Source organism: Lissotriton helveticus, chromosome 2_2, assembly GCF_964261635.1.
Source record: "Lissotriton helveticus chromosome 2_2, aLisHel1.1, whole genome shotgun sequence".
Lineage (NCBI taxonomy): Eukaryota > Metazoa > Chordata > Amphibia > Caudata > Salamandridae > Lissotriton > Lissotriton helveticus.
Genome location: NC_136060.1, coordinates 66,546,973 through 66,619,061, shown reverse-complemented (window position 1 = coordinate 66,619,061; position 72,089 = coordinate 66,546,973). Strand labels below are relative to the sequence as shown.

Sequence of the window (72,089 nt, the reverse complement as noted above, 5' to 3'; positions counted from 1 at the left end):
CTTATCAATTTCATGATTATGATATTAAGGATCTACTGTATTAACAATCCGATCCACACAGAGGCAACAATTCTAAATAAAACTCCCTCCGCTAATATCAAACGTTCGATATATGTATTCGCGATTACCTCGATCCCCGATTCTCTGCTCAAACGTCAATACTCTCCGTATTAATAAGAGCGTTTAAGGCTATTCCAAAGTTACAGGTATTTACTCATCCCCCATCTCAAAATAATTACAAATTCGAGAGCGAGAATATATATTACGACTCACTCGTTATTACAGATTGCTCAATCTCAATCTAAAATTAATATATAGCAGTCTCGAACCATGTGTCAGGTCAGCCCCCTATACTTAGCACTACCGATAGCTCTGTTGGACGGATGCAAATAATATCGGTATATATTCTCCTCAATCTTCATATGTTTCACCTTTCGGGCAAGGCAATGTAATGGGGAGTAGGGTTAGGTCGAATTAAGATTAGAATAAAATATAGAGGAACAAGATGTATAGTGTATATGAAAATAAGAAAGGTATATAAGATCAAATCACAAATATCGATCCTCAGGACCAGACAGTAAAGAAAATAGTGCCAAAGAGAAAACACACCCTACGTACAGTGAAACTGTACCTTCCCCTAATTGTATACAGTAGATACAGTATTTACATTTCGATAACAGAAAGATTCATCAATATACTGAAATTGTCACTCTTAAAGTGCACATTGTACATATGTTCAGTCACATTTCTTTCATGAACCACAGACATCATACAGTAAGGACCTAAGGGGTATACAGTTTAGGCAATTGTTACATGAATTCACCAACATCATGATATAATGCATAATACATTGTAATCAATGACCCAAAAAGTACTGTAATTCAGAATCTAAGTTTAGGCCATCTTTGACGGCCCTTAGTTTCATGATCCACATGCATTCCCTGCGTCGTAACCGAAGGGTTCTGTCCCCGCCTATTTTATCTGCACTCACTTCGTCAATACCATGGTAATGGAATTGATGTTTAATCCTAACATTTTGGGTCCTAATATAATGTGCAGCTATAGGATATCTGGTGTCACCATTTTTAAGAGCTCTAAAATGTTCTATCATCCTGTCACGTAGTCTCCTAGTGGTACTACCGACATAGATCTTGGTACATGAACACACAATTACATAGACCACATGTGTAGTCTCGCAAGTAATAAAGGAGTTAACCTTGAAAGTTCCCATTTAATTGTAGTTAAACTCCTTAATCCTAACGGCCCATCTGCAGGAGCTGCAGTTACCACAATAATGAAAACCCTGCGGTTGGCGTCTAAGCCAATTTGGTTTGTCTGGTACACTATGATAACTAGGACAAAGTTTATTAGACAAAGTTGTTCCCTTCCTGTTCGTAATATTTGGTCTATCATTCAACATTTCCTTAATATCAGAGTCACTCAATAGTAAATGCCAATATTTCTTGAGAATCCCAAATTACTGATGACTCCCTTCACCATAGTTGGTCACCAGCCTCACCAATCTCATGGCGTCCTTTGCATTGTGAGGGCTCGGTTTGGATCTCAATGTATCTAGACGTGAAATATTCCTAGCTCTTTTTGTAGCAGTGTTAATGACCTTATCCGAGTATCCTCGAGCTTTGAACCTCTTGTTCATATCAATCAAATTGATCTTAAAATCTACATCCTCTGAGCAGTTTCTGCGAGTTAATCTGGCATGATGGGTGGCAACTATCCGCTGACAATATTGCATTACAACTTGTAGCTTTACGATACATCCTACTACATAATTTGTCATTTTTAATAAATAGTTCTACATCAAGAAAAGTCAACTTTTCATAACTATATTCTGTTGTGAATGTCATATGTACTTGATTATTGTTCAGATGATCAAATAACTCATTTAATTCTTCTATGGTGCCTCTCCAAATCATTAAGCAATCATCTATGAATCGACCCCAATAGTATAGGTGGTCGATCCATTTACTGCCCTTGGGACCCCAGATCCACTCTGCCTCAAACCAACCCATAAATAGGTTGGCAAAAGACGGAGCGAATCTGGAACCCATCGCAGTTCCATGTATCTGCTTGTACCATTTATCTTTAAAAAGAAAATAGTTGTTCTCAAGAACCAATCTTGTAATTTCTGTAACATGATAGTATGATCGTATTGTTCAGCTGGTTGTTTTCTCAAAAAACTTCTATAGCTGCTATCCCCAAGTCGTGGTCGATATTGCTGTATAAAGAGACAACATCTAGTGTTACTAAAATCATACCACTTTCCCAAGTTACGTCATTCATAAGATTCAAGACGTGTCTGGTGTCTTCAATGTGTGATGGTAAATTGTGAACAAATGGACGTAAGAAAATATCTATAAAATGTGATAGTTTTTCCGTTGGTCCGTCGATGCCAGAAATGATAAGCCTCCCAGGCGGTCTTTCCCTATTCTTGTGAAATTTTGGTAAGCAGTATAGACAAGGGGATCGTGGTGATATAATTTTCAGATACATATATTCATCCAAATCCAACAAAGATCTGTCATACCAAGTTTTCAATTTGTCATTAATCAGAGGTATTATTACTTGTAGCGGGTTTGAGGCCACCTTCTCATAATAGTATGTGTTATTGAGTTGAGAAAAAACTTCACTTTCATAATCCAAAGTATTCTGAATGACTATATTACCCCCTTTGTCCTCCATTTTAATGACTATATTGGGGTCTGAGGTTAAAGTCTTCAAAGCCATACGCTCTTTAGCAGTCAAATTATTATGTCTAGGATACCTTTTATTATCTCTGATATCTTTATTAATCAACCTCTCAATGTCCAGATTGACTGCCTTAAAGAAAGCATCGATCACATTGCCCGTGGATAACTGCGGGGTCCATTGTGACTTGTTTTTCAAGCCACTCTCAATAGTAGTTTGGTTAATCTCCAAGTCCATAAGTAATTTTGACATGGTCAATGGATCTTCTTCGCTCTCTGTAAGGGACAATAACAGGTTGGTATCTTGTACCTCTTGGATTGAGAGATTACTCAAGTCTGGTCTAATAACAGTACAGGGTGGCTTAGGATGGTTTGCAAAGTGCTTCTTTATTTTCAACATCCTAGTAAATCTATACAGATCAATTTTTTCTAAATTCCAATCCATTTTATTAGATGGACAAAAACTCAAGCCTTTTTTGAGCAAAGAAACCATGTCTACAGTCAAATTAAGTGAGGAAAGATTAACAATCTCAGTTGCATGCGTATCATGTGCATTCTCTACTAATTCTTCCAGGACCGATTCCTCATGCCCTGTCTTATTTTTGTTTCTCCCTTTGCCTCTGGTTCCTCTCCTGGTCTTACGTTCCCTGGGTCCCGCCTGTTTCCAATCCTTATCCGACGTACCTCTTCTAAAAAAACTATTACCCCCTGCTGTTGCACCTGTAGTATCCACTGTGTCTTCGTTTTTACTCGTAGAGATATTACTAGAGGAGGAATAGGGGTCACTAGTACTCGAGGTTTCTCCCTTTTTCTTAGGTGGTAAAGACTTATTCATTAAATGGTCAAATCGCCGTGCAAAAGTAAATATGCGACCTGTACGGTAATCATTCTCATCCCTTTTTAGTTTTTTACCACAAGAAGTACTCTTCTGGTACGCAAAATCGTGTACTCGATTTTACTACAGGTAGACCCGATTGACCTCCTTCCCCACCTCGTAGTAGATTACCATCACCGGCTTCACATAGGGACTTCCCAACGTTACTGTATCAAGGTTTACCTGTAGCAAACCGAGTACACGATTTTGCGTACCAGAGGAGTACTTATTGTGGTTGAGTGTTAATGCACTGGAGGGCGTACTCCCTCTTGAGAGTACCTCTCGGTCCTCGTGGTATAGAGGAAGGGCCCTTTTCTCTATACCAATTTGTGAATCACGGTTTGAGCAGCGCACAGCTGTAGGGCGCACATTGGAAAATTTCCAAACAGACAATAGTCACAAAGAATCTGTCAGATCACCTGGGCGCACCGACGATCACTTACTCACTGCACTTTGTACTATTATTGCTTTTTAGTTCCAGCACCTAACTAACCAATACTATGAGTACCACAGCAGTACCACTTACAATGTCTGAGACTCTGGGGACAGGGTACTCAGATGATGCTGCATCTGCCATCCTGGCCGCTCCATCATTATTACCTGATACCAACATTAATCAGTGCCTAAACCAAGCACAAAACTGGGATGAGTTGAAAGAACTTAAACCTACCCAGATGAAAATATTACTCACGGTGCAATAATGACAGAATATTTATGAGGGAATGCGGCACCTACAGGTCTTTTAGTCACCAACGCCCCCAAGATCTAGTTGGATGACTCACTTTTCAAAGAAGAGTGGTCACTAATCGCGCGGCGATGCACACGCGATTGGTTGATCCTCATTATAAACACTGCTAAACGTTTGTCTGAGGCTCTCCTGATTAAGTTCAAGACCAGCAAGGATGCCCTGATGACAGAAATAAAAATCGCCCTCTTCACGAAAAAACTTGAGGAGGTTAACAAAGAGATTGGGGAACATAAAGACTATCTGATGCACAGCAAAGTTAATAAATTGCAGAAAGATCTTAAGAAATGTACTCATGAAAAAGTGTACCCCTATATCACAGATGATTACAATGGCCAAGATAATTCGGATTCAGTATCATTATACAAGGGAGAATCCTACGGCTCATACTCGGAACAGGATGGGTAGTCCAGCGACAGCTCCAATAAGAGCTGGAGAGGAAGACAAAGAAGAACGAGAAGAGAGAACTTAAATCAGAGCTATCCACCACCACAAATGTATCCATGGCCAGGTACATTTGGCCCAGCACCATTCCACAGACCTCCTCACTACCAAACAGGACCCTTCTTCCAAACCCAACTACAACCAAAATTGTTTTTTAGGACAGAGTGGAAGGAGAGGAAGACGAGGACGAAGGAACAACACAAACAACAAGGGAGTTCAGTGGGCAGACGAGAGGACACCTGTGAACAACCGTAGACAAACCAGGGGCCAACACCCCAGTACCAGTGCGACATGGGATTACTGGTGAACCTCAAAAACTGCAATTTAAGCACAGAAGAGTTCTCCATTTTGAACAAAGGACTTGGATTTGTACGAATGGCACTCCTAGATAAATTCCAGGTATGCTGTGAATTGAGTACGTTTTTCCGCAAGATCCTGATCAAAACCTTTTTTATGGACAATGAAAAACCAGAGGAAGGTAACAATGATACCACGTTACGCCCAAAATCTAACTTTCTTCCGTCAGCATCCCTGATGCCCCCTGAGGTGATTGCCTTTGAGGAAGGCGTTGCGATGTTGAACAACTACAACCCAAGATGGGCGTTTGTAACAATCTCAGCAAAAAAGAGAGAGAAGCCCTAAAAAACTTAAGTGCAAGAACAGATATCGTCATTAAGCCAGCCGACAATGGGGGAGCAGCGGTTGTCCAGAGTACCGCAGCATACAGAACGGCATGTATCAACCTGTTGGCAGACACTAAACATTAAAAGAAAATCTACAGAGAACCAACGACAAGGCTAAGAAAGAGAATCAACACATTGACAACCAACACCCTGGATCAAAATTGTATCACAAAAAAGGGACATGAATTCCTCATCCCTGATGACACCCGGACACCATTACTCTATACAATAGCCAAAATAGATAAAGGGAAGCTACCGCCTCCGGGCAGACTCATCGTGTCTGGAATTGGTTCTCTTTTAGAACCTCTTTCCAAATATACCGATTGGTTTTTACACCACTCAGTCACACAGATTAGGTCATCTGTTCAAGATACAAAACATGTACTTAATCTGCTGACAGACATAACATATGATCCAACACAAAACATCATGGTATGTTTAGACGTGGAAGCGCTATATACTAGCATTTCACAAGAGAAAAGCATTTGTGTCATAGAAGACCTTCTTAAACAGGAAGACTGGAATTGTGATGCCCCGGTCAGCTGGGTCATTACATTAATGCGCCTTGCCCTGACCAAAAACTTCTTCAGCTTTTAGGACCAGTTATATCTTCAAGTCCATGGAACATCGATGGGCAGCACCTTTGCACCGCGCATAGCGTATCTGTATGTGGGCCAACTGGAAGGCAAACATATTTTGCCCACCAACCCTTACTCTGACAACATCTGTAAGTAGTTTAGATACGTTGATGATATCCTGGTAATCTGGCAAGGGGATCAAACCTACTACACCAATTTCCTTAGATGGATTAACCAATTGAACCCACATTTATGTTTCACTTTGAGCTCCAATAATGAGCAGGTCTCATTCTTAGATGTGAAGCTGGTTGCAAAAGGTTGAAAACTCATTAGCTCACTCTTCACAAAACCAACAGACAAGAATAGTCTCTTACACTTTGACAGTGCCCATCCTCGTACTCTGCGAGAGAACTTAGCAGTAGGGCAAATCCTCCGTATACGTAGGAATTGCACTGAATTAAAAGATTACAAAAAGAAGGCAAAAACCTTGCCCATAAAATTAGCACAGATGGCCTACCCAAAAAAGATCATTGCGAAAGCCGAAAAAAGTTCAAGGAATACGCCTTGAGTGGCATTGCTGGAATCCCATCAAAATGAAGAGGACAGACTTATATGTATTACCACATATAATTACTTATCAAATGTTATCAAAAGAATCATCAATGAGAAGTGGCCAGTGCTAACATCCAACAAACTAACCTCCGCGAAGCGTATGTTCTTGTTCAGAAGTATTAAAAGTCTTAGGGACACACTAATACATACTAGCACACAGCAATCAAAACCCCCTCATCAAATTACACTCTCGAATAATCCTCCAGTTACAGGCCACTATTCTTGTGGATCATGTGTGGCATTCCCCCTCACTGAGCACCCCAAAGAAATAGATTTGAGTATGCATCTCACATGGGAACAACCATCACACACAAGTTGTAATAGCGACTGTTAGATTTGGGGGGTCTCTAGTTGGCACAGGTAGGTACTTGTGACAAATAGGGACCCTTGCCTCTAGTCAGGATAAGGGGATTACACTCCTAAATAACCTCTGCTCACCCCCTTGGTGCTTGGCATGAGCAGACAGGCTTATCTCAGAGGCAGTGTATAAAGCATTTGCGACCACATACAATAACCCAGTGACAACACTACAAATGGACACCACACAAGGTTTATATAAAAAATAAGTATACTTTATATAGAGTTACCACAAGACCAATACATGACAAAAATCCACAATACTGTACTTTTAGATGGTAGTTTTACCTTAGTTTTGTTCAGTTCTTAAGATGCGATACCTTGCGTCAATGTACCTTAGGATGCATTGCGCTTCCACAACAAGTAATGTTGCTGCGATGGAAATGCGGCAAAGTTCGGGTGCAAAGAAATAAACACAACGCTCTCTCCTTGATGCTACGTGCTTCCCGGTGATGTGGCAGCTTCTGCTGCGACTTCGATCCTCTTCTCCGGCGATGCAAGATACTTTACAAGATGTGAGCCGCGACCGGCCCTGGGACAAGCTTCCCAGCGATGCAGTGGCGTCTGCAGCTACATCGATCCTCTCTACTAGCGATGCGAGTTGCTCCCACAACGATGCTAGTCGCGACAGGCCCTGTGACACTCCTCCCAGTGATGCGTCGTTGTCTGCGGTGACGTCGATCCTTTTCTATGGCGATAAGCCGCGACAGGACCTGCGACACGCTTCTCAGAGATGTGGCGACGTCGATCCTTCTCTCCTGCGACACGCTTCCCGGGGATGCGTCGGCATCTGCGGAGACGTCGATTCTCTTCTCCGGTGATGTGGGGCGCTTCGTGCTGTGAAGCGTCAGTGGCGGTTCTTCGACATGCTTCTCGATCTTGAGTTGCGCTTCCAGCTCCTTGCGACATGCAAATCCCTCACAAAGTCCAGCACAGCTGCAGGCACTTCAGGAAGACTTTTTTGGAGCTGGTGGGTGAAGTCTGTTGTCCCTGAGACTTCAGTAGGAGGCAAGCTCTGTTCCGAGCCTTTGGAGATCCTTCACAAGTTGAAAGTAAAGCACACAAAGTTCTTTCTCCTTTCTTTGGCATTCAGGCAACCACTGCAGGTCAATCCCCCAAACATCACTTCAGCTTAGGGATAGTCTCTCAGTTTCTTCAGGTTCCTCTCCTCAGCAAAGGTTTATTCTTGTAGTCCAAAGTGATCTAATTTATTGGGATCAGGGTCACAATATTTATACTCTGAGAGCAGAGGGGCCTTTGCCCAGTCCAAACCAGTTCTGAAGCACTCTGTTTAAAAGACTCCTTCTTTCCTTCCACAGTGTAGGGCAGAGACATCAGCCGCACCCCATAAGGTGGAGCCAGCATTGTGGAAGGCAAGCACAGCCCTATTCAGGTCCCTGGTGCAACTCCTCCCACCCATCTAGATGCAGATCTCTCTATTCACCACTGGGCTGACTTATTCTGCCTCTTGGATTCCCCAGCCCAGTCACTCAAAACACCAGACAAGGAATACACAACCAAGCAGAGGCAGGCTATGGATAGGTAGACAAGACAATACCTACTTTCTAAAAGTGGTATTTTCAAACACAGAACGTTAAAATCAACTTCACTAAAAGATGTATTGTAAGATTCTGAGTTCAGGCAGACTAAAATCGACTTTCTACCATGTTCCCTGAGTCAGTTAGGATTATAAGAATGTAATAATCTAACTGCCCATTCTGTTCTATGGAGAACAGGTAGCCTTGCAATAGTGAAAAACCAAAATGGCTGTAGTTCACTATTAGGACATGCCACACACACCAGGGCATGTCTCACCTTATTTTTACAATGCACCCTGCCCTTGGGCCTACCATAGGGGTGTCTGATATGAAGAAAAGGGAAGGTTTAGGGACAGGCAAGTGGGTGCACTTGCCCAGTCAGCATGACAGTACCAGACTGCACACAGGCTCTGCAATGGCAGACCTTAGACACATTTTACTAGGCTGCTTCTGTGGGTGGCACAACCAGTGCTGCAAGCCCACTAGCAGCATTTGGATTCACAAGCCCTGGGCGCTCCTGGTGCACTGTACTTGAGTCTGACAAGTCAACCAAATAGCCAATCATGGAATCACTAATCCATACATCAATTTACAGTAGGGAGCACTTGCACTGTGGCACTGTCAGCACTGGCACAGTGCCCAAAGCATCTAACACCAGCAAAAACACATGAGGAAACAGCAAAAATGGAAGGGAGACCAACGCCAATGGTGCCATGTCTAACAGCGACAATGTTATTTACATGATTAAGTGCCCTTGTCAGCTGATGTATATAGGCATGACCGGTTGAAAGTTAAAGTACGCATACATGAGCATAGGAGCACAGTCAGAAGAGCCATCACTGCTACAAAACTGACGGCTCTCTACCTGGAGAAAAAACATTCTGAGAATGACATAAAATGGACAGTGATTGAGAAGGTTAAGGGCGTAGGCGACCTCGCCAAAAGACTCCTGGAGCGTGAACAAAGGTGGGTTTACCAATTAAAAACACACTTAAGTGGGTTAAATGACTCCATACCATGGAACCAACTCAATAGAAAATGACTGGAACTATCGTGAAGTAGGGTAACCTTAATTCTGAGTTTTAAATCATATGTGGTCCGAATTACACACGTGGGTTAAAATTAACCTGTGATTTCATGCGCTTTCATGTAAACAGCAATGGATATTAACAAGCCCTACCATCTTGTTAGTAGTCCTCACAGAGTAACACTATCGATCCCCAGGTTGCAGAGGTAACTGCTCATACCCATAATAATGGTATACGAATACCACCTTCACCATAATCCCTTTATTAAAATAACCAAGTAGGACAAATAACTACAGGGTTTCTCGCAATTCTCAATAGGGACTACGTGGCCCGTAGTCCACTGCGTGTGTGAATTACTCTTCATTCCACGCTCCATTAACAACTACTTTAAAATAGGAGCTCGCAGAAAAGTTCTAAGGATAAAGTTACAATGTTATAAACCCTTTAAACCCAAGTTTGGGTTGCAAGCATAAACTCATTAATGATGTCAGTATTTGTTCGGTATTAGGCGCAAGATACTGCAATAATGGGAACTGCAGCTCTCAGCGCTAACCACACTTCCCAGCATGATCAGTTCTCATTATATGCGTTACGTGGGGTATACGCGTAGAAGCAGCAACAGTAATACGAGCGGATGGCCTCTACTGTTCGCGCCATTTTGGACCTTTAAAATTACTTGTTTCCATCCCCTCAGTTGCAAAAAAGCCCTGGGACTCACACCGATCAGGATATCAGCCGGGGCAGGACATTTGGCGATGTAAGTACATTTACCAAAGACACCCGACTGCAGGTACGTGTAAGCCATGCTCAGAACCGAGGTAACCGATGCATGACAGTAATCCTGTTGTTGGCTATGTCTATTTTTCCTTTCTCCGCTTTGTTCATATTTTGTCTCCTTTACAAGTGATTCCTCATATCGATGGGCTATACTTGATCACCATACAACACAGTGTGTGACTATAAGGCTACCCCATTTACGTGAGGTCTCATGTGAGACACTTCTCCTCTCAAATTGCGGTAAGAAAAGCAGGAATATAGAAGAGTACAGCGAATAATAATGATGTTATGTTAGTTTGAGCGAGTGACACTGTGTGATGCACAATGATTATATATACACACAAAAAGGTGGATATGGACAGTATGCGACATATGTTGCTACTTTACTAGTTGTAGTCACCTATTAGAATGTGGTAAAACCTAAACTATAGTATCTTTCACACACCATATAGGTATGTTGGACGAGGTGTGCCTTGGTTTACTTGTTAAAAACTCACAGGTTCATCTAAAAACACACCTCACATGAGAAGCAGAAACAAAAGGTGTTACAAATAATACACTAGGGGGTCTATTAGCATGGCGGTCAGAAACAACCGCCCGCCGGTACCGGGGAAAAACAAGCGGCTAAATTAGGAGCAACTGCAAAAAACACAGACCGCGCCAGAACGGGGCAAAGAAAAAAAGCCTGAAGCGGGCAGAGATGGGCAAAAGCCGTCTGCGATGGTCGGATTCGCAGCAGAAAAAATCCAACCCGCCACCAGGATAGCGGAGACACCGCACAGGAAATTAGGATATCCCTCATGGTCCCACAGAATGTTCCGCTGTTTCCGACCGCCATGGTCGCAAACAGTGATGAATAAGAGATCCGGCGGAAGAGCAGCAGCATAGCCACTGCTGCGGACGCTCCTTGACAAATATGGCTGACGAAAGAAAAACCCCACAATAAGGCCACAAAGTGCACACAGCAAACTAGTCATGCCCCCAAAAAACACAAAACACACCCCAATGACACAACCACATGGCAAATATACAAAAATACCAATCTCAGGACAACGCACACAACACACCTGACAGCAATCCTCCATTTGGACACACCCACAAAGCTGAACATAACACCAGCCCCTTCCTTGACCACAATCCTTTGCAATACTCCATAACTGAAGGGTCCAACACAACACCAGAGCACAAAGGAGAGACAAACAACACACCAGGTTAAAGGTAGATGAGATAGTCAGAGTGCAACCACAACTGTTTGGTAGCCTGATCCAACAGACACCATTAGCCACAAGAGCACAAATGTGGGCAAGGATAGTCGAGAAGGTCAATGCAGTAGGGACCCTCCCCACCGCATTCAAAAAATGAAATCATGAAGTGGGGGTATGACCTGAAGAGGGTTGTCAAACAGAAGAAGAGCAAGAACTGTGAGCCGGCTGACAGGACTGGTGGTTGCCCTCCCATTCCACCAAATCCATTCACTGTTGGGAGGAGAAGGTGCTTGCCTTACTGCATCCAGAGAGTCTAACAGAAGTAGCAGGGGGAGTCGAGGCTTGTAAGTACACACAAATGACTACCACCACAATGCTATGTACTGTCTTGCACAGCTACAAAGCTACACATCCGAGGACAAATTCCATTCATCTGTACCACACCCACCCCAAAAACATGTCTCACAGATACAACATTCACTCCCTCCCATTCACCCCAAACGTAGCTAGAAACATTACCATGGGGGCATGATTACAGGCAGCCAGCACTACAACTCCCCCAGGCCCCCTTGTCCCACAGCTTAGCAAGATGGAGCCCTCCCCACACCCCACCCAGAAGCATGTGTCAGCCATTACATTACCCTCATCGAACTCGCAGATAGATAGCCATCTTGCCATGTAGGGCTGTTTGGGGGTGGGAGGCCTGCACTACTACTCACAGCAGGCCCCTGTCACACACCTGAGCAGGATGGAGCACTCCCCCAGCCAGGATCAGTTGGAAGCCATTGTATCACCACGAACAAACTTACAGGTAGGTAGCCATCTTCCCTGGGAGGGCTGTTAGGGGGAGGGAGGGCGGCACCACTACTCCCAACATACCCCCTGTCCCACACTTGAGCAGGATGGAGCACTCCACAATAACCCAGAAGAAGTTTGCAGCCATCGTATGGTTCACCCTCACCTAACATGTAGGTAGCCACCTTCCCTGGGAGAGCTGTTTGGGGGTGGGAGACCAGCACCACTACTCTCACCATGCCCCCTGACCCACACCTGAGCAGGATGCACTACTCTACAACAACCCAGAAGCAGAGTGCAGCCACCATTGTATGATTCACTCTCACCTAACATGTAGGTAGCCACCTTCCCTGGGAGGGCTGTTTGGGTTTGGGAGGCCTGCACCACTACTCCCACCATGCCCCCTGTCCCACACCTGAGCAAGATGGAGCATCACCCAGAAACAGTTGGAAGCCATTGCAGTACACCAAACAAACTTACAGGTGGGTATCTATCTTCACAGGGAGGGTGTTTGGGGTTGGGAGGCCTGCACTACTACTCACACCATGCACCCTTGTGCCACAGTTCAGCAAGATGGAGGTCTCTCTCCCACCCAGAAGCATGTGGCAGCTAATGGATCACTACAAACAAGCTAACAGGTAGGTAGACATATTATGCTGTCTTGTGCCACCACTGAGCAGGATGTAAGCCTCTACCACATACACACAGATGTGTCACAAAGCAAAGCTAAATGGGACAACAGGTAAGTAGCCAGTATGTGCCATGGTATCATATGACAACACCAGCCCGCACATCACACAAATATACACACCTATACTATTGCCACGCACACTGTGCATACAGATAAGCAAAGAAAACGTTCACAGCAACCAAAGTGTGGCACACCAATGCACATGTAGAAGAAAGTCTATGCACAATCATGCACAGCATTGAATGTCATGTGTAGTGCCATAGGGCCAGAGCAACAAAGACCATATAAAAGCAAAGAAAGCATGGTTGGTGGTATAAATCCAGATATGCACATGACAAGACAAAGGTATGCAGGCGATAACAATGGCCAGTCCATGCCCAGATGTGATGCCTGCCAGGGCAGAGTAATCAACAAAGAGTTCTCACAGAAAAACTTTCTTGCACTAGTCCCTAGATGCCAACATGTCCCTGTAATCAAAAATTGTGCACGTGGTGCATGGTATGTATTGACACCTCACACCATGCACAAGTAATGCATGTACCACAGCATCATATCAGGAGGCACAGTAGTGCACATATAAAACAATCTGATGAGTAGTCAACTGTGTAGTGTACAAACAGTGAATGATACAGAGTTAACACAAAGATTGCGGGGTGCACTACTATGACCATTTTCCATCTGACCCACAGTTGACCAAGAACTAACTGCAGAGGAAAACACCAGCTACCTGCAGAGCCAGTTTCCCCCTGGAACATTGACTTTCGGATGTTGACTCCCGGGATCCTTTGGATGAGGAGCTCGAAACCAGCCCATCTGGTGTGTCAGGGCGCTCCAGGTCCCAGGACCCCAATGTCCCCCCCACCACATCTGCAGCAATAACAACATCTCTACAGACCCCTGCTGTTACAGCCGAGACATCCTCAAACCCCCACCACCACCACCAGAGCTGCCTGCAACACTCTTCCTGTCCCACAGGATGATGACCCAACCCCACCGACTGAGGAGGGCAGGCAGAGGATGCAGGTGCCTACAGTGGTGAGGCAACAGGTCCGTGGCAGCACGGCAAGTGGAAGGGGTAAGGTCACACACAGATGACCAAAGCCTGGGACCGAATCCCTGGATCACATAAACAGAGTCCTTGGGGCATGTGAACAGGCCCAGGGACAAACGGGCTGGTGAACTCCTCCTGCTGATGAGGTCCATGGACACCCGCATGGGCCAAATTGTGGACCTCTTGGGCCAGCTAGTGGCGGTTCCTTTGGGACAAGCCTGCACCACAACCAACATCTCGACCTCCCTCTGGTGGGCTGCAGGATAACAGTGATACATCATTCCCTGCGGCTACAGAGAGGGGGGAGTACTCTGACCCAACTACCCTTACAGCAGATGCCCCCTGCCAAGCAGCAGAGGGACCGTCCTAAGAAAACTCTGGGAGTATCTGTTGGCAAAGCACCTGCCAAACGCCAGTCATGGAGCCATCCATGATGGAAACCCTCTTCACCACTACATTGACTTTCTGGGCTGTCCTTTCCCACACTGCCTTGTGAATGCCATCCTGACGGCCAACACCAGCGAGTAGCAATCCAAGCACCACTCGATCAGGATCCTGACGGCCAACACCAGCGAGTAGCAATCCAAGCGTCTCTCGGTTACCTTGATCATCGTATCACGTAGACTGGTCAATATATTCTCATCATAACACGTTTCAGATACTGGTCACTGAATCCTGCAGCAATTAATTTACAAAAGATGTATGGTTAGTAGGGACATGCTGCACGTCCCTTTTTAGGACTTTTTGATCGCACTATATATTGAAGAAGCAACCTGGTCCTCCATCTTCACTGAGGTCTCACTTAAGACTTCTGGTGCCCATACCCTAACTTTTGTCCTGATGAAGACCCCGCTGTAAGGTGTCAACTCACCTACGTTGAAATCTGGGGGTCGAAACGTCAACATTTCTCTTGTTTTATTTTGATGCTAGCCCTTGAAACAACAGAGTCTATGTATTGTGCTAATGAGTCTAGCTATGTACAACTTATATGGAATTTATATATCATTGACTTGATGTTGAAAGTCTGATCGGGTTTAAAATGATTTCACCTTTACCTCCATGCTTACCCTATGATCACATATCCTAACTCCAATTCACTTACCTATCCCCTTTACTTCTCTGTCCTTTTGGCCACGCGTGTATTTATAGTATTACCCTATGTCTATTTGCTGAAAAAATCTTTGTGTAGCAATGTGATTAAATAACAGTTGCTCTTGATATAAGTTCTCTTGGATTAATATTATTATATGTTTTTTGATTGCAATTTGTCTTAAAGTTTAGACAGTCCTTAAAGTACTGGGACCATTCTCTACTGTACTATCAATTACCCAGGTCCCAGCTACCCTTTCTATGTAACAGAGACTGGGAATTTGGCACACACGTGTGAGATGATCATATGTGCCGGGCACACCACTTGCACATTTATGGAGTGGTAATGTTTACGATACCTGTAGATGTGCTCACATGCCTGTGGTGGTACAAGCCCAGCATGGGTGCGCTCAATGGCACCAACAACATGGGGGACGTGTCCGGGTAATACAAAATCTCCCTTCACAGCTGCCAATTCAGGCCCCCTGGGGAAATGGATATATCTGTCCTTGTAGATCATCATAGCGGACAGAACATCACACAGCACCAAGATAAACATAGATTGTGACATTGTAGTATTTGACTCCAGACTGGTTGAGGTATTTCAAGTAGATTTATTGTAAGATGTTAAGTATCCTTAAATAAGCCCAGATCAAACCCCACCAGGAGCAGCCAGCAGGCAGCTAAGCCCCATCATAATTGTGGCTTATCTTCAATCAGCACCCAACATTCCATGGTGCATCACAGCGCAGAGGCATTCCATTAGAAGGCATGAAGTAGGTAAAGGCATGCATAGGAATATGCAATAGGTAGAATACAACAGACATCCCACCTGCGCTGGACACTGTGTGCTGGAATGATCCAGTGGCAAAAAATGCAGGACCGCCATCACCTTAGACGTTGGGGTGAAAGCTGTTGGATACGTTCTGCCATCCTGCAGCTGGGGCTCCAACATATCACAAAGGGTTCGTGGGCTGGCTCTATCTAGACAGAATTTCTGGATGATCGCCTCATCCTCCATGTCTGCCAGCACTGTGAGGTGATATGCAGATTTGGTCCCCTCCTAGTAGAGATGAAAGTGGACACATGTCAATTCAACACATCATGAGATGGACACAGCATCCCACATTTTGGCTTACACAACGTCAACAATAACTGTCATCAAAATTGAGTTACAGACCAGCTTACATGTAGGGACACCTTCAGCTACACTAATCGCACACTTGTCAACTTACACACAGCAGGAACCTCAAAAACCACCTTGGTCTGTGTGAATGCACATAGGGAGATGCCAACATTTACCATGGATACACCTGGGAGTATAGCATCTAGCATATGTGTAACAAAGCAACCCCACTGTCTCATACCTAGCTGTTGTACAAAGTAGCGGCCCGTTACGGGAGTTCCGTGGGGCGGGGCAGGGTAGGGGGGAGTAAACACCGGATTATGGATGATCAGAGGTAAGTAAACAATTAATTAAATAAAGCTAATTTCGTAGCACGCACTGCATCGCATTTTGCATACATTCAAACGTGGGTGGGCTGCACCAGACTGTCCAGTCTTTGTCCTCCACAGTGACGGCAGCCCTTCAACTTGCACAAACCCTGAGTCCAGCTCCCATCCCTTGGTCCCCTCCCTGGATAGTGACCATGCTCCATAGACCTCAAAGTCACGATACAGCACACGAAGCACACAACAGCCCAAGCGGTCCAGGGCGCAGAAACCATCCCCACAGAAGACTAAAGCCACCCCAGAGCGCAAAGACAAAAGCCCAACAGGTGAGACCACGGGTAAAACAAAAGCAGAGGAGCAGACCTCTGGCTCATATGTCTCAGAGGCATCCCCAGTCAAGGACTCTCTTGTCCCTAAAGCATCTCGCAAAGAGAATCAGACCGTTTCTGTGCCCACTGAGAAGGTGGTGCATGCCAAGGGTACACATAATAAGGGGTCCAAGGCAGATTCACCCACCACCTGAACTCCCATTCCAAGCCCAGTGAAGCAGGGGAAGGAGGGCACTATAGGGGTAACACCTGGTAAACAGCGGATGGAGGGGCGTAGACGAGGCCAGGCGAAGCATACTGCTGGATCCAGTACGTCCCCAGAGGGAGTGCCAGCGTCTCTACCTGATGCAGCTTTGGTGGTGAGTGTGCCTGTTGTGTACACACCACTCCGAATTAATCCCAAGTCAGGGAAGCCATTTAGAATGCCCAAGAAGTGGAAAGGCACCCCTCCACAATCTAGTGTAGCGTTCCCATGAGATATGGGACATATCCCATATCTCATGGAAATGCTAAAATAGATTATTTCCACACTCGTGCTCAGAGAGTGATACCTGGGAGCATCCAACATGTGCGCTTTGATATAATTTAGAACCCCTCCAAAATCTCCCAGCCACACTGTGTCTCAAGTCACCATGACTCCACCTCCACGTGACACTATACCACCTGGTCCAAGCAGCCTTTCAGCTTCCCAAGCCACTGATAGCTCTACCTCAGCTGGGATTCTCTCTCCCCGGTCAAGTGTTCCAACTGTCCCTGACACACAGCCAGCTCGCAGTCCGCCAGACAGCCAAGTCCGAGTGGTAGTCAAGTCACCCTCACACACCTGTCTCTCACACAGCGGGCCTGTACTGCTCATTGTTACCCCCTGACTGTGTTGTTGACCATGAAAGGGTACAGTCGCACACATTCCATGTGCAGCTTCTCATGAACACACTCTGCACTTTGTCCTGCCCACTGGCCTTGTCATTCACTGCTATGTGCCCCTTGCCTGTGCAGCTGCTCATGGACTCACTCTGGACTTTTTCCTTTCCACTGGCCTTGTCGTTCACTGCTGCCTGCCCCTTGCCTGTGCAGCTACTCATGGACTCACTCTGCACTTGTCCTGCCCACTGGCCTTGTCATTCACTGCTGTGTGCCCCTTGCCTGTGCAGCTTCTCATGGACTCACTCTGCACTTTGTCCTGCCCACTTGCCTTGTCGTGCACTCCTGTGTGCCCCTTGCCTGTGCAGCTGCTCATGGACTCACTCTGCACTTTGTCCAGCCCACTGCTCTTGTGGTTCACTGCTGTGTTCCCTTTGCCTGTGCAGCTGCTCATGAACTCACTCTGCACTTTGTCCTACCCACTGGCCTTGTCGTTCACTGCCATGTGCCCCTTGCCTACTTAGCTGCTCATGGACATACTCTGCACCTTGGACTGGCCACTGGCCTTTCTGTTTTGCCCTTGCATGTGCAGCTTCTCATGGACATGCTCTGCACTTCATTTTGGCCATAGGCCTTTTTGCTCTTTGCTGTGTTCACCTATTCCCTTTGCAGTTGCTCATGGACATACTCTGCATCTTGGACTGCCCACCGACCTTGCTGTTTTGCCGGTGCCAGTGCAGCTTCTCATGGACATGCTCTGCACTTCGTTTTGGCCACTGGCCTTGTTGCTCTTTGTTGTGTCCACCTATTCCCTGTGCAGCTTCTCATGTACATTCTCTGCACCTTGGACTGTCCACTGGCCTTGCTGTCTTGCCCTTGCCTATGCGGCTTCTCATGGACATGCTCTACACTTCATTTTGGCCACTGGCCTTGTTGCTCTTTGCTTTGTTCACCTATTCCCTTTGCAGCCTCAAATGTACATACTCTTCCCCTTGGACTGGCCAGTGACCTTGCTGTTCTGCCCTTGCCTACGCAGCTTCTCATGGACATGCTCTGCACTTCGGTTTGGCCACTGGCCTTGTTGCTCTTTGTTGTGTTCACCTATTCCCTGTGCAGCTTCTCATGTACATACTCTGCACCTTGGACAGGCCAATGGCCTTGCTGTTTTGCCCTTGCCTGTGCAGCTTCTCATGGACATGTTCTGCACTTCGTTTTGGCCACTGGCCTTGTTGCTCTTAGCTATGTTCACCTATTCCCTGTGCAGCTTCTCATGTACATACTCTGCACCTTGAACTAGCCACTGGTCTTGCTGTTTTGCCCTTGCCTGTACAGTTTCTCATGGGCATGCTCTGCACTTCGTTTTGGCCACTGGCCTTGTTACTCTTTGCTGTGTTCACCTATTCCCTGTGCAGCTTCTCATGTATATTCTCTGCAACTTGGACTGATCACTGGCCTTGCTGTTTTGCCCTTGCCTGTGCAGCTTCTCACTGACATGCTCTGCATTTTGTGCCTTGTTCTTCTCTATGCTTGGTGCCTATCTGTGCAATATGTGAATAAAGACAGTTGCTCCGGTTGTCTGTTTTGTCAGTGTCCTTACTGAGTAACATTTCTTTCGGTGTGTATATGGTTTACTGTATCACATGCTCTGTTTTTTACAGAGGTGACAGGGACTTGAGTTCTTCATGACCCTGATATTTGTGGGGGTAATGATGTCAATTTTATATGGAATGCAGTTATCATTTTCATAATTTGTTCATGTTGGCTATATTGTGCACATGTCAGGTTGGGCGGCACTGCCAGCACAGAGTGGGATTCTATCCACAGGATTGCAGGCAGGCTGGCCAAGGTCATCATGTGTATGTGTTATACCTTTATGTGTGCCCAGCAGTGTATGTGTGTGGTCATCTTGTGATGGCCAGTCATCCTAGTCCATTGTGCTTCTTTCACTGTGTGTTCTTGGGTGGTCAAGAAGTGTGCAGTGTGAAGGGGGTGACTTTGCGGGAGTGTTGATTTGCATGTGTCCCTGCATTGCCAACTACACATATGTTTCACCCAGGAGTTGAGTGCCTGTTGTTTAGATTGTTTAGTCCTGTTGATGTGGTTGTATGCACATGTGTGAGTTGTATGTTGTGCAATGTGCAGTGTGTCGGTATGTTAATGCAGTTCTGGCTGACTCCTACTTGTTGTTTTTGTCAATTGTGAGTATGCAGAGTGTGTGACTGGCAAGTCAGTGCTGTGTTTTGTTGATTATCCATGTGTCTTGATACTGTTTGTGGAGACTGTGCAGACCTGCTGATCCACACTGCCATTGCGGTTGTATTTTCTCATGCATTGCTGTCACATGGTGAGTTTGAGTTTTAAATTATTTATAAAGCGCGCGTTCACCGAGCCGGTTCCATGGCGCTATGCTGAATCAAGTCCTCAGAGACAAGAATGATAGGGGGGGACTAATGATAAGTTATTGGGGAAAGGCTTTGGAAAATAGAAAGGTTTTTAAAGCCTTTCTAAACTGTGAATATTGGGTAAGACATCTGAGGTGGGCTGGAAAGGAGTTCCAGAGGGTAGGGGCAAGGGTGGACAATTTGGAGCCTCCCCATTTTTTTCTGCAAAATCGGGGTACGGTCAGCAATGTTGGGAGGAGGAGCGGAGATCCCTGGTAGGGGCGTAAAGTTTAATCTCCGACGAGATAAACGCGGGGGCTAAGCCTAGCTGGGCCTGGAAGACGAGGCAGCCTACCTTAAATTGGGAGCGTTCATGGATGGGGAGCCAGTGTAGGGATTTCAAAAGGGGAGTAACGTGGTGGGATTTAGAAAGGTTGTAAACCAAGCGGGCAGGTTGGTTCTGAACCAGATGCAGTCGTCGTACGTTGTAAGCAGGCATGCCGTGGTAGAGGGCATTGGCATAATCCAATCGAGAGACGACCATAGCCAGGGTGATCAGCTTAAGGGCCGTGAAGGAAAAGAACCGGGATACCCTACGGATGGTGCGGAGAGACAGAAAAGAGGAGGAAACCACCGAGCTCACCTGGGAATGCAAAGTGAGTTGGTTATTGAGTTTAATACCAAGGGTTTTAACAGAGGGGGAAGGGGAGGGAGGGGGCCCAAGGGAAGGGGGCCAAAAGAGGGGGGACCAGGGACTGGTGCAACCACCTGTCAAGACCAGCTCGGTTTTATTTGGGTTTAGTTTCAGGTGATTGTGATTCATCCAGTCCCGGATAAAAAGCATAATAGCTTGGAAATTAGATTTAGAGTCAGGGGAGTGAGAGAGGGAAAAAATTAGCTGGAGGTCATCCGCATAATTGTATACGGATACCTCCATTCGCTGAAGTGCGAAGATGAGGGGGGCTATGTACAAGTTAAATAATAAAGGGGAGAGGGAGGAACCTTGAGGAACCCCGCATAGCAGCTTTCGGGGTTCAGCCGAGAAGTCTCCCAGGCGGACCGCTTGAGTGCGGCCATTTAGAAAGGAAGACATCCAGACCAAGGCTGTGCCGCCGATCCCCGCCGCCCCGACACGGGAGAGTAGGATGGAGTGGCGGCGGAGAGATCGAGGAGCACCAAGGCCTGGGAGATGTTCATGTCTAGTCCCTCTCTGAGATTGTCGAGTACTGAGAGCACAACTGACTCGGTGGAGTGACCCGGGCGAAAGCAGGCCTGTCGTGGAGCTAAGATACAGTTTTCTTCCACGTAGGTGGTAAGTACTCTAGTAACATGTCGCTCCAAGACTTTCCCTAAGAAGGGGAGCAGGGAAATAGGGCGGTAGTTGGCGGGGACAGAGGGGTCTGCACCAGGTTTTTTGAGAATGGGTTGGATTATCGCGGTTTTGAGGGCGGGGGTAACCAGGCCCTGGGACAAGGAACAGTTGAGGAAGGTAAGCGGAGGCAGAGGGCAACACGTGAAGATGTGACGAAGAACATGGGCAGGACATGGGTCAAGTGGAGACCCAGATTTAACCAGGGGCAAGAGGGAGAGAAAAGATTCCTCTGTTAGTAGAGGGAAAGAGTCAAGGCAAGCCTCTGTAGGAGTGCAGGGCGGGACGAGGAAAGAGGGGGAAGGGGGGATATTGGCTCTGATTGTTGCAATTTTCTCCAGAAAGTAAGAATTCAGGGAGTCACATAAAGGTTGAGAAGGGGCCGGCTTTAGGGTAGTTCTATCGGAGTAGGCCAGTTTGTTAATGATAGAGAAAATTTCTCTAGGTTTATTTTCCGCAACTAAGATTTTGGAAGAGAAATAATCCTTTTTAGTGGAGAAGATACGTTTTTTATATTGTAGCAAGATGGAAGTGTACTGAGCTTTGAGGGTGGGGCAGTATTGGTGCCGCCAGGCCCGTTCTGCTTGACGAACTGAAAGTTTTAAAGATTTCAGTTCATCGTTGAACCAAAGGTTGGAGTCGTTCATCCGCCTGGAGGCGACCCGCCTAAGTGGAGCGATGGACTCTCCGACTGAACAAAGCCAAGAGTTGATGGCATTGGCTTGATCTGAAGAGGACAGGCCAGCTACGACTGGGCTGGAAGCGGGAAGAGAAGCCGCTAGAGAGGCTACATCTACCCGGCCCCAGGATCTTACCCAGATGTTTTTAGGGCGCGAGAGCTTGATGGGCGGGCCAATTTGGGAGGAAAAAGAAATCAGTGAGTGGTCAGACCAGAGGCAAGGGGAAACAGATAGGGAGGCAATAGGGCAATTTAGGGACCAAATCTGGTCAAGGGTATGGCCTTGGGTGTGCGTGGGGCAGTGAATGTGCAAAATGAAGTTAAGGGAGCGTAAGGTTTCAGAAAATTCCTTTGAGGTGGGGCATTCGTCTGGATCAGCGGGCCAAAAGTTGAAGTCGCCCAGTATCAGGACAGAGGAATTGTTGACTGCAAGGGTGGCTGCAAGGTTCTTGGAAGCCATCAAGAAAGGTTAAAGGGGATTTGGGGAGACAGTACATGAGTAGGCATGTGAGGGGCACCTTGAGGGAGAGTGAACGAGCCACTAGAAAATCTGATGTGCCAATCGGGGGAAAACTGAGAGATTGAAACGGCAGTTCCTTCCGGGCAATCAGGGCGACACCCCCACCTGATTTACCGGTTGGCCGATCAGCTCGGAGGGCGTAATAGGTAGCAGGGAGGGAGGCTAATAAGATGGGGAGAGAGCTGTCACGAAACCAAGTCTCCGTAAGGAACAGAAGGTCCGGTTTGTGAAGATCCAGCAGGACGAAAAGTTCATGGCAGTGTTTGACTGCAGAACGCGTGTTGAGGTAGTAAATGGAAAGAGGGGTCTGGCCTGTGCTGGCCTGGGAATTGGAGCAGGAGGGGGGAGGGGGGGTGGAGGCGGGTGAGTTGGCTCGCGAAAAGTGGAAAAAGCAGCTGGGATTGTCAGTCCTAAGTTGTTGATGTGAGTGGTCAGGGAGGCCTCGATAGGCCAAGGGCCCTGGAGAGCAGAAAGTTGTGCTGGTGAGTATTGTAGAGGGCCAAGATAGCGGGGTGGCCTAGGCACTGGGCACGGTCGGTCGCGGACGGGCACAGACGGGCTTGCCTTAGGCGCGCCTTCGGCGCGCAAACGTCGCGCCCGCTGCGCTCATTCGCTGCGCGTTCGGTGAAGGCACATGCTTTATGGGAAGTCGTGAGGAGGAAGGGGGCGTGGCCTCAGTGAGGGGGCGTGGCCTCGGCGCTTGCCAAAGTGGCGGAAAGGGTTGAGGGCGCTTGGATTACCTACCGCAGCAGCGTTGACTCGGCTGTGCGGGGACCCGAGATAAAGTGCTGAGTGAGTATTTTACAGTCCAAACACAATATTAAAAGCAATCAGATTCAAAGATACAGTTTTAAAAATCAATATGTCCACACCCGGCTTCCGCCTCAGGGGGACTCAACGAGCATTAAAGAGACGCTTGTATTCAGCGTCTATATAGCGCGCTGGAAGGGGGCGTGGCCTCAGTGAGGGGGCGTGGCCTCGGCGCTCGCCAAAGTGGCGGAAAGCGTTGAGGGTGCTTGGATTACCTACCGCAGCAGCGTTGACTCGGCTGTGCGGGTACCCGGGATAAAGTGCTGAGTGAGTATTTTACAGTCCAAACACAATATTAAAAGCAATCAGATTCAAAGATACAGTTTTAAAAATCAATATGTCCACACCGGCTTCCGCCTCAGGGGGGCTCAACGAGCATTGAAGAGACGCTTGTATTCAGCGTCTATATAGCTCGCTGGAAGGGGGCGTGGCCTCAGTGAGGGGGCGTGGCCTCGGCGATCGCCAAAGTGGCGGAAAGGGTTGAGGGCACTTGGATTACGTACCGCAGCAGCGTTGACTCGGCTGTGCGGGGACCCGTGATAAAGTGCTGAGTGAGTATTTTACAGTCCAAACACAATATTAAAAGCAATCAGATTCAAAGATACAGTTTTAAAAATCAATATGTCCACACCCGGCTTCCGCCTCAGGGGGACTCAACGAGCATGGTGCTTTATTGCCTCCAGTATGGCATGTTGTGTGTGGTGTCATACCATCCCCTATCTGTGCTTCAGATGCCTACCCATTGTGAGTCTGCACTCCCTCTATTTGTGTATGGTACACTCTTGCCACGTCCACTACTGATGTGCAAAACACTTCACTTTGATGTCAGCTGTCCCCTTGGTTTACATGTGTGTCTGCCTCACCATCCCTTCATTTGTGACACTGTGCTTTGTGGTGCAGTTCTTTGCCCAGGAGCAATGTGCCACTCAGGACATTTCCCCAATTGGTTATATGTGATGTTCTTGTTCTCTTTAGCAGACACGGTTGCTCATATGCACTTCAACTGTTTGTGCTGCCCAGTCCTCTGATCAAGTTGTTTCTACCTTTCTATCCCAGACTTGTGCATCTGTGGGTGTTGTATTGGGTGAATCTGTGTTTGCTGTGGTGCTGCTTCAGTTCCTGGGTGTGATGTTGTCTTTGTGATGCGCTGATTAGGGTTGTGTGGGTTCATGTTGTGTCACTCATGTCTGTGTGGGACTGTTATGCTTCGTGTGCACACACAGTTTGTTGTGCATGCAGTGCTGTGGGTGTATTTTGCCTAGTCATTGCCTGGTGTCCTGCTGTGTTTGCTATGTGAATACTTTGCCTGTGCATCTGTTGTGTGTTTGAAGTGGCTGTGTTGTTCTGCGATGGTGCACTTCTTGTCTGTGTTTTGGTTTGTTGTCTGTGTATTGTTCCTGACAGATGAGGTTGTGCACTCCTGTTGTGTCTGCGCTCCCATTGCCTTACAACAGTTTTGCTGCACAGGGCATGTCTATTCTTATTGCGGTTCTGCGTGTGTTTCTGTTGAGTTATGTGTTTGTCCGTTGTTTTTGTGCAGGCATTTGTTCTGGCATCCCTGTGTGTGTGTGTGTGATGTTGGTGGCTACCTCCAGGGAGTGTGATAGTTTGTCTGTGTATGGACTGAACATTATTGACTATCTTCTTTGTGTTTGACACTGGTGTTGTGTGCTGCAAGTGTGAGGGGGGTATGTGTGTAGATTCCTACTTTGTTTGACAGTCATGGAGTGTGTCAATAGGCCCTGTGTGTTGTGCTGCAGGCGTACTCCTGTAAAGTAGTTGTATACATCTGTGTGGCTGTTCACAGTTTGACTTCAGGTCCTTCTTTTCATCTCTGTGCCTAAACATGGGTTGTCTTGCTGTCTCCATGGGTTGTTGCACTGAGCTGACTGTGGTTTGACTTCACTCACTGTGCCAGCCATGTGTGCTTTGATGGGCTGAGGGTGTTGTTCTATAATCCTTGTCTTGCATGTGATGTACACATGCTTGGTGGTTGTTTCCTTGCCCTTCCATTTGTGTGCACCTTACTTTGGCTTTCCTATTTGTTGTGCTCCATTGTTGGCAGCATGTTGTCTGTGTATGTGTCTGTGTGTCTGTGTGTCAGTGTGGGGTATGTTTGTGTGACTTGGCAGGCTGTGTGTCCAGTAGGATGTTTGTTCCTTGTGTGTGTGTGTGTGCGTTCATTTAGTGCTTGTACTCAGTTTTCTTGCCATGAGCGCGGTGTTGTTGTGGTGTGTGTGTTGCACTGGCCCTGTGCTTCTGTGCTGTGTGTTCCTCTGCAGCCACTCCTGCTGTGGCTGTCTCCCTAGTTATTTGGTATGTGGTGCAGGGTGTGGATTCCTCTGACTTGTTGTTGTGCATGGGGGTGCATAGGAGGGGCAAATAGCATGTCCCTTCAGGGGGGGCTAGTGTGTGGAGAGTGGAGGTTTGGCCCTGTGGTCTTTGTGCCCTGCCCATGCCTGTGTGCCGGCCCAGCCTTCTGCAATGTGCGCATGTATTCCCTTGTCTTCACTGCTGCGGTGACGTGACCGGGACACTACTGCAAGATCGCGCAAAATGTGTGACGTGGATGCAGAGGGGCGACTTGGTGGCAGGTAGGTTGTGTGTGGGTACTAACTGCCACATTAGCCTTGGATAGATATGAAGGAACTCTCGTAATTCATTTTAGAAAAGGATTTGAAATCTTTCTTCCGTCAAATTAGATTAAACTGTTTCTTTGAAAATAGGGAAGATACCACTGAGACTAGTATTTCTAATCTTAAACCTAAATACACATTTACTCCCAACCTTAATATTGGCAAAAACATTGATATTTTTTAACGTATGGTTGAATCAACGATACGTAGTATTTGGGACAACTTTCCGCCCATTAAGAATAATATGAACAAACAACAGAGAGAAGCCATTATATCACCTAAAAATTATGTACAGATTACCATCAAGCCAGCGGACAAGGGGGGAGGAGTGGTCATATTTGACACTCAGGACTATGAACAGAGAAATCTTGATCTTCTTAGTGTGGAGGATCATTATTCCAAAGTTCCTATGAAACATTGGAACCCGTTAAAAGATAAGGTGTGCATTGGGTCACCTCTCGAACCACTTAGCAAATATATAAATAGTTAAAGATTTTACCCACATGATTAGCATAGTGGAAGGACTTAGCTTTGATGAACAAACTCAGCTATTAGTCACCCTTGACATCGAGGCTCTTTACACCAACATTCCCCAGGATGATATGATTTCTGTTGTCCAACATTCCTGGAGGATGTTGGTGTTACTAGAGGTGCGAGTGATGAATTTATAGTAGAATGCACTAAACTTGTATTGAAAGACAATCTGTTTTTATTTAAAAATAATCTTTATCTACAACGCAAGGGTACCAGCATGGGGGCGACCTGTGCTCCAAGTTTGGCCTGCTCTTATGACGGCCAATTTGAGTTGACACACATTTTCAATGAAGCAGCCCCATTCTATGAAAATGTGTCTAATAGGCACAGATTCATAGATGATATTTGGTTTATGTGGAATGGATCTGAATAATCTCTCAATGAATTTTTAATATGGCTCAATTTAGGTGATGCTAATCTTAAGTTCACAACAAAACAAGTGCCAGTACCGGATGAGACTTCACTAATTTGAAAAAGACCTATATGAAAGAAAGCATAAGGGTCCGTTTTTTGAGTTTACATCACTAGTTTATTTATTTATTTTAACACTAGTGGGAACTTTTTTCTTTGACAACCAACTTAATTATGGTGTATATACAAATAGAACGAAAAAATGCACACTAATATTTACACAATTTCTACAATAACAATTTACAAAACTTACAGTACATCCAACCTTACATTCTGGCCAAACCATTCATCCATCCACAATCATACAAAACAACAAAGCAAATATACAGGGTCTGATGTCAAAAAAACTATATATATATATACTTTTGTCGTTGTATATATACACTTGCAGGTGATTTGATTGATACTTTGTAAAATACACAGGACTTAACCTATTAGTACACCCTATTTACAAGCATTATTTTATTTTTGACAAAAGCACCCAGAACCGGGTCGACGCGTTTCGAACTCCCCAATGCGGAGTTCTCCTCAGGACCAACAATCTACAGAAAATAAACAACAAGCTTTTTAAGTGTCATTACTTGAAAAATCATTCTCAAGAATAGGCTAGTAATTTAGCGCCTCCTGTTAAGCACCTCTCAACATACCTTTAAGAGAGTGAACTAAGCACTCCACCAATGGATGTTAGGTAGACGATAGACAGCTAAAAATGAGAAGACATAACATACATTTTATGGACACATCTATTCACACCTACCATATGACATAGCTAATAGTGCTCTATTTTACTCATGTGGTCAAAGCGCCCACTTACCTAAGTTAAGAAGTGAGTAGCCATATCTGAAGGTTAAAGAAAAAATGTTTGTCAGAACTTGCAATGCTTTCTGTTTTCTGGCCGTATTATGAAGAAGCATTGAGGAAAGCCACTCACCATATGTTTTATAAACTTCTTGTAAAACCGGGAGCAGCGTGCCCGAAGTTAAATTGCCCGCTGCCTGCACACAAGAAAAGAAAACAACGCACGGGGTTTAGAACTAATCCTGGCGGCTGTCTGCTAAAAGAGCTCGATTTTGTCAAGCACCTCGTTCCCGCTTACCGTTAGTGAATTAATTTGTCTCCTCTCTTTGGAACTGCCGTGGTGTGCGATAACAGTCTGAAGAAACACACACCGTTATTGGGCATGTACTCTATCACGTGACTCCAACGTCATAGAGCCTCCTGATTGTTCTTAAAGAGATAATGCTCCGACATGAAAGTTATGCAAAAACTTTATAAAACGGGCAAACGAGTTGCAATAGCACTTGCTTCAGTGTTCTATTCCACTGAAGTGTGGCGTCATTATACATAGTATAATGGCCAACTGGGGCTGCATGGTGTTCTACACAATGGTAATTGCACCTCTGTCTCAAGGGACAGACGTGCTTTGTCGTGCATTCTGGCTTCAACTCCTAAAGTTTCATTATGTATGCCATATTCTTACATTTCTCAACGCTCGCTTCAGTGTTCCATTCCGCTGAGATGTGGCATTATTATACATAGTATAGTGGCCAACTGGGGCTGCATGGTGTTATATACAATGGTAAAAACACATCTGTCTCGAGGGACAGACATGCTTTATGGTGCAGTCTGGCTTCAACTCCTAAAGTTGCATTATGTATGCCATAGTGTTACATGTCCACCCTAAAAATTTCTGAAATCTCATTTAAGCCAGTGACCGCAGTATTGAACTTCAATATTAACATTGCCTCTCATTGATTCAATCTTTCCTCCACATTGCCTCCACGTGTATCACTCTCAATTTTCGAGATTACAGTCCATCGTAAATCTTCTTCCTTATGTTGATGGGTAATCCAATGATGTACCAGGGGTGCGTTTGGTGTCTCCTTCCTGATTCTTGACTTGTGTTGCGTGATCCGATGGCGGATCTCCTGGGTTGTTTTCCCAATATATAGTTTAGGACATGGACAGGTGACCCCATAAACTACATTTTTGGTAAGGCAATTTGTAAACGTTTTGTGTTTCCAGTATATGCCGTTGAAGGTGAATAACGCTCCTTCAGTTGTTTGAACGCAACACACACAGTTGCCACATTTGTGATGTCCTAGTATAGGTGGGAGTCCCAGCATATCTCTGAGGGATGTTTTTGACGCTTGGGGCAAGGATGCCCTCACAATATGTTGTGAAATACTTTTTTCCTTTTTAAAAGCGAACAGTGGGATATCATTTAATTCGCTATTTAGATCTTTTACCAAATGCCAGTTCTGAGTCACCATTTTCCGCAGGGCATTGGCATGGGGACTGAAAGTTGTTACACATACAATTCTTTTTTGTTCTTTGTGTACTTTCTTCTGGAGCAGAGTCTCACGGGGTATCCACCATACGCATTTCAACGTATGCTTAAGCAATTTTTTCGGATAGCCTCTAGTTGATAATCTCTGCACTAGTTCATTTGCATGATAAAATAGTCCTCCCTGCTGGAACAATTTCTCCTGATTCGAAGAAATTGCCCGAACGGGAGGTTATCTCTAAGGCTTCTTGGATGGTGACTAGTGTAATGTAGGGCCTTATTCCGATCCGTTGATTTCCTGAATAGCGTGGTGCCCAATGTACCTTCCACTGAGTATACTTGTATGTCTAGAAATGTGATGGTCTTGTTGGATGCACAATGGGTGAATTTTATGTCTTCCATCCTATGATTAATCCAGATCATAAATTCCTCCAATTTCTCTCTTGTGCCTGACCAGATGATAAAGACATCATCAATAAATCGTAGGTATTTTGTGATGTATTGAGAGTAAGGATTGTCATTGTAGATAAACTTCTTTTCATACAGTCCCATAAACAATATTGCCAACTCCGGAGCAAAGGGGCAGCCCATGGCTACCCCCTTGGTCTGGAGGTAGAAATCCTTGTCAAATAGGAAATAGTTTCTTTGTAAAGCAAATGTTGCCAACTGCACGATGAAGGATGTGGGCACCTGTGTAGGTTGCTCCCGTTGGTCAAGAAAGTAAGTTAGAGTTTCCAAAGCTTGCTCTTGGGGTATTTGGGTGTATAATGAATTAACATCCATCGTGACCAACAGCTGCGTGGATTCCTCAAATGGAACCGATGTTATCTGGTTCAAAAAGTCTGTGGTGTCCTTTAGATGTGCTGGTACCAGCGCTACCAAGGGTTTTAAAAAATAATCAATGTATTTTGAGACTGGCTCAATCAGTGATGCACAGCCCGATATTATTGGGCGGCCGGGTGGGTTATTTTCATCTTTATGAAGTTTTGGAAGGACATAGAACAGTGGTGTTCTAGGATGCTTATTTTGTAAGAATCCAAATTCCTTAGGACCAAGTATCCCCATGTCTAGACCTTCCTGAACAATCGAGAACAATTCCTTTTGTAGATCCTGAGTAGGATTTTTATTGATCAACCTATAACACCTAGCGTCATCCAATTGGCGTTTCACTTCACCCTTGTATTTATTTATATCCCAAAGGACTATTGCACCGCCTTTATCAGCCTCCTTAATCACCAGAGTATGGTCGTTCTTGAGGGAAAAGATGGCGTCTTTCTCTTCCTTAGATATGTTATAATTAACATATTGTTTTTTATTCTCCAAGGAAGCTATGCCTGATAGTAATGTTTTTTCAAATGCAATTACGGCCCTTGGAATTTTAGAGCCAGGTGGATTGAACGAAGATTTATTCCGGAAACCCGTAGCCTCTGTAGATGGTTGGATATCCATGTCCGAAAAGAATGTCTTTAGCCTGATTTTTCTGCAAAACTCCATGGCTTCTAGTTTCATTTTCGTGAAATCTGTGGGGCGCACTGGGACATATGATAATCCCTTCTTCAGAATTGACAATTCCGGTGATGTTAAGATATGATTCGATAGATTAAATACAGGAGATTGCTCTAGCTCCTGTAATATTGGTGTCGTGTACGCATCTCCCATGGCTGATTGTTTTGGCGGTTGCGGCCTCTGCCTCTCCATTGGCCTCTTGATAAAAAAGGCTGGGATGTCTGTGGCTGGTTTTGTTGGTTGCCTCTGGGGTGTTGATTTTGATTTGCCCTTGTGTCGTTCGAGTCTGACTCCCCGCCTGAGGAGGCGGATGACGTGTCCGAAAAGGTCAAGAATTTGTTTCGTGATCTACCCTGATTATCCTGAAAAAATCGACGTTGGTTTGGTCTTGAATAGAAATCCGGTTGTAAATATGGGTAGACAGATTCCAATGAAAAATTCTTTTGGTCTAAATCGAATTTACTCCCTTTTTGAGTTACTGTATAATCCTTAAATTCCAGTACTTCCTTCTCTATTTTTTCCAATAGACCTTTTGCATCAGTAATTAATTGATTAGTTTGAATTGCCGCCTCTAGATCTGAAATCTCAGCTAGTTCTTTTATGGAAAGTCTGTGTGCAGTTTCGATGGTAAGAACCATCAAGTCCCTGCTGCACTTGGTCTCGATTCCACTGAAGCCCTTTTTGTACTCAGGATCGTCTGTGAACACCATTGGGGTGTTTCTAATTTGTAGGCCAGATGGTATTGTACCAGCTTGTAGATGTAGCAATAAGAAATGCCCATGAAGGTCTGTCCGTATTTGTTTTTTTCTTAATCTGATTAATTTATCAGACTCATTTTGAGTTTTTGCTGTTACACTTAGAGTAGCAGAGGCGAAAACAGGAGGTGCACTAATGAGCTTTTGGATGTGAGCTTCACTATATGAGAATGTATCTCTCTCAGACATAACACTTATACAAAAAAACACACACTGGACTAAATACAACACTTAGGACAATGTTAGTACACGTATACACGCTAGACCACCTTTTGAGAGGTGCCTATTATTGTAAAACCTAGACAAACCAAAAGAGAAGGTTATTTGAACCCCTCGCGACCTCGCGAACCAGCGTCCGCCAAGAAACCTAAAACAACGACACAGGGTCGTGACTCCGTACCAGTAAGGCTGAGCCCAATTTAAGTACACAACAAAACAAGTGCCAGTACCGGATGAGACTTCACTAATTTGAAAAAGACCTATATGAAAGAAAGCATAAGGGTCCGTTTTTTGAGTTTACATCACTAGTTTATTTATTTATTTTAACACTAGTGGGAACTTTTTTCTTTGACAACCAACTTAATTATGGTGTATATACAAATAGAACGAAAAAATGCACACTAATATTTACACAATTTCTACAATAACAATTTACAAAATTTACAGTACATCCAACCTTACATTCTGGCCAAACCATTCATCCATCCACAATCATACAAAACAACAAAGCAAATATACCTATTAGTACACCCTATTTACAAGCATTATTTTATTTTTGACAAAAGCACCCAGAACCGGGTCGACGCGTTTCGAACTCCCCAATGCGGAGTTCTCCTCAGGACCAACAATCTACAGAAAATAAACAACAAGCTTTTTAAGTGTCATTACTTGAAATAAACATTCTCAAGAATAGGCTAGTAATTTAGCGCCTCCTGTTAAGCACCTCTCAACATACCTTTAAGAGAGTGAACTAAGCACTCCACCAATGGATGTTAGGTAGATGATAGACAGCTAAAAATGAGAAGACATAACATACATTTTATGGACACATCTATTCACACCTACCATATGACATAGCTAATAGTGCTCTATTTTACTCATGTGGTCAAAGCGCCCACTTACCTATGTTAAGAAGTGAGTAGCCATATCTGAAGGTTAAAGAAAAAATGTTTGTCAGAACTTGCAATGCTTTCTGTTTTCTGGCCGTATTACGAAGAAGCATTGAGGAAAGCCACTCACCATATGTTTTATAAACTTCTTGCAAAACCGGGAGCAGCGTGCTCGAAGTTAAATTGCCCGCTGCCTGCACACAAGAAAAGAAAACAACGCACGGGGTTTAGAACTAATCCTGGCGGCTGTCTGCTAAAAGAGCTCGATTTTGTCAAGCACCTCGTTCCCGCTTACCGTTAGTGAATGAATTTGTCTCCTCTCTTTGGAACTGCCGCGGTGTGCGATAACAGTCTGAAGAAACACACACCGTTATTGGGCATGTACTCTATCACGTGACTCCAACGTCATAGAGCCTCCTGATTGTTCTTAAAGAGATAATGCTCCGACATGAAAGTTATGCAAAAACTTTATAAAACGGGCAAACGAGTTGCAATAGCACTTGCTTCAGTGTTCTATTCCACTGAAGTGTGGCGTCATTATACATAGTATAATGGCCAACTGGGGCTGCATGGTGTTCTACACAATGGTAATTGCACCTCTGTCTCAAGGGACAGACGTGCTTTGTCGTGCATTCTGGCTTCAACTCCTAAAGTTTCATTATGTATGCCATATTCTTACATTTCTCAACGCTCGCTTCAGTGTTCCATTCCGCTGAGATGTGGCATTATTATACATAGTATAGTGGCCAACTGGGGCTGCATGGTGTTATATACAATGGTAAAAACACATCTGTGTTAAAATAAATAAAATAAATAAATAAACTAGTGATGTAACCTCAAAAAACGGACCCTTATGCTTTCTTTCATATAGGTCTTTTTCAAATTAGTGAAGTCTCATCCGGTACTGGCACTTGTTTTGTTGTGTACTTAAATTGGGCTCAGCCTTACTGGTACGGAGTCACGACCCTGTGTCGTTGTTTTAGGAATCTTAAGTTCACAGCACATTACAGTAGGAGCGCAGTTAGTTTTTTGGATCTGAACATAAAACATATAGCAGGCAAATTGGAAGTAGAACTTTTTCCCAAACTGACTGATAAGAACACGCTGCTACAATATACCAGCTACCACCCGAAGGCCCAAAAGGATAACATACCCTTTGGACAGTTCCTTTGCCTTTGAAGGAATTGTTCTTCTTTGACAGATTTTTACAAGCATTCTGAAAATCTAAAAATTAAATTAAAAGAAAGGGGTTATCCGAAGAGATTAATTAATCACTCATTCGAACGAGCCAGATTTTATAATAGAGATAGTATGTTGGAGAATTCCCATAATAAACAACAGAAGGAAAAGATTCAGAAAATTGTTTTTGTTAGTCAGTTTAGCAACAAGATAAAGAACATTATTAACTCTAACTGGGCCATTCTCAATGATAAAGAGCAAATATCCTTAGATCACCCCATTTTTGCATTCAAACATAACAACAATTTGAGAAGGAACCTGGTACATACATATAGGGAACCATTGAGGGCAAAAAAGCAGTGGGCAATTACAAATGTAGCAATTGCACCATTTGTGATCAATGTATTGAAGGAATAACCTAGCTTACAACAAACAGTTGATACTAGCCAAGGATCTTAACAACTGTAGAAGCAAAAATGTAGTTTATCTCCTGATCTGTCCATGTAACATGAGTTATGTGGGTGAAACAGGACGGGAGTTAATAACTCGTTTATCAGAAACATAAATATACTATTAAAAATAAAAAAAATGTAATGCCCCCCTCGTAGAGCACTTTTCAAACAGGCCATACTCACACTGATATGAGGTGGTTTGTGATAGAGAGAATTTCTGGCAGCAAAAGGAGTGGAGATATCACTGTAAAATGGAAAAACCGTGAGCAGTGGTATATATCCATTCTAGAAACGGTAAGAAATGGATTACATTCCAAAGAGGATTGGGAGCGAATATTAGGTTAATATTCCAACTGGATTACTTTTTAGTTCAGTTTAGATTATGTCCTATGTTAGAGGTTATTTTAGGTATGACACCAGGAAGCACCTATCACTCTCTATTTTGATGTGTACCGTACCAGCCGGTTGCCTTGACATATACTGTTTGATGGTGCATATCCGTTGTGTCATGTAATATTTGTTGTTGTTGCTTTATCTTTGATGTATCTAGACACTCAATGTCGGTTGCGAATTCTATGGCAGGACAGGAGGCTCAGATTATGCTTTCTCCATTTCTTTACTACAGACAGCAGCCAATAGGAATACAGTAAAGAAAACAGAAACTACAACACCCATGAACACCTGGGCTACCATAGAGACTGTATCCCTATATAAACCGGATAGAGGATATCACTTCCTCTTTCTTTGCTGCTTCGCAGCCGAGTTAAGTGTTCTATCTATTTCATGCTTCATGTCTGCTTTGTTTATGGCATTTAATGATTGTGTGTTTTAGCGCTTGCTTCCTTAATCACTTTGTCAGCGCTCGTACGGCGCTCACCTGTTGTGTTGCTTACATTGCCGGTACTGTTTTTTCCTCCGCTCCGGTTTGCGGCGCTTCTGGTTCTGAGAGCGCGGGTCGCCTCTCATTGCACTCGGGCGCTCTGTGCCCGTGTTTTGCTGCTTGTGGAGTGGGAACGGGGCTCTGGAGGTCGCGCGCTTCAGTCGCGCGACGCTCCTTCCTGAACGTGTGCAGGCGGGCTTCTGCGCATGTGCAGAAGCCCTCTATGACGCTCCGCTTGTAGTGCGGTGACAGACACGCCGGAGGCAGCGTTTTGGAGACGCCTTTCGCCCACAGCCTGCCAGGGAGCCCCAAACTGACGCCCCTGCCCAGTTTAGAGTGGGGGTTGGAAAATTTATAGAGGTTTTTGGCCTAGAGTGGCATATTCTTTTGCAAGCCGGTTCCCTCCACATTTTATTCCTTGTTTTCTTGCTTCAGGGCTTGCTTGGGGTTTTTCTGTCACTCCCCCTGTGTGGTTGCATTATATTTTGGCCACTTGCGTTCTCCTCTGTGGGCTTTCAGAGACAATTTCCTATTCTTTATTGGTTCATTGTAATTTTGCTACATTTTTTGTGATTATTTCACCATGGCTGAGTATGGTGAAGAGGAGGACGACTACTATGAGGTCGACAATGACCAGGAGTCCTTTGAGGACACGTTGGTGAACGCCCTTGATCAGGGGGTGCAACAATCAGTTAAAACGGCGCTGGTTCGCGCTATAGGACCTCTCAAGCGTCATTTGACGGACTATGCCACCCAGCAAGGTTGGCTTCCTTCCGCCTCATCGAAGAAAACCAGTAAATCACCAAAGAATCCACATTCTCAAGATTTTTCCAATTTGGCAAAAACTCTGCAATCGACCAGTATTTCTAAAAAGTCTTCTAAGGCGTCTCATACTCCTGATGATACGGATGATTCCTCTTCTTCTTCTTCTGACCCTTATGCGCCTCCCCCTGCCAAAAAAGCCCGCAAAGAGCACTATGTGGACGCTCCGTCCAGACCTCAAGTGTTAACTTTTGACCCGGCGGACATTGTCCACCCTAACTCTAAATCTTGGCTCCCTTCCGTTGAAGTTGCTGAATATGTTCAGGATCATGTCAGAGAACCATTTGATCAGGAGGTGCGCACTCGTCTGCGCTCAGAATGTCCCCGGCCAGATTTGGCAGACAAGCTAGCTTGTACTCCGGAGGTGGATCCCACAATTCTGACTTACCTCAAGAAGTTTACCAAGGATCCCTCTAAGGGTATTGATCGTTCCTGGCGTATATGCCAGGATAAGCTTCTGGATTTGCTTGGTCCTCTGACCAAATTGCTGGATCTGGGGTATCTCGCAAAACAGTCTTATTCTTCTATTGACCCTGATGATTTAATTGGTTGGGCTCAGCGAGCAGTGTGCATGTTGGGAAACGCCAATTGTGCTCTGTCCACGGAGCGTCGGCGGTCCATTCTTTTAAAGATGGATCCGAAATTGACAGAATTGGCCTCTTCGGAATCGGGCCATTTGGCTCAGGGTCTGCTGTTCGGACAGCCTTTTCTTAAAGAGCTAACAAAGTTCGTAGCAACTTTCAGTGGCCTGGATAAGGCGCAGAATTCTCTTCGTAGAGCTTTCCGTCCGGTTTTTGGGCGGGCCGGACGTTCAAGGGGACGTTCGTTCGGCCGAGGTTCTGGCCAGCAGCCTGGCAACCAGTCCCAACAGGGAGGTAATCAGTCCTTCACCTCAGGTTCAAAGGCTAATTTTTACCCCTCCCGTAAAGGTCGTGGGCAAGGCAATAAAGGAGGATATGGCAGAAATCAAGGAGGAAGACAGGAGTACTCCAATTCAGGTGAGGATAATTCCTTATTCAGAGGTTGTTCTGGGGGGCAGACTGCGTTTTTTTCTAGGGAACTGGCACATGATCTCCAGCGATGCTTGGGTGTTGCAAACAGTTCAGGGATACAGGATAGAGTTTTACAGCTCCCCCTGTCAGTCTCGTCTTCCTACTCCCCTTCATTTTTCCCTTCAAGATCAAAAGATCCTCTCCGAGGAAATCACATCTCTTCTCGCAAAAGGGGCTGTAGTTCGAACAACACGCCATCCTCAGGGGTTTGTGAGCAACGTCTTCCTAGTGCAGAAGAAAGGGGGCGGAGCACGATTAGTTCTCAATCTCCGAGACTTCAACGGCGGGGTGGTCTATCGCCACTTCAAGATGGAAGGCATCCATCTACTCAGGGATCTTCTTCGCGAGGGCGACTGGATGGTTCGCCTGGATTTGAAAGACGCGTACTTGTCGGTCCCACTGTTTCAACCACATCGCAGGTATCTCCAGTTTCAGTGGTTGGGGATTTGGTACGAGTACACGGTACTCCCATTCGGCCTCTCGTCAGCACCTTGGTGCTTCACGAAGCTTCTTCGGCCGGTTGTGGAATTTCTGAGGGCGCGCGGTGTTCGTCTGATAATTTACCTCGACGACATTCTTCTGATGGCTCAATGTCCGATTCAGTTGCAAACGCACTTGAATTGGACGGTGGACCTTTTGCAATCTCTCAGATTTCTAGTAAATCCTCAAAAATCTCTTTTGCTTCCCACTCAGTCGATCGAGTTCTTGGGATTTCTGGTGGATTCGATCTCTTGTCAGCTCCTGCTGCCATCCCAGAAGATCAGGTCCATCAAGAGGGAGTTGAAATCACTCTTGTCCGAACGGAGTGTGTCGTTGAGATCGATTGCTCGGATTGTCGGCCTTCTGGCTTCCTCAATTCAGGCAATTTTTCCGGGTCCGTTGCATTACCGGGCCCTTCAACGGCTCAAGATCAGACATTTACAGAAAGGACTGAGTTATTCTGATCTGGTTCCTCTTTCGGAGGAGGCCAAATCAGAGATGCTATGGTGGCTTCAACACATGGAAGCTTGGAACGGGAAAGCCCTCTTCGGGTCTACCCCGGATGTCGTTCTGGAATCGGATGCCAGTCTTCGAGGCTGGGGAGCCCGTTGCGGGTCGGTGACGACAGGAGGTCGTTGGTCGCGCGAGGAATTGGATCTTCATATCAATTGTCTGGAGCTCCTGGTGGGCTCATTTGCGATCCGTTGTCTTGCCCCGCAAGCGACGAATTGTTGCATACTTCTCCGCATGGACAACATTTCTGCGGTTCGGTACGTCAACAAACTAGGGGGGACGAGATCGAGACTCTTGGCGGAGATCGCCAAAGATTTCTGGCATTATTGCCTCCAGCGGAGGATCACTCTTATTGCGGAGTATCTCCCGGGTCGCGACAATCAGGTGGCCGATTGGCACTCTCGACATCTGCTGGATTTCAGCGACTGGAGGCTTCACCCCAGGGTGTTTCGGAGTCTCTCCCGCATTTGGGGTCGTCCGTTGATAGATCTGTTCGCTTCCCGCCTCAATGCTCAACTGCCCAAGTTTTACAGTTGACGTCCAGATCCGTAGGCCCTGGCCACGGATGCCTTTCTGCAGCACTGGCCTCACCACCTCTGTTATGCGTTTCCCCCGTTCGCAATGATTCCGCGGGTGTTGGCTCGGACACAGCTCTTTCGGTCGGAGATCATTCTGATAACTCCTCTTTGGAGGGCTCAAGCTTGGTTTCCGGATCTGATGGAGATGAGTTGCTCCACGCCGCTCCTTCTTCCTCAGAAAAAGAACCTGTTGTTGGATCCCCTGCTCAACCCTCATCCTCTCATTCGGTCAGGTCAGCTCCGGTTGGTCGCGTGGCGGATTTCGGGGAACGCTGGCAGGTCTCGGGATTATCTGGAGACGCTGCAAAGTTTATCGGAGAGGCCTGGGCCCCCAATACCCACAAGCGTTATGTCTCCGCTTGGCGACGATGGGGTACTTGGTGTTCTGAACGGGATTTGGATCCCGCTTCAGCAGATGTTACTGTAGTGGTGAATTTTCTCGCTTCTCTGGCCTCTTCAGGTCTTGCTTACAGGACGGTCAATTCTTTTCGCTCTGCGATTTCTGCGGGCCATGACATGGTTGATGGGAAACCTAAGGGGGAAACATCCCTTAATTTCTAAACTTCTACGGGGTGTCAGGCTGGTAAATCCGCCTTGTCCCAAGTATGTGACTCTCTGGGATGTCTCCGTTGTTTTACGTTTTCTGGAGTCTTGGCCTGCTAACGCTTCCTTGTCCCGGAAACAGTTATCAGCAAAGTTGACAATGCTTTTATGTTTGGTATCCTGCAAGCGGGTTTCGGATGTTCGGGCCTTGGACTTGGCGGGTAGGTCTTTCTCTCCGGACGGAGTCACTTTCACCATCTCTAGACGTACTAAATGTAATACCGCCTCTGTCACGTATCCTGTTTTTCCGCAGAATTCCAAATTATGTGTTGTACAATGCATAAAGGATTATGAGGTGAGTACAGCTCCTTTTCGGCAGGACTTGTCTGGTCAGTTAGTAATTGCTTTACAAAAGCCCTTTAAGCCTGTGGCGCCTGCTACCTTGGCGCGTTGGGTGCGTTGGCTTATGTCTGAAGCTGGAATTGATGTCTCCATTTTCGGAGCCCATTCTGCTCGGGGAGCCATGGCATCTAAAGCCTATTCTGTTGGAGTGACTTTGACTGATATTATGAAGGCCGCTGATTGGTCTTCCGATTCTGTTTTCAAAACATTTTATTTCAAGCCAATTGTTGATATTGCTTCTGTTGTGGTGGCGCAGCTTTGAACAAGCATAATCTGAGCCTCCTGTCCTGCCATAGAATTAAAAATTTGCAAACATTCGTGACAAGAATTTTCAATTCTATTAAGGACACGGAGGCGAGGATTATCCCACCCATATGTTTTATCTGCATATTTTTACTGTATGCTTGTATATGTTATGACATTGTTCTGGTTTCTTTTATTGCAATGTCTCTTCCCTACCCTTAATTCCTTGGAGTTCCTTGGTTTTGGGATGGTGTGTTACGGCTCTGATTTTTCTTTCGGGATCTGATCAGAAGTAAGGATTTTCTGCAGTCCATTCTGTTCTTTGGCCTCCGCTGTTGGTTTCCGGACTTGTAGCTGTTTGCTGCGTCTTCCGGCTACTTGGTTCCTGGGATTTCCTTCACCTGTTTTCGCCTTCCTTTGGACTTGGGATGTCTCCTGCTGGATGGCTCCGGTTCACTTGAGTTGACTTTTGACTTTTTTCTGATTAACTGTTACGCAAAGAAAGAGGAAGTGATATCCTCTATCCGGTTTATATAGGGATACAGTCTCTATGGTAGCCCAGGTGTTCATGGGTGTTGTAGTTTCTGTTTTCTTTACTGTATTCCTATTGGCTGCTGTCTGTAGTAAAGAAATGGAGAAAGCATAATCCTCGCCTCCGTGTCCTTAATAGAATTGAAAATTCTTGTCACGAATGTTTGCAAATTTTTAATTGTAGGACTTGTTAGTTCAATGTGCATGCATAGTTCATTTTTGTTCTATACACGTTTTAAACATACCCTTAGTATCGTCTTAATATGCGCTAAATACATCAATGCAGGTGTGCTTATGATACGACTCGGGTTAGCACTTCCTCCTTTGTAAGTGCGCTCCCATTATTAACTACTTGACATACCTGCCATGGATTTTAAACATCGTAGGATTTACCACATCTATTAGAGTCTTTACTGTAAACCTCGGGTTGTGGATTATCGGCGCAGTGAAATGATGTTACACGGCGCGCCACTTTGTATGAGAAACAGTAGTCTTGGTTACCACCCCAGGTGTTTATCATCACTAATTACATGTTTTTATTTTTTTCTTGGTATTTAAACCTGCGTTTCCGAGCATGTTTTTTAACTTCCCGCCACTTGAGAAGGACGAAGGACGTGAGCGCTAAACATTTATATACGAGGTAATTAAAAAAAAGCCATGTTAGCCTAGGTAGATATGAAAGAACTCTCATAATTTGAAGAGTTCGCCTCTTTTTTCTTTCGCTGGGTACTTTCGGTGAGAGCTTTTATCTCGTAAACGTCATTTTCGATAAGAGTTTTCTTATTTTATAATCTTGTAGGTTTGCGGTAAATGGGAACCTACGTTTCTCTTTGAAATAAGGTTGTTTCAGAGTAGGTCACGTTTTTAAGATATTGACGCAAGGGACCTTGCGAACTGGCTACTTCCTAACCATTACCGAGATTGGAGTGATTTCGTAATTCTATATACACAGTTACGCAAATTTAAACATCTTTGCTGTGATTAGATATATAATTGGTTCGGTATAACAATGTCTAACAAGCATGATTTTATAATTAATAGGTGAATTTTTTACTATTGTCTCACAGGTTACTTAGCTTTTCTTATGTTCCCGTGGGCTTCGCACGATATGATGTGTTAATTGGTTGAAATCCATGAGATGTTCCTAATATTTGAATTACATGGTGTAAATATTAGGAAGTTGGCCTTATAATATATGACACATTAATAAACAGGTCGTTTTTACATTGAGCCTTTTCTTTTGTACTTCAGATGGACGTTTTTTAAATTTTCCTGTGCACTACATACAAATAAAGTGAAGGTTTTGCAACGAGTAATACTCCTTCAAGGTATGTACACCCTCATTATGGGGAGATAGTAACCATCTGCAGCCCTATCTGTTTAGAGATGGTTTAAGGCATAATCTAGCTTAAATTCGGTTGACCACCCTTATGGATAGTTGGCTGCAGGTAGATTTTTCGATATAAGCTTCCCAGTTTATTGGGTATTTAAATAGAATTATGAGTGTATTCCGTATGCTGGATACACGAAATTCGGTGTGTGTGCATGAGCGGTTGGGAGTATGTTTGGTTATTGTTTCTTTACTAATTGGGGAGAACCTTATTATAATTGTGAATGTGACCACTATATTTTGATGATTTTATAAACTTAGGTGAAGGTGCCTTTTTAATGTTTGATATATATTTATATATCTTTGTGTGATATAGGTCATTAGGAACTGATGTATGTGATGGATTTTAACAGATTGTTATAATTGTTTATTTAATTGTTTATGTATTTCTTTTTTATCTTTATTTAGATTTACATGAAAACATTTTTCATAAAAGAGACAAACATCCAGCTTGGTCTTGATAAAGATGCTCCATATCTGGCAACAAACGGAAATGCGTCGGACGCTACTGTTTTTAAATTCGAGGAACTATCTAGTCATGATTTACCTATGGGACTCTGACTCTAATAAAATAGATTCTAACGAATTAATGTTTGCTTGATGATTTTGTAAGAAAATCACGTGTTATCGTCTCTTCCTCTTTTTAATTGTTTCATTATATGTATATGAATCGAAAATATATTTTTTAAGTGTCAATTTTTGTTTAATGTGGTGTTTTTAATTGTGTATATCGATGGATAATAAATGTATATGGTCACAGTAAGTTTTTCGTTGATGATGATTATGTGCTTGGATTTATAATTATATTGGGTTCTCCTGTTTGTGTTTTAAATGTGGAAAGAGTATATTTGTGTGAGATTGGAGTGTAATTTGATGTGAACTTACTTCAAGGGAATTTCTATTTTTATTACTCCTGTCCTCACCAGGGTGTCTGATGCGGATAGGGACCCTGTATCAGCCCATGAGTTGTGTGCTGTGGTTGTGTGCATGCTTGTGTTATTGCGTACCGGCGGCGGCGTCCACGACGGTCCATGAGTTGCTGGTGATGTATCAGGTACAGCCCGGAAAGACGTGTAGTGCTGGGTCCATTGTGGTGTTGACCGGGTGGAAGGGACCGTGACTCTGATTTTGCGCTCCGCGGTCCAGCTTCCACCGTCTCTGATTGGGCGGTTTCTCCGCTGCGGTGCGACTGTTTTTTTGGGGGCGGGCGCACTTTGATGGCGGTTTGCGTCACACTGTGGCAGACAGGAAATGGGCTATGTTTGGCCATACTAATATGGTGGGTGTGAGGACCGCTACTCACGGGCGGAAAATTGCATTTTACCTCACCGCCAGCACCACGGTAGTGCCTCCGCCGGCCATCCTAATAGACCCCTAGGTATGGTCTCATTTGTTTTCACTTTCAGATGGAGTAACAGACATGTTAAATTATCCGTGTCCAGAAAAGGAGCAGCTATCTGCCCTTTGTTAAAATAACAGTATTGGGAAATTCACAGTACATCCTATTATTCCAGGGAGGTATTTCCTTAAAGCCCTGAAGAAAGTCCAGCACCCTTGAGAGGCTTAAGCGGACTGAAACATGTTGGCACTAGGGGCTTTGGGCCATATACCCTGCTTGACCCTACCATATTCATTTTTAATATCCCTTACAGATCCAAGAATAAAGGGAAACTGGGATCTGTCTGTGGACTTTTAATCTTTAACTCCCCCTGGCCAATTTATTACTAAGGGCTCTCTAAAACTTGGTCGAGCCCACCCTGACTTCAAGGCATCAGGGTGACCCGATGATAAAGCATGACACCACTAGGGTGTGTGAGGCTAAATAAAACAAAAGGATTGACTTCCTTTCCCACCTACTAGTGGGTTACCATCAGCTGCTTCACATAGGGACTTCCCACCGTTACTGTATCAGGGTTTATCTGTTGCAAATCGAGTACACAATTTTGCGTACCAGAGGAGTACTTATTGCGGTTGAGTGTTAACACACGGGAGGGCGTACTCCCTCTTCAGAGTTCCTCTCTACCCTCGTGGTATATAAGAAGAGCCTTTCTCTGTATACCTATTTGTGAATCACAAGCATCTAAGCATGGCCTCGTCAACCTGGCTGAAGAACATTTTTCTAATTTTGTGTGATAGCTCTATCAAGGTGAATTTGTTCTACCGAATACTGAGTTGAGCTTTTGTCTTTTTTGGTGAGATTGTTATGTTTACTTCAGTTTCTTTATTGGTGCCTCCGGGTGTGTGGTCCTCAGAAGTAATAAAGGCACTTCCTGTGTGTTTGAATGCCAGTGGAGTCCTAGATAATGTACTGCCTATGCCGTGTCCTGCGCTTCTCCACTCATCACAATATTTCCCTGCAGATTGGAAATACTGAGCACAAAATGTGCCACCTTATATCCACTAAGATTGTTATTCAACTTAGGCCGGTGACAACATGGATATTTTCTTCTTTAGGTGTAAAACAATTATTTATTGTTATGCAGTGGTGTCCTTTTTTTGTTGAATTCAATGACAGTGGCCCTCACTTTGAGCTTGGTGGAGAGTTGAAGCACCCAAAATTGGCAGCTTTTCTATGACTTCAAACTAGTGACTGCAATGCTGGGGGAACTGAAGCATTTCTGCTGATGGGACCTCAGCTGCTTCTTTGACCTGTCAGGCTTGTATCCTACAGGGCTGCCAGTCATAGTGACAGTTCACCCTCCCCTTCAATAGATTTCCTTACCTTAGAAAGTCAAGTGAGGCGAGGCGCTCCGGGTGCAAAAAGTATGAAAAACAATATATGTCAATAAGTTGAAAAGCACACTTCTACACAATCAATCGTCTCCTGCTTTGTTTTGCTGAGGAGCGAGAAAACTGTTATCCCATAAAATCTTTGAACCATTTAATGTTCCTCCCTAATATATCATCATGTTTCTTTCCCATCAAGCAATCGAAGTCAGCCAATGCGCCTAATAAGTCCTTCTAAGATGTTCCTATAAAAACAGAAAACATCCAGTCTGCACGGTTCCAACATGGAGATAGGCAGTTTGATAAACACACCATTGTCATTAGGCAAACGGTTTACATTTACTTTTAGTAGGTGTATTTGATTTGCAACTACATTGAGGATTTTTGTTTAATTAAACTTAAAAAAGAACAATTTAATTATAGATGATTTCGATTTCATAGTTAATATTTATTCCTCTATTAAAAAAGTTCTTGCACACTGTACTGTCAGTTGCTCAACATATTCCTTTTTAAATAAGAAAAAGATGCACATCAATCACATTTAAATATTGCATAGTCCAAAAGGTATTCAAAGACATGCCTATATTTGGCCATAATTAATGAACAATGTTTACACAGTGACATATTATAGAATCAATTTTCTCTGTGCACTGTACAATTTAGCAAACGTAGACACACGTAAATATATACGAGGCTTCAAATAACTAAGCACTAACTAGTATGCATTACTCATAGAACTTTGTAAGAAACAGTGTGTTCATTCTGGGAAGCAGATTGGTACCACCATTTAGTGGAACCTGAGGCCATTCTTTTACTTTGCATTGCTAAAGCTACAGCCTGGTGTATGATTGAGTGAAGACTATTTAATTGGTTCACCAAGGATGACCTAGGACTGGGAGATTTTCCTCTAAGCGGTTTGCTTAAACAGGGTCATCTTTCGGCCCTGAGAAGGAGATCCATTGCAGTCCAGATAAATATCACTGTTATTTCTTATGCATTTTCCGTTTATAATCACTGATTCTCTTTCATCTGAAACTATCTTACAATCATGATTGCCTCTTAAAATTGTGACGGCAATGTTTTCAGCGGCACTACCGGACATTTTCCTGGAGGGCCTTATAGGATGGCTACTGTTTTGATTTTTATGTGCTCTGCCTAGTCTTGCCAAGCATTTGGAAGTGAGGTATTCGGTTTTGAGAGGCAAAGGTTTTGCTCAAAAGGTTTTATAAAAACATGCGCAGAATCATTAATAATCCCAATATACAAAAAGGGAGATAGGGAAAGCCCATCAAATTATAGACCCATATCTTTGTTGGACTCACTAATGAAAATCGCAGGTAGAGTGGTTTTGAATAAACTACAGTCATGGGCAGAGGAAAATGATATTTTAACACCCGTTCAATACGGGTTTAGGGCTGGGATGGGTACGGTCGAACAAGTGTTAAATTTTACCCTGCTACCAGGGAAGTATACTAGAGCAAAAGAGGGCTGTCTATATGCAATTTTTGCCGTTCTCTCCTCTGCATTTGACTGTGTGATACATACCAAACTATGGGAAAAACTAGAGGAGATGAACGTGGACCCAGCTATTGTTCTCTTTTTGAGACAATTATATTCTAATGCTACCGCCAAAGTCAGGTTTGGACTAGGGGGGGAATGTACCGGGTCTTTCCGCATACAAAAGGGGGTGAGACAAGGCTGCGTGCTGGCCCCATTCCTTTTCTCATTATATACCAACAGTTTAGAGAAGGAATTGGGAGCCTGCAATATTGACTCACCAAAGTATGGAAGGATGCAGATTTTCTCACTTTTGTATGCGGATGATGCCGTGTTAATGGCTAGAACGAAGGTCGGAGCTCAAAGGGCCCTAACCAAATATGTAGACTACATGGAAGCAAGGGGCCTTAAACTCAATGCTCAAAAAAAAATCCTTTGTGATGCGTTGTGGTAAAAGTGGAGCCAGGTTTAACCAACTAGACGTAGCGGGACTCCAAGTACAAGCCACTAAAACATTCCCATACTTAGGGGTCACAATTGAGGCATCCGGGGCTTGGGTTTCAGAGGTCAAAAATAGAACTCTAGCCTTCATGCGATCCATAGCGGCCATAAAACATTTTGCAAGCAAACTGGGCAAGAAACAACCTGAAATTATGCTCAATATATACGTGGCAAAATGCAGAAGCATCGCATTGTATGGAGCAGGTGTATGGGGGTATCAAGATGTAACATCGCTCCAAATTGTAGAAAATAACTTTTTAAGATATCTTCTGGCCCTCCCGAAGAGTACATCGGTCTACAATTGCCATGCGGAACTGGGAATGGAACATCTGACTGACCTGATTAGAACTCAGCCAATTCTGCTCTGTCGCAGAGTTTGGGCGACACCAGAATTGGGACTAAATCGAGGAATAATCAGCGACGTCATGACCGTAGACAATGTAAAACGTATTAAATGGCTTGAGTACGTTAGGAGAGTTCTAATGGACATTGATAGGCCAGAATGGTACAACAATCCCGAATCTATTGGGGAAATCCCGAAGAAAGCCCTAAAAAAGCTGTGTATGGAGCATTTTAATATCCTACGGTTTGGAAGTGAAGTCAGCAAAAAATCTGTGCTCGACCACTAGCTGTTGCTGACTACCCACAAAATACAACCTTACCTAAGCCTTGTGACTTTGGGGTTTGAACGTTTTATCCTCACTAGATTCAGGTTTAATATTTTTCACCATATAGTTTCATTCCCAAACAAAAATGATTGGAGCAGAACTTTGGCTGTTTGCCCATGTGACAAGGTGTCTTCCCAGACCACTTTCCAGCTGGTTCTATTTTGCAAATTGTATAAGAAGGAACGCACCAGATGGATAAAACAATATTTGAGAGGTGGGGCCTGGCGGCAGTGTAGGCCTGCGTATTTGAACTTGCAACTACTGGGAAACCCTCTATGCATAATGACTATGACAATGTTTTTAAAAAGTGTTCTGAAACAACGGAGCTTATTATGAACTATCCACTATTCGATTGAATCATTCCAATGGATTTAATACCTTTTTAAAAAGAATATTATGTATGTTTGTATTGATATATTTTTTGTATGAATTGCTTTTATGATTTTTAATATGTGAAACTCGAATAAAGCCTTGAAATTTGAATTTGAATTTGAGAGGTAAGTCATGTTCTCATTTGAAGCCACAGAAAGAAATATTGATTACATATGGTGTTAATGACCGATGAATATTGAGCAGATGCCATGCCCTACAGTTATTTGAACTTCAACTAGCATATACATATTAACATATTTTCCATTGCAATGCAGTACCTCAAGGAGAAACATATCTGCACTATGCACGAATTAGTAATAGCAGAAAAAGTTAATTTTTTTGTGTATTTGCATTACTCTTTATATGTATATATCAATTTGAATTTATACTCATAGTGCATATTTTGCAATGTGCACTCATTTTTATTGAACTATCTAGCTATCTTCAGGCTTGATAGAATTGATTTTAGTGTTATTCTAAATTATTACTGTATGCTACTTTATTGCTTATTTACCTTAGACACCACTACTTTTTTCAAGATTATGGTTTGATTCTTTTGCTGCATGCTACTGCTATATTATTGTTGAATTATTTTACGAGTTATACTTATCTATATTGTATTTTTGTGAATACGTATTACGTCTGTTGTCATCATGTAAGTTTAACCTACCTCAAAAATTCTTCCAATTTAAGTGTGACCTATCAATTCTACAGAGGAGATGGAAGGAGGACTTTTCTTTATGTATCTAGCAACAACAAAAGCTGACAGACTGCCGACGAACAGAAAAAGTGCATTTTACTTTATTAACATAAATCTGAGAGTCAGATTATTTTTAGATCACTAACCCTAATTGTGCCAGTGCGGGTGATCTCAGTGAATATGTTGATGCCATGCAGCTGTTAGAAAAGAGGTTGTAGCCCAGTATTACAGTGATCCTTGAAAGACATAGGGGTATATTTACAAGAAAAGAAAAACAGCGGTGCATCAAAAAATTACCGCCATGATGCAACTAATTGTAACGCCATGTTAGCATTGTATTTACATTGCAACGCTCTATGGTGTTAGGAAAAGGCAGCTATCATAAGAACTGACACTGTTGTGTGTGCCGTGTTGTAAGGTAATTTACGCGAATGCTGCAAAAGTGACATTCAGCCATTTAGCAGCTAGAAAATAGACTCCAGCCATCCTAGCGCTAGTTTTGTGCTCTTACCCGGCAAAAAACATACCCTGATACGTACAAAATATAAATTACACAAACTGAAAGCAGAAATGGAGCTATCCAGAGTGAGCACAGCCCAGGACAACGACCCCAGCAACACCACTACCAACCAGGATGACCAGCTAGAGTCCTAGGGGAACAGGAAATGAAAGTGCAAGTTCGGTCAGTAGGAAAATGAGATCTTGATCACAAATGGGAGGTAGCACCAAAACTAGCCCTTCATCAGCTCCAAAGTGCCATTGGGGAGGAAAAGACTATATGGCAGACCATAGTGGACAAGGTGAACAGTGTTGCCAAAGTCAAGAGCACTGTGACACGATTGTAAGCACTAGACAAAGGAGAAACTGGCAAACAATCTTAAGGAAGCCTTGCGTACCTGAGGTTATAGTCCAGAACCCCAGGACAACCTTGAACCCTTTGAGGAGGTTTCCACTCTCATCTCTGAGGAGTCAGTGATTGGAGCTGCGGGACAGGACAGTGCTGGCTATGACAAACTACAACAGCAACAGGGTAAATCTCAACAATGGTCAATGTGTTGAACTACATCACATCATGCAGTGCAGGCAGCTATGTCCCAGTGCTCTGCGGTGCTGTCTGTAGGCCAAAGGATAGAATTCTAGGCCATCTATGGTTAAACATGACATCAATGGAAGGCTCATGGGCATTTTGATATTATGTTGGCATGGGGAAGGCCGCATGCCTTCTAGTTGTGCTACCCTATGTCAAAAGGAAAGGGCAGCAATCCACTGTGTCTACAAAACATGGTGCATTCCTGTCCTTTCTGCCAGTGCTGGTGCACAAACAGAAGACGTCCACCAAAGCAGGCACGCTTGCCCCATAATAAAATGGTACATGCGTTGTTGCCAGTCATCTGAATGTGCACAGTATAGAAGAAAATACAGGGATGCGTTGTTTTCTCGGAACCACAGCGCAACCCTGCACTTTGCTAATTACACAGCTTGTCGCACCAGGGTGGTTTGTGGTTCTGTGTTGCACCACATGTCTATAAAATATACTCCTCTGTCTCACCTGGACCTATACCCATTAAATGAGCCTGCACACACATAGCCTAGAATTGGTATTGCATAGAACAAAGTGAAGTACCAAAAAAATAATTACAACCCAACAGGGCTATACTTACAAATAGCCCTAACACCAATTACTAATAATCAGTTAGTTGGCAGTGTAGAAGGTTCAATCATTTATTAAACAAACAAACTCTGCCAGAGGAGCCTCTCGTGACCTAACCCTTCGAGGTCCGCCGAGAAGACTGCTGGCACATTATCAACAGATCACATATATACTGTTACATTTCGAAACCGTTACCTAAGAAGGAAAAATACAAGTTGGTACAGGTTGGTGCAAAGGAAAGACCATATATGGAACACAAAGCAGTCTTAGTTTAGTTCAGCTCGTTATAGCAAGGTCGAGGAGGGTGACTCCCTTCTGCCAGTGCTAGGAGAGTCCGCACAGCACCTCCTGGAATGTGCTTATCCATCCTACCCCCACCTACAACCTTGACAGGCCCAACGGGCAGAAGCAGCAGTTGGCTACATTTGTCAGCCTATTTCTCGAGAGAAAGACTTTTCTAAATGCAATGGTAGGTTTCCACTACTGACGCAAGCAGACTAGGCCATAAAATGGCGCTGGTCGAGTTTAATCTATAATGCTCGCAAAAAGGCAAATGATCAAAAAAAGGCATACATTAATCCCTCACCTTGTACATGTGTGAGGTTACTAATACTCAAACACCTTCACTAAAGTCATAGATGCATCACACTAATATCTAATTGAATCACTAAGTTTTACTAGGCCTACTTCAAATTTCAGTTCCTCAAAACAACACACCTGAGGGGTGGGGAATATTTGGGCCACGGGTAGTACTATCCCCTTGGAGTTGGTACCCAGTGCCTACAGTACTGAACTATGGAGTCAACTTTGTGTGTACTGAAATCACATGAGTATTCACGATTAGGGAATTCCTGGTAAGTACATGTACTTACAAATACCTGCAGTGTGAGAAGGTTGCTAGCTGTGTAGAGTTGTGTTGATGACTGTCAAATATGAGCCCTTGGCCACATGAATGCAAAATGTGCATGAAAGACAGCACAACAAGGAATACTGGTGTGGTGTTATGTGTGAAATGTAGACTGCAGATCCAAAATTAATACATGACTAAAGGCACATCACTTTCCCAGGGGCTGTGGGCTGAGTAGTGGCCAGAAGAAATACAGCCAACATGGTGACTTGATACAATGTGAACATTAGTGGTGTCAATAAGTCAAACGCCATCAAATATAGCCATCATGAAAAAGAAAGGCTATCATCAAGACTGATGTGAACCTTACCTCAACTTACCCTTATCAGTAGGACCGGCCAGCAAGCAGTGTAACAATGTTGCACTGTGTGGCGTGACACAAAATATCACCCTTATCACACAGTGGTTCTGTAAACAATGTTGAGATAATGCCATCTGAAAGCCATCTGCGGTGAATCTTGGGCACAATTTCTAGGAGTAACATCTGTCCTACACATTGATGTTGAACTGCATGTGTATGCCAGCCAAAGTTACTCATGTCAACATCTAGCATAGATCCTCATTAACATATTATAATTTAATTGCAGAGGGAGAAACAACACCTCCTGACCAGCAGCCTGTCCTGGATGACCAATCTGTTGGTGATGACATCCTGTTCCCCCTTGGAAAATGGCACCTTTCAGCAACTTCTGTACTACATTGGAACACCTTCTTCAGTTACAGCAAGGGGTGACATTGTGGCGGGGGTGTTCACCTACCACAGAACATGCCACATCTGCCAGCCAAAGCCCAAGCCTGGACTCTGAGGACCCCCAAGGTGTCGTCCAATGGTGAGTGGTAGGAAGCCAGCAACAGCTGGTAGATGAGGTTTGGATGGAGGAAGACCATTGTGGGCAGGCTAGAGGGAGTCTGTAAATGCCTAAGTCCCAATCAGGAGAATCAGAGGCAATCAAAGGCACCTACCCTTCGTTCCACAGAATGGAACATACCCACTCTGACACTGCGGGGGTCATGAGGCAAAGGCAACAACAATAGCAAAGCCAAAGTGACACCAGTGAGGTGGCCAACCAGCTGGGAGCCATTCGCAACATCCTCCAAACTATGGAGTGGAAGCAGGACTCCTACATTCCCACTATAGGTGCCTTCCACCACAAAATGGTTGCCTTGTTGACAAGCCACTAGGCCCTTGCTAGTACTTCGCTGCTCTCCTTGCTGGCATAGATACATACTGCCGGGGACCAGGGAGCCACATCTCCAGTCCCTGATCTGTGTGTGCCTCAAATGCTTCTTGCACAAACACCACCACTCTCAGGGAGGAACAACACACATCAGAGGAGGCAGAGGTGGACTTTAACAATTTACCATGGTGATCTACCCAGTAACTTTTGTCTGTGCCTCCAGCCATGGTCCGGGTAGGGCGTGCCGCCGGGCGGTGACGTGGGGCGTGGGAGGGGTAGGGTGGGGGGTTGTAAAATGCAGGAAATGGACGATTTCAGGTAAGCATCGAGAAAAAAAATTAATTTCGTACGTGCGCTGCATTGCCAAATACAATGCAGAGTGCGCAATTTTCTTTTTTTCTCGGTACTTACCTGAAATCGTCCGTATCCCGCATTTTACAACCCACCACCCTGCCCCTCCCCCGTCCCACATCACCGCCCGGTGGCGCACCCTACACGGGCCGTGGTTGTGTGCCTCTTGGCCAGTTTCCCATTGGACCTGTGTCATGCCATCACCCTTGTCCCCTGGTACTGTTCTTCTTGTGTATGTCCACCTGTTAATTTGATCCAGTTGTGGACTGTCGATGAGGCCTACCTTCCATAATGGCAATTTGGACCTCCTCCTCACTGGAATACACCTCTTCTTGGCATGTAACATGACAAGTATCCGATATGGACTCTGCCTGGATATGCTTTGCCTCTTGAACAATCTGAGAGTTGTTGCAAGAACTGCTACTATGAATTAGCTTATGATCACACCTATATGCAGGCAGAACTAGACCATAGTTGATGTGTAGACCCAAAAGACTCTTCCTACCATCGCATGGAAATTGTGCCATAGTCCCTATCACATTCTCTTGTTGAACAAGGTCAAGCATCATGGACCTCCCCCGACATGGCATTATGTTGCAAATCCCTTCGAGCTATTGAATGTCATGTTGTGGCAACAAGGATTGGAACCTTGAGTGCCACATGGTGTAATAGGCCAACTGATCACACTACTGCATAACTGCACAAATTTGGTCACATGATGCAGGTGAGTCACTAACACATACTCACACATCTACAGATATCTAACTCAGTTATCATGTCAATGTCATTGTGCACTTATGTTAGCCTCAGTGTTTCAACTGGAGATATCCTTTGAGTACTATCATAATGAATGCACTGACAGTATGAAGATAGTAATGGCCAGACTCCTTCTGTATGACATCAAGACTATGTCACTCAAGGAGGCCTCCTGCGAATCCAAGTGTGTGCATGGTGAACACTGATCACAAAGACGAACAAAATACTTTATTGTTGATTAATAACAATCATTACAAACAAGAAGTATATATAAAAAAAACATTAAATTGTGCATGGACACAACAAAACAGTGTAAGGTGTAAAATAATATCGAAGATACATTATATTTCAATTCAGTGATCACCCCATATTTAATCAGCATTCAAGGAGGCAAACGCTCAGTGCTACACCTTGAATGGCATTAACCCCTTCAATGCTCATGACAGAATGGTTTCGTCATGAGCACAAGTTCAAGTGTGTTCATGGCGAAACCATTCCGTCATGAGGACATGCTCGGAAAATCCCTCTGCTGCAGACATCACAGGGATTTCACATTTATTTATTTTTTGCCTGGGTTGGTGGGGATGAGATTCCCCAACCTCCCCAGGCCTATTTTTGAATTTTGATGCAATGACGATTGTGCGCATGGCGGGCTATCGGCATTGCAATGAAAACAAAACTGAAACTTAGGGGCCTATTGGCATATCGGGTGGATCGCTACCGCCGGGACGGCGGTGGCCACCACTGGCCAGGCAGTGGCAATCCACCCGCCAGATGCTCCCGTTTCACCACCGCCAAATTAGAATGGCGAGGGGCACCGCTTGGGATGGAAAGACAACCGGGGCTTTTCCGTCGGTCAGATTCTAGGCTGGGTGGAAAAGGCCCTCAATATGGTGGCGGTGCCTTGCAGGCACAACCATCCATATTAGGATGTGGGGGTCACTTTGGGGGCCTGTTGCGGGCCCCCGGGTTGGGGAGAGTTAGGGGGCTGCACTTTTGGGGTACATAGGTACCCCCTACATTGGCATACTAAAACTGACAGGCACCGCATGGTGCTTGTCACGTTGTGCATGCCAATGCACAACATGCATATTGTGCATTGCAGCAGGTACTGCTGACAGCACCGCAGCACCGCCCGCCGCACTGCATAATATGCAGGATGCGACTGACAGGGTGGTGGCTGCATCCTATCTGATACAGTGGGACCACCACACCTCTGTCGGTCAGTCCCGTTCACCGTTACGGTGGCGGGCGGGCAAAGTCCACTTGCCATCGTAATGGGTCCCTAAGTTTCAGTTTCTCAGTTTCGGTGCTAAATTTTGCCATGTTCTGTGTCCCTACGCGTCCTCCATCATATGTTATGTGTGCATGATTAATATGCATATGTATTCCCTATGTTCGATTAAAGACGCAATTACAGTTGTGTCCACCTCTAGTATGTCAGTTTCCAGTTCTCGTGAATACTACGAATATCAGGCCTATGTAAAGCTACGTTGCCACGTTTCTCAGTGTGCACGTTATTTCATTGTAAAAGTCCCCGTTTCTAGGCCTCAAAAGGGCCTGGACACCAGATTCAGCTCCTGTCTCCTGAAGCCTCGCTGAGGAGCGATACAGCCCCCACCTGTATCCTTGACCCTTCACTTACTTCCTGCCTCGCAGTGCCCGGCTCAGCCTGGCTCTGCCTCTGAGTCTGCCAAGAGTATGTTATGATTCCAGTTATCAGTTCAGTCCTCCTTCTCTGCATTCCTAAAGCTACTGAATCGCATCAATAGTTTCCGTCATTGTCTAGCCTTTACGTCTCCACGTTAGAGAAATACTGCATTTAGTGGTCATTTAATATTCTTCATCACGCACTACATGTAGAATAATGCATGCACCATTCTTAGAGTCTGTTAGCCTTTACCCCGATAACTTTTGGATTCTATCAACATGTTCTCTAAACATCAGATATTAGATAGTGCTTAGGTACATGTCGCCCTGACTCTCCAGACTTCAGTCTCTGCTCCTAGCACAGAGTTCGAAGCCCCCAGCTTCTCCTAGTAACACGTCATTGCCAGCTTGCGCGCACCATTAGGTCAGAGGTCCCGGCTCCTTAGGTAGCCCCCTCCATGTTTCCACCCCATTCATGACATATTCTGTTACGTTTGCATCACATGTCTATGTATACGCCTCTGTTACACCTACTTTCACCCTTATCTTTCGCGACTGCTATTGACCACACCCACTGCTCCGCCTATCGTATATATTGTAATGCAACTGTTTTAGTATATATGATCGTGTATTGTTATTAAATGTTAGCGCGTTCATCCCAGATCCAGCCCCGGCAGCTGCCGGGCCACGCTAGTCCTGTTGGGACCCCCCTGCTGGGCCCTGCCATCCTATTCCTATGCAGGTTGTCCCGCTCCTGTCCTTTATGCTGTAATAAACCTGCAAAAACTCCTACTACCTCGAATCTTGACTCTTATTTATTGAGCTATCTGTTATTGCTATGCCTAGACAAAAATAGATCCGGTATTATTTATTTATATACCACATAATGGCGCCCGAACAGGGACTTGCCCTTTCCCCACGCGTCGGTGAAGCCACGCCGACCCCCTGACCCTCTGCAGTCGTGACGGAACTCTTCTGCGCACCGGCAGATATTTCTGCTTCAAGTATCCCTCAGGCCCACGGAGGAGACGGAGGAGGCGGTCCAGCATCCAGACGAGACGGTGGAGGAACGCGGCGAGTCCCGACCAGAGCCCAAGCCGAGAGTCCAAGGTCCGAGGTATCCGGAGGCCCACCCGTAACAGAAGTCCGAAGTTCGTCCGTCCGGCGTCGAAGCAGTCCAGTCCAGTCCAAGGCCTTCCGTTCTTGCTGCCCGGTGAGTACCGTTGCTGGGGTAGTATCTAGACAGGGTCAATCTAATTGACTCTGGTCCGTGGGTTGGTGGTACACAGGCCCACAAACGAAGTGTCCACTTCGGTGGATGCGGGTCCTGACGTGTCTCTGTATGAGACCGGTAAGTTTCGTACTGTTTCAGCAGTGCATCTAGTTTCTGTTCTAGTCAGTTCTGTTCTCGAGAAAAATCATGTATTCTGTTTTCCGTATTCCAGGTAGTATTCTGTTCGAACTGTTGTTCTGAATGTTATTCATGTATTTTAATGTCGTGGTATGAGTGTGAAGTAATTATCGTGTTTATTGTGTATTGTGTTGTGTCCAGATTATAGTTCAGTCATGCCGCTCTTTTCAAAACTGCGTCAGTTAAAAACCAGAAAAGGTCTGCTAGAAGCAGCAGTTCCTGTCCCGCCTAGGGACAGTCCAGGTCATTTTATGTATCAGAAGCATGGCATAAGCGCCATATTGTATCTAGATTTATGGGTAGAGTATACCAAACAGTTAGAGGAAAAGTATAGATGGCCCGTATCGGGTACATGGGATGCCGAGTGCATCATGAGAGTAGAAGAAGCATTATGGAAAAAGAAAGCCAGACAGTCACAGAAAGATGCCATTGAGTTATGGCGCAAAGAAGCTCATAAAAGAACCGAAAAAGAAATCAGAAAGTCAGAATTGAGTAGAGAATCCTTAGAACGAGCCCAAGAAAGGGAATTAATCGAGATTGGTGAACGAGTTAAAACCGAACAGTCAGACAGACAGAGGCATGCCCTTATTAAGGGTATGTACCCTCTTCTTGCCAAGGGCTTGCCAAAAGCGACCCCGGAGGCATCCAGTAATTTCCCGCCACCATTAGTTCCGACCAAGCTACGTCACAAACCGACCGCAGCTGATATTTTCATTTCGTCCTATTTGGACGACACAGTCCCAGAATATGCAAATCCCGCTCCGCCAGTCCCTGTAAATCAGGCACTTCCCGCTCCTCCAGACACCGGAGTACCTGTTACGGTACCCCCGGTCCAGCCCGCCATACAAGTCCAGCCTGCATTTCCATTTCCCACTCTGCCAGGACGAAGAGCATCAGTAGACGACTCTAGTTTAGGGGCCGCAGGGGGAGGTCCTCCTCGAACCCCGCCGCCACACAAGCGTTTAACGTTAGCCGAATTACATGCACAAGCGTCACAGCGTACGCCCAGATATCAGTCTGTTGCAGAAATAAGAAAAGCCCTTACCGAATGTGGCTATGATCCAGTCCCAGGCGAGGATAGTATGGTTTTATATTCATTACGCGTGAGAAAGGTGACCGAGTATCTAGTCACCCTACCAGATATGAAAGAAGATCTAGACAGAATATATCGTTTCATCCGTACAGGGAATGATCCAGAAAGTATTAGTGACGTCATGTGCCAAAGAAAAGTTGAAGTCCAGCTCATGATATTAAAGTTTCTGATTAATTGTCTAATAAGGGAACACGATTATCCGACCAAAGATCGAGCCGAAATGAAAGTCCTGACAAGGTGGAGTGATAATATAGCCGAGGGTAAGCATAAGACCATCAGTAGTATAGAGAGTATGTACAAGAAAATCCGTAAAGAAATAATAAGGGTACACGAACAACGCAAAGAAGCACAAGTAAGCGAGAAAGAAAGTAACTCTGATACTGAAGAGGTAGAGGACGAGAATCCCGACAGAATAGCGTATGTAGGAAAATCTAGATTTCCAGATCGCCATTTGCGCCTAGAACACAAGTCAATTTTTCATCATCCAGCACCAGAACAAGGTTCTCTGGAACAAGTATTTCAAGCTACCGATCACATTCTGAAATCACGAATCGGTTATAGTGAGTTAAGCACTATGCATGAACAAGAACTAGTCCGATCAGCAGTCCGATGGACTACTGATTCTACCACTTTTCCAGACGAAATAGTGGCACAAATGTTTCTGAAAATGCCCCCAGCCGAGCAACGACTGGCGGGTATGTATATGATCCAGCACCTCATTACATTGTATGAGGGTCAACATTCTGATCCAGGTCCGTTACACGATGTCCTGAACGAGTTACTCCAGTATAAATGGAAAGGTTTAGGTACCGATTTAATTAGTGTCATTCTAGAACAGCGCCACAAATACAGAACGTTTCTGAACCCACATTTTGTTCATGCCTCACCCCCAGAAAGTAAACCCTTTTACATAGACAGACAGAATCCGTTACGAGAAGTACATCCAATTAAGACAGACGGTGGTGAAATGCAACGAGTGTTTGTTTACACCCCTATCACAAAGATGGAACTCTTAGAGATGAAAAAGTTAATTCCCTGTCATGATAAAGATCCAGCAGGGTTCCACCGAGAATTAAAAGACATGCTCCGTATGGGAGAATACACGTATCCAGACATCATTAAAATGTTAAAAGTCTTGTTGCCCGCAGGGGTATATGAGAAACTCAAAGAAAAAGAATGGGAGGTGGGAGAGAAAAAGATCGATTGGGCAGTTCTAGAAGCTGAAGACAAGGCACGAGTACCAGGTACCGGTCTTGGAGATAAATGTAAAGAATTACCAGAATTATTAATACAAGTTTTGCCTAGGTTATTGACAACTAGAAAGGAAGACTGGGATGCAATCTCAGCCTGTAAACAGAAACAAGATGAAGATATTAGTGATTATTATTCTAGATTTGAGAAATGTTTTACCATAAACAGTGGCCTCAAGACAAGTAGCGAATCATACCCTCATCTTTTTGTTACTAAATTAGTCGAGAATTCAAGTCCACAAATTAAAAACCGAGTTTTGAAAGTCGAAAGTACCTGGCAAGCTAATACCCCGTCCCAGATGTTACAGATGCTTCAATATCACCAGAATAGAATCAGAGAAGAGCAAGAACATGAGAGAAAACGTATGAAAGACACGAAAATGAAAGTACTAGTTGCACAATCTGTTCCTCAAGACAGTCAGAAAAGGGGTTCGAATCAAGCCAGTCATCCTGCAGCTCCCGATAAAGGAAACTGCAATTATTGTAAACAGCCAGGTCATTTTATAAACGAGTGTGCAGTTCTGAAACACAACATAGCTACCGGTAAGACTAAAGAAAGACCACGTCCGCCTAGACAAGAACAAGTTACACAGACTCCTCAGTCACAGAATGCACCACAGACAGTTACAGATCCGCAGCCTATCGCTGCAACACAGCATGTTACACAGCAGATGTACCAGTATGCACAGTCTGAGTATCCAGAGTATCAGCCATATTCATGAAACAGCCTAGAGAGGGAGGTAGGCTTGCCTCTCATCGAGATACCTGTAGATCAAGAAGGTCCCTATGTTCATAGTCAAGTACTAGGGAAAGACAGAAAGTTTCTGATTGATACAGGGGCAAGTAGGACCACTATAAGTCACGCCGAAGTTCCAGGGGCTCCGCTCTCAGGCTCAAGAAATGTTTCCCTTGGATTTTCAGGAAAACCTATTGTAAATGAAATATCAAAGCCAGTTACTCTAGAAGTAGGTCCATTGTCCCGCACTACTGACCTGTTACTTACTAAGTCATGTCCAGAGAATCTATTAGGCATTAAGACACTGAAAGAATTAGGTGCAGTCATATGCTGCTCCCCAGAGGGAATACGATTGTTCCTACGTGACTTCAAGGGTCACTATGTATTACGAGATTTTGATCCGAGATTGTCTAATGTTCCACAACATCTATGGGCGCAAGGTCCAACTGATGTTGGCTTTATGCAAATCACACCCCATCGTGTGACTCTCAAGCCAGGTGTAGTGTTACCACGAATAAGACAGTACAGATTGCCACCTGAGGCTGTAGCAGCCTTATCCAAAATTATTGACGAGCTCATGGCTCAAGGAGTAGTTGTAGAAACTGACTCCAATGTATGCAATTCTCCGATCATTCCAGTCATGAAACGTACTGATCCAAATGCACCCCCAGTATATCGATTAGTGATTGATCTCCGAGAACTTAATAAATGTATTATTCCCCAGTATCCAGTTGTCCCAGATATCTCTTCCCTATTGACAGTCATTGATTCCGAAGCTTCATTTTTCACTGTCATAGACCTCAAGAACGCGTTCTTCAGTGTTCCCATTCATCCAGACAGCCAGTTTCTTTTCGGATTTTGTTTAAATGGAAGGAGCTATATGTTCACACGCGCTCCTCAAGGTTTCACAGAAAGTCCTAGTATTTACAGTCAAGCACTCAAGAGACAACTAGACAACATTCACATGCCAACTGACACTGCCCTGCTCCAGTATGTCGATGATCTACTGATCACAGCCCGTTCTGAATGTGCTTGCGAGCGAGCATCACTTACAGTCTTGTATTTCCTAGCCGAGATGGGACACAAGGTGTCCCCTTCTAAGCTTCAATTCTGTGTCCAGCAAGTGGTCTACTTAGGACACTTACTGTCCAAGAGGGGTAGGCAGTTGACACCAGACCGTATCCAGTTAATAGCGAGTCTTCCTCAGCCCAAGACCCAGAAGGAGGTACGTGCTTTTATTGGCCTTACTTCTTATTGCAGACAATGGATTCCTCAGTATGCATTTCTGGCCAAGCCACTGATACAGTTAACGACACAGGAGGCAGCCGTATCGACTGTCCTCCCTTGGACATCTGAACATACACTCAGTTTCAATGAGTTAAAGAAAGCCCTATGTCAAGCCCCAGTTCTAGCAACACCGAACTACAGTAAGCCTTTTACACTTTTCGTCACAGAACGCGAAGGTACAGCATTATCTGTTCTCACACAAGATCAAGCAGGACAATACAAGCCCTGTGCTTTTTTTTCGAGCACATTAGATCCTGTAGCCCAGGCTCTGCCTGCGTGCCTCAAGTCAGTTGCAGCCACAGCACTAGCTATCAGACAAAGTGATTCCATAGTATTAGGACACTCCCTGACAGTACAAGTTCCACACTCCGTGGAAGTTCTTTTAAACCGAACACAGACTCAGCACTTGACTATTGCACGATTGACAGGTTATGAACTGACACTGTTCCAGCCACACATAGAAATCAGACGCTGCAACGTTTTAAATCCTGCTACATTGTTACCATCAGTTACTTCGAATTCTGCCACCCACGACTGTGTGGAAGTAGTTAACATCATGACAAAGCCAAGACAAGATCTGACAGATATTCCATTACCAGATCCAGACCTGACACTTTATGTGGATGGTTCATGTATGAGAACAAGTACAGGAGAACTAGTAGCCGCGTATGCAGTGACTACTGACACTGAAGTTATTGAAACACACCGTATTGACACCCTGTCTGCTCAAGCAGCAGAGCTAGTTGCTCTGACACAAGCCTGCATACACGCCAAGAACCTGAAAGTTAATGTTTACACCGATTCACGTTACGCATTTGGAGTTGTACACGACTTCGGAGTGCTCTGGCAGGAGAGAGGTTTCATGACTTCTCATGGAACCAAGATTCAGCATGGTCTTCTCATTCAAGCTCTGTTAGATGCAATACATTTACCGACATCCATTGCTATCATGAAGTGCAAAGCACATACGAAAGTTACTGACACTATTTCTCAAGGTAATGATCTAGCAGATCGCACAGCCAAGCTTACAGCTCAGACCCCAGACACTACAGTTAATCCAACACAGACACACACTCCAGATCCGACTACATGTATGACAGTTAAAGACCCTACTCAAGATGTCATAGATATCCAGTTACATGCTACTCTCGATGAAATCAAGAAATGGTCCGAACAAGGAGGGGTCCAGACAGATCAGGGATGGGTAACAAAGGGTAAAGCCACATGGTTTCTCCCCGACTCTATGGTTCAAGTCATTATCAATACCGCACATAGTCCAGCACATTTAGGAGAAAAAGCCATGTTAGACAGTATCCAGAATATTTGGTTCAACAAGCATTTACGAGCTGCAGCCAAGCAGAAAGTCCGTACCTGTATGATATGTTGCCAGTTCAATCCAGGTAAAAGTGTCCCGGTGGAACAAGGTGGATTCCAGCCCCCTGACCACCCTTTTGAAGTCCTCCAGATGGATTACATTCAGATGGAGCGATGTCGAGGTTTCAAGTATGTCCTTGTAGTTGTATGCGCTTTGTCCAGGTGGACAGAAGCATATCCAGTCCCTGATTACACAGCCGCGACCACTGCCAAGCAGTTGGTTCGTGAGTTCTTCCCCCGCTATGGACTCCCTAGGGTCGTATATTCTGACAACGGCCAGCCATTCTCATCTGAGTTGATGAAACACGTGTCCCTTTTGTTAGGGTACCAGTGGAAGTTCCATTGTGTACGCCATCCTGAAGCAGCCGGTCTCGTAGAGAGACATAATCAGACCCTGAAAATTCGAATTGCAAAAGTTTGTCAAGAGAAAGGTGTGGACTGGCTCATAGCTCTGCCAGTTGCCCTGTTCTATATGCGCATGGTCGCACATTCCAGATCAGGTCTGTCCCCGTATGAGGTCGTTTTCGGCCGCCCCCCTAACATGTGGGGTACTCCTAGACCCCGAAGTATTACCGATGTTTCAAGTAATATGCTGACAGATTACCTAGCTTCCTTGATGTCTGCCCTCAACTCTTGTCGTTCACAGGTTGCCGCCGCATTTCCAGACAATACCGAGGTGGCACCGCATGAAATCGTTCCCGGATCCATGGTCCTAGTGCGAAATTTCGATCGCTCAAGTCCGCTGGAGCCTCGCTGGAAGGAGCCCCGACAGGTCCTCCTGGCCACCCGTACAGCCGTGAAGTTGGAGGGACGCAAAGGCTGGGTGCATCTTTCGCATATTAAAAAATTTTATGGATTGAAGCCAGTCTCAAAGAACATTTCCCAGGATTCAAAGGACTGCCAAAGTACTATTCTTAAGGACTGTCCCGCAAAAGACAATGATACTGCACCTTCCCTGTTAGAGACAACTCCGCAACAGGAGTATAAGCTTAAGTTAAGGTCTAGTAAAATAAGTCAGCCAGTTTGATTGTCTAAGTTCTCCCCTAGGTGAAACGGTTAGACCGGTTTCTGACATGTATAAAATAGACCCCCATAGTGAGAGAGTTAGTCAAAACTCAATCCGATGTATCGTTTTTCTATGTTTCATATTATTTCTCAGTATTATGATTTCCTGCACCAGTTATGCATTTTACCTGTATTTTCCAGTTCCTCATGTAAATAAGTCTTCTAATGTTACAGTAGAGCACACGTTTAGTGATCTGCCTCCTCATGAACTCTCTTACCGCCTCGTTATGCTGTAATAAACCTGCAAAAACTCCTACTACCTCGAATCTTGACTCTTATTTATTGAGCTATCTGTTATTGCTATGCCTAGACAAAAATAGATCCGGTATTATTTATTTATATACCACAGTGGGGCTATCTCAGCCCCCCAAGCACTGAAACAGATCAGAGAGGTATTGTTGGAAAGGAGAGAATCTCCCCTTTCCAATGGTAGCCTTCCCTATAGGATCCCTTCTTGGGGATTACCCTAGGAGGATGATCCCCAAGCAAGGATCCACCCACTAGCACCAGGGGGGAGCGGCCCCTGGGATAAGGGCCTTTGCTCCCCCATATGCTTGGGGGCATAGCAGTCTTTCTGCAGTAGCCCCCAATATGGGCCTCTGGGAGGGCAGAAAGCCGACTAGAAACCAGGGATTTTTTTTATTGATGTTGGGGTGGAGGCTGCCCAAAAAGGGCATGGCAATGCCCCCATCCCCAGTGAAATTCCAGTCTATCGCCCCCACCCCCCCAGGGGCCAGATGGGGGCAGTAGCACCCAATCTAGATTCCAGAACTTTCCCACACAGAAATTTGAGAAAAAAGTATTTTTTTCAGCTAAATTTGAGGTTTGCAGGGGATTCTGGGTGGGGAATATGTTGAGGGACCAACCCAAGCCATACCTTGCTGGACTGCCCCGGGTGTCTAGTTTTCAGAAGTGTTGTGGATGTGGTAGGTTTCCCTAGATGGCTGCCGAGCTCACGGCCAAAAACTTATGGGACCCCTTTGAAAAACAAGGTTGTTTTGTGATAGGTAATTTTGATGTTGCCTCAATAGGTTTTGGGCCCTTGCCTGTCGCGGGTTCTTGACCCACCCACCCAAGTGATGTACCATTTTTCTCAGAAGACTTTGGGGAATGCGGATTGGGTGGAATTTAGTGGATCCACACAGATTCCACAACTTTCCACCGCATAAACATGAGGAAAATGTGTTTTTTGACAAATTTTGAGGTTTGCAAAGGATTCTGGGTCACAGAACCGGGTGGGAGTCAGACATGTCACCCCATCATGGATTCCCCTGCATGTCTAGTTTTCAGATATGTATAGGTTTGCTAGGTTTCCCTAGGTGCCGGCAGAGCTAGTGTTCAAAATCTACAGCTAGACAATTTACAAAATAGTGTCAGTTTTCACTCTAAAATGTGGTGTGTCTACGTTGCTTTTTGGACCGTTTCCTGCGCGGGCACTAGGCTTACCCACACAAGTGAGGTACCAATTTTCTTTGAAGACGTTGGGAAATGCGGGGTGGGTGGAATTCTGTGGATCCACGCAAATTCCAGAAATTTCCATCACAGAAATGTGAGGAAAATGTGTTTTTTTAAATTAATTTTTAGGTTTACAAGGGATTCTGGGTAACAAAACCTGGAAAGAGCCAGTTAAGTCACCCTATCCTGGATTCCCCTGGGCATCTAGTGTTAAAAAATTTATAGGTTTTCTAGGTTTCTCTAGGTCCTGGCAGAGTTAGTGATGGAGAGAGGTCTCGTAGAAAAGAGACTTGCTCGGAAGCAATCCACTTGCTTAACTCACTAACAAAGTTATTAATACGTTTTGTGAAAACTAAAACGCATCACATGAACATGCAGGTTAGTAAAGCTTGCGTATGTGTGTACTAACACGGATAACAATGAAGAAGGACTAATACCACTTAAAACGGGGAAATTGTTGTGGGCATGAGTCAACTACATCTACGTAGGATAATGTACTAACGCTTAGATGGAAATTCTGGCGCATGAGCAGAGAATTCTAAAATGGAGTCTTGAAGACTCATGTGCATGGCATCTGCTTATTTGAACTAAATCGAGTTGTTTTACTAATGCTAATGCGGGGAAAAATATTAATACATAAACTGGGATAGAGTAGAGGTGGGTGGTATACAGTGCAGACACTTTATTTCTGAAAGTAACATCTGTCATCTAACTTTTATCATTAGTTCATATTTGGGCCTCTCTTGCATAGCCGGATTGAATGAAGTGACGCGATGCCCCCGCATGCCCATTTAGTGAACCCATTAAGGCCATGACTATGCAGTTGAATGGGAGCCAAAGGACAAGTGCAACACCCTGGGAACAGGATGGCGAAGAGTTCAACAATGAAGAAAGACATTCCTGACTGACTTAAATTGTTTCCAGAATGAGGGGATGGGTCAAACTGATTTTAGTGACATGCAAGCATGGTGTGATGAAGAACCCCCCTTGCCTGACCAATCAGATTTTGTATTTTTACGATAATGAAAAATTAATGTGTGGAACATGCAGAATGAAAGGTATAATTAAGATAGCTTTAGTTAGTTAGTCAGATGGAGAATTGCTGAATGCAGATGATGAAGCCTTGCTGTCGGGAAGAGAAGCTGACTGTTGGGAGATGCAGGAGTTGCTAATGAAGAACTGATTGCAGAACTTGAAGCAGAAATCTCTACCCTAATTTAATTGGGGTAGACTTGAAGATTGCGGAAGAATCTCAAGGAGGAAGGGAGTGTGTGTAATGTGTGTGTACATATGTATATTGCGGTTTTGAAAACAGTTAAAAAAATTAAGATGAAGTGATTTCAGATTACAATAATTAAAGTATGTAATCTTGTGCTTTGTGGTATGTGATTGCTCTTTGTTTAAACAAAATAAAATGATTGATAGGACAATTGACTGACTATAGAGGAATTCACAGTTCCCTATTGAAGAGTATTGATATATATTGTTTCCTCCTTGCCATTTTTTGAATTTACTATTGTATTGTCTCTTACCCGGGAATAGGAGGGTAATTTGGGTAAACCCCCACATTCTTTTGAGCGTCCAACATGACAGTGGCACAGCCGTTTCATAGTTCACTAACTTTACAACGTGATTATGATGCATCAATTAGGTGCAGTTCATACATGTCATATACATTGTTATGCTATTTATTGTCAACCTTCAAATATTGCTTTATGCCAGAGAAGTTCTCATGGTGCACTTTGATAGACGTATATTTATTGAAATGTGGGCAATCTTCATGTGGGACACAATGATGCTGTCCCAGGGAGCTGTGTACTCCACATTTAGACACATTACATCCTTTTTTGACATGTATGTGTATGACTCTGACTTGTAGTAGATTGTGTAATTCAATGCCTTGATTTGGTTCCTCATTGCTGTGGCAAATGTACGTTAAGATTTGTATCCTGAGTACACTGTAGTGCCTTGTACAGGTTAAAATGTATTCTAAGGTGATGACTGATGTATGACATGTTTGGGAGCATTGTGTTTTACTTAGTGAGTTTCACATTGCTAGAATATTTGCTTTACAGTTGGCCTACTTAATCCACAGAAAAGTGAGTCATCACATTGGTTACAATAGTCAATGTGGCTGTCAACCTACATGAATGTGTGTGTACGAAGACTGTCAGTATTGCTGAGACATATGTGTGTTTTGTACTGTTGGTGTCACAATGTTGTCCACTATTGACATTTTCACATGTCTGGGACCTACAATGACATGGCATGCAACACATGGCCTTTCCTCAGACTACTTCCTGTGCTGCTCCTAATACTTTGGACAACATACAAGTTTACTGCCAAAGGTGACACATTTTCTCATTTCTACAGTACTTGTCTTCACACCACTGACCATGTGGAACTTTGACTGATAGGAGGAGATTGTACGCCATTGAGGAAACACTCACCTCAGATTTTCACAGAGCACAATGACACATTGCTACTCAATGATGTTCTGCTGCTACTGCTGTTGACAGATTAGTAAGTGTATGCCAATGTGGCACATATTGTCCCCATGTTGCAGTACATTGCTGCCACTATGTGCAGATGACACAAGGGCCCAGATGTTTGGGAAAGTAGTAATGTGCAGTGTTGCAAGTTACCTGCCTGCACTGCACTGTGTCTCCGAGAAAGGGCAGTAGTGCACATTATTTAGGCCATACAGCACATTCCTGACATTTACCACTACACCTGCACTACACTGCCCCACAATGTGCTGCATAGCAAAAACACAGACCTACTTGCACTAAGGTACTCAGTGCTTGTATTGCATGCAGGATTGTCTTTGTGTAGGAGGAGGCACCTTTCTGCAAATTATGTACCCTCGGAGCCATGATCATCTATGTATGTTTATCACAGACTGCAGCATACATAGGAAGTAGGAGTGACCTGGCTGACTTCAGTCATTTTCCTTGTTAAACATCACCTGAGGAAACACATTGATTTGTCACATTCCAAAGGTTACCTGGTATGTGATACGTGACATGCCTCATGAACCATGGGGGTTGCGTGGAGACACTCCCAAACACCCATGGAACACCTCCCTTGCACACAGTGAGCTACACTGCATAATTGACCTGCATTACATTGCTCTGTACCTTTATCCCATCAAAGGCACAGAAAGTGGCTTTGCATGTCTTAGCATGTGTGACTTGGAGATTTGCATTACAAGAGTACCATGATGCTTGGTAAATGTTTGAGGCACACCCCTCAGATAGATCACCCTATCTTCATTAACAGACAAAGGGATGGCTATCATGTCATACATTTGTTACCGTTAGTAGGTCTGCAATGTACGTCAGTATTTCTTATCAACAGTCCATTCCCATATTGGCCATTCTGGAAGTGGTCATTGACGAAGGAGTGTTTGAAGAATCAGGCATCATGAACATTCCCTGGGTATTTTGACACAACATTTGTAAATGTCCCCTGATGGTCTAAGATGGGCTGGTCATTAAGAGAGTATGTGTGCTTCCAGTTCCTGTACAGATGTGATGTTGCTGCAGGGGGACGCCGTTGCACATGGGCAATACAGGGCACCCCCCAGCACATGTGGAAGTCTGTCAATGTCATAGACACCTTGCTTGGTGTCCAGCTGCTGTTGTTATGTCTTGGGGAAGAGGAGGTAGTGGGGTTTGAGGAGGATGATGGCATCCAGGACAGATGGAAGGAAGGCAGAAAAAGATGGCTGTGATATTCCTGCCACTCTTGCTGTTGTGATATGAAATTATTATTTTTTTGTCATAGTTGAAAATATTTTTTTTATCACACAGAGAAAGGAGGTTTGGTGTCTGAGGAAATGTAAAGGCCTGCAAGGGTTTTCTCCCCATCCTAGTTAAAAATCACAAAAAATAAACCCTCATGTCTACAGAACAAAAGGAGCTGTCACAAGGAGTGACACAGTCACGTGGGGCTATCCCTTTAAAAGGACGAAATCCCTCACCCACCAAAGGTGGCATGCTTTATCATTGGGATTCTCCTTGTGCCATGATGCCTAGCCATGGCATGGGCTACAGCCCCCTCACTGAGAGGGAGGAGCTCAGGGATGTTTTGTATGGAGGAAGGCATACAAAATATCATAATGAAAGCTCAAGGTCAATGGGGACCACGCAAAAGAAAAAGGGTGTGAGAGTATATACCTGCAGTTAGTGTCAAAATATAGTTGACATGTTTCATGAACTAACAGGACATTGATTTTTCCTGAGCCACATGCCAGGTTGAAATGAGGCTTCTTTTTCCGACCCCAACAGGGGCCACCACTGAATCCCTCCCAAAATTAAGATTCACTACGGATCACTGGATGGTTTTGTATAATTTACTTTTCTTTTTTCACCTTCGACAATTTATTTGTTTCAAACTCTTGAGCAGCAGCACTAGTTGGTCCTAAAAAAGCCACCACACCTGTATGTGAGGGTCACAAGGCTGAAACATGTCGACCGTACTTTGACACTAACTGCGGGTATGTGCTCTTCCTGCAAGTGTTCTATTTTTAATCCAGGCCCTGGGATGCACGAATAAAGGGATATTACGTACCCGGGAGCTAGTTTTATTCTCACACCCTTTTTCTTTTGCGCTGCTCTCCTCATTGACCTTGAGCTAATTGTGGAATTTACTATACCTTTCTCCTTCTCCCTCTCACTCCTTATAACAGTTCCTTTTGTTCTGTAGACCCGAGGGTTTCTTTTTTGTGATATATATATATATATATATGTGATCTGAAATGAACCAGATACGAGCAAGCAGCCACGGCCGGCAGCGGGAGTACCTGTAGCGCAGTGATGTGGGGAGGGGGGGCAGGGTGGGGGTAGTAATGTATGGATTAGGCAGTTTTACAGGTAAGTAAACATTTAAATAAATAAAACGAATTTCGTTGGGCGCACTGCATCGCATTTGCGGATGTAGTGCATGCAATGAAATTTGTTATATTTATTTAAATGGTTACTTACCTGGGAAGCTCCGTAATCCATACATTACAACCCCCCACCCTGCCCCTCCCCCTCCCCACATCACCGCCCTGCAGGTACTCTCAACTGCCGGGCGCGGCTGCCAGCAAGTGGAGCACAGACATTAACTTAACCTGTGGTGGGATGTTGGTGGGCCTGGCTGTTGGTGGCTGGAGCCTTAGTGCTATGTGGTCCAGCAGTTCCATTATGAACTTCCTCCTGAGTCACTAGCATGTAATGACTACATCCTCCCTGAGGTCAATGTCCGTAGTCCACTAGCGAAAAACATGCTTTTTTCTCCTGCGCTGCCACATGGTGGGGTGGGGTTAGTGGTGTTGGTCTCCTTGCAACGCCCAGTTACAAAATGAGCACCTCCATGGAGTAGTCCAGCATGCCAAACTGTTTTGTATAATAAATTTTAAAGGGTTGGAAGCGCACTCCTAATGTTCAATCTAGTCAACTTTAAACCACAATTTATATACAATATAATTACAATGGTGCCACAGCGTAACACTTGCTGTCAACCAAGTGTAAAAAATCAGTCCAATTATAATACTGCCAAAACTGGTAGTAAACGCTGCGCACTGTGCATGAGTAGTCCTCACGGACTCTGTTAGTCCACTTAATAAGTAAACAAATAAATCATATACATACTATGTTTTTCAAAGAAATGTTATTATTCCTCATCCACATTCATTCCTATATGTGTTATACAGTTAATGTTGGACAAATGAATGTACCATAAACACTTAATTCGCATGAAACAGAATCGACTGTAGGTCCATTAATACATGAATCCAGTCAAACTGTTTTGTGTGGCATATCTTAATGTTCCACTGCCAATGTGTCACTTCTTACACCTAGGATGCTGTTGCTCAGGAATTTTGACACTGTTCAGGATCTTCGCGAAGCTTGCAGACTATGCGTTGCACATTTCCAAAACCATAAATATCACTTTGTCGAGTTTAGCTGGATTTTACGAGGGAACGCCTATCTTGAATATAATATTCACTGCATGGCGCAGCTGGTTTTGGCACTGGTAATTTCCAACAAAGGCCTACAAAAACTGATGCATTTGGCCATGTGCGTTTATTTGCAAATATAGAGTACTGTCTGCGTTGCTTTGGCATCAAAATTACTGATGCAACAGTGGCACAGGCCTCTGATAAATTATCAACCAACTGTGCTGATATAACGAGGCCCTGTTTTACCATTCAATAAGGGTTCTAAAATATTTTGGACGGATTTTTCCTCAAATCATTTTTGTACTGCTCCTTTCACGAAACGGACATTCCGTCACATCCTTTCGCCACTGATAAATTATACGGGAATAGTGGAAGACACTGGATGGCCAGTACATTAAAATTCTGAATATTAAAAAGGTCAAATAGATAGACATGCTAGTAAGATGAAACATTAAAGGTCTTCATGCAACACAAGATGGCATACAATATGCTCAAGTTCATACAGCGGGACGCCTGGCCTTCCTCATTTAAATGCATGAAGAATTTTTGTTTGCCAAATCATCCCTTAATTTCTGTCTCATGTGTCCTTCCTTAGGGATACCGTGAGTAAAAAGGCAGGTAAATCGAATGCCTGTTTGGCGTTTCTGTGAATCATTTGCCTTTCAAGAGTAATATCAGACAATATCAGTCAAATCAATCAGTGCATCACATGCCTGTCACTTTAAAAATATAAAGGACATACAGTTCGGATGCTAATTAAGTAAAACGAACTCTTGCACTGTCCCTTTATTCAATGTAAAACAACATAATGAGTTTTTTGTTAAAAAAATGTGGTCGTCGGTAATCTACATAACATGAAGCACTTGGAACACCATTTCTTGTACTGTTATCCTAATATCTGTACTTGTACAAGGAACAGTTTAAGATATATGGTCGTTACTTTTGAACGTGTGTTTACTATGTAGTTTGTTTTTATCGTGCGCATCTTTTATGATCTGCCTTTGATGATCGAATAAAGACAATTTGATTTGATTGGAAGTAAAACGAGATATGTCACAGAATTGAAATCATGAAACATTATGTCCGTTATTAAGGACATTTTGAGAATTAAAATGTGATCTGTGGACAAATATTGATATTTTAAAGTAGTGCATGGTTTTAAATAAGATCCAATGGCGGAAACTGACGCGCATACCTCTGAGCACTGCAGGTGTTGCAGCTGGCTACAGGCATCTTTTTCCAACGCACCCCCCCTCCCCCTGGAACGTGCTGCATGCTACTGCTGCTCAATTTAATTCTGCTATCCCTAGCCTCCTGATCTCTGTTGCCTGCTAGAGATGGAGGTTGTTAACAGGTGCCTGTGCACTTCTGTTGCTATGGGGCCTGCAGCTTTGACACTGGTCTCGGCACAGACGTATCAGTAATTGTTTCTCTTACTTGAAGATTTGATAGGGATATTGCGGATCCTACCAGGCACATTAGTCTTTTGACATATAAAATGCTAGTGTGATTCACATGCTAAGTAATGCCTGGTGGGTTCAATGAAGCCAATCCATACATTCAATATATATATATATTTATATATATTACACTTCCATTGCCGAGTGATGTTACAGGGGGTCAGTGTTGTGCAC

General features: G+C 44.4%; 1 long non-coding RNA gene across 1 annotated transcript; it reads left to right on the top strand.

Moving 5' to 3' along the window:
* Positions 1-41,081: 41,081 nt before the first annotated feature.
* LOC144821728 (uncharacterized) lies at positions 41,082-42,508 on the top strand. The gene is made up of 3 exons (XR_013608407.1): positions 41,082-41,126; positions 41,738-41,814; positions 42,285-42,508. It is a non-coding gene; the product is annotated as an uncharacterized LOC144821728 (long non-coding RNA).
* The last annotated feature ends 29,581 nt before the right edge of the window (positions 42,509-72,089 follow it).